Raw genomic sequence first — 72089 nt, 5'->3', positions numbered from 1 at the left:
TCCTGCACAGGTGAGGGGGTAGAGGCTCATTGGTAGATGCAGTTCTCCCTGAATCATGCTCTGTAATGTGGGTAGCACAAGCAGGAGTGCAGGGGAAGTGGTTTACACCTCTTTACTCCTCTGTGTGGCGATCCTCACATGACTGAGCCTGTTGTGAGCTATGACAATATAAACAAATATATCTTTGCCTCATCTTGATGTCTTCACTCTCCTAGTCGCTATCCAGTCACCAACACCTAGACCAGGGGTGGCCAACCTGGGGCTCCGGAGCCACGTGCGGCTCTTCAGACGTTACTATGCGGCTCCTTGTCTAGGCACCGACTCTGGGGCTGGAGCTATAGGTACCAACTTTCCAATGTGCCGGGGGGCGCTCACTGCTCCACCCTGGCTCTGCCACAGCCCCTGCCCCCACTCCACCCCTTCCCACCCCCTCCCCAAGCCTGCCGTGCACTTGCTCCTCCCCCTCTCCCGGAGAGCCTACTACACTCCATGAAACAGTTGATCGGGAGGTGCAGGGAGAGAGGGGAAGGCACTGATTGGCGGGGCTGCCAGTGGGCAGGAGGCTCTTGGAGGGGAGCTGATGGGGGACTGCTGATGTATTACTGTGGCTCTTTGGCAATGTACATTGGTGAATTTTGGCTCCTTCTCAGGCTCAGGTTGGCCACCCCTGATCTAGACATTCCAGACATATAGCCCTTGTTGAATTTTTACCTCCTGAGCTCATCTTTTTGGCCCGTTTGCAATCATTGTACCTTCTGAAAGCAGCTACTTTTCAGACACTGTGCAGAACAATGACACCAATATGTGCCAATGTCTCTAACCCAGACTTGAAAGTGGCACTCTGCTGTGTCTGGTATCGTGGGGAAAATACAAAACCACACTGGTCTCTACAGCCGGCAACATCCTTCGGGTTGCCCTCCTAAGTGTTTCAGTTTGAGTCAGAATTTTCAGTTCTTTTTCAGGTTTCATAATTAAATTGGAGGGTGGGTACTTTTCACACTAGTGTTTTTTTAAATAATTACAATACTATGGTTTCCAAATGGTTTCTTAATGGTCTTACATTCTTGGGTTTATTTATTCCCAGTTCAATTCACCCAAGCATTCTAACACCTGTAGCCCGAATGCTTTCTAGTATGACCCTATCCAAACTTGCAAACCATGTCTGGCTGGGCTTAGTCAATATTCAAATATAAAACACTCAATGAACACCTAAGCCTGAGGTTCTCATATTGCCTTTAGGTTTCTGATTATACATTTCAATTTGATTCTAACCAGTTCAAGATGTATCTTCTTAACTGTTATGATCTGGGCATGGTGGGTAGCATATTAATGGTTCTGGTTAACCACTTCTTCTGTTTCATCTCATTTCCTTCAGACAATTCCCTTTTTTCACCAGCTTTTATAAGTTTTCTCTGTGATATGTTGCAGCAATCTGTTGGAGATCTTTTAAATAAAGGAGAAGTATGTATTTTGACATAAATAATGTTTTTGACATTTGAATTTCCCCAGAAAACCTCAGATACTTCAGGTTTAAAGGTCAGCATGATTTTTACCGTCTGACTGAAGGACAAGGAAATATGCCTGAAACTACACAGCAAGTGAGTGGCATTGTCTTAATTTAAATGGAAGTTATGGGCCAAAAGTGTTAACATAACTCAGTCACTGTTGAACATTAAACAGTGTTAAGCAGGGTTTGGCATACAGATACTTTAGCCTGCTTAGTATTATGGCAAACGTATTATTTAAACTATTTTAATTTTTATTAAAGATATGAGAAGAAAAACAGTTAAAGTATTTGAAATATAAAATATTAAATAGGGCTTTAATTTTATTTTTTGTTCCCTATCCCTCTAGCTGGAGAGAGTTTTAGAAGGAAAAAAACTCCTGGTTTAACAGTTTCTTAGAAGGTATAAAAGATGGTAATAACTGTCCTTTTGGGGAAAAGAGAAAAAATTAGTAGAGATGTGCTGAAGCTGTTGTTGCTACTGTTGTTAAAATCTGACCCTTTTTCATTTCAGGTGGTGTTCAGGATTCAGCGGAAGCTCGGAGAGTGCAGCAGGGGCAATGTCATCTGGATCCTGCTCTCCACCCTGGAGGAGGGGAGGCTATCCTTCAGGATTAGGACAAAGAAGGTCTGGGGTTCCAGGAGCAGGGGTGCTATTTCAGATTTGCGGGAGGGAAACTTTAATTGTGATTCCAGGGGCTACTTGGGCACCTGAAAACCCTAAGATGATTTTTTTTTTCAGATAACAACTTAGAAAATAGCTGACAGGAGCACTGTATCTAATTCTATACAAAGAAATACAAACACCAATTAAAGCCATATTTTAAGTTTATATGTAAGTTTAGAACAATCAGGAGGTAATACAGCAAGATAGTCCCAATCCCAAGCCTCAAGGGATCCATTTTGGAGCTTAAAGCAGATATCAGAAACACAAGTTTGGTACTTTGTACACTATCTTTAGTAGAGATAAATAAAAATAAATAAAATCTGCTTACTTTTTCTAACAAACTCTGTGTCACTGCCATTATCTACTCTATTTTAGTCAATTTTTTTCATACCACTAAAATGTATTTACTTAATTTTAACATACTTGGTTTTTTTTCTCTTTTATTGAGAACGGGAATTTATTTTTCTAATTATTTTGTCATTTATGTTTACCTATCACAATCGTGTTTGTGACTCACTAGCATTTGACTCCATCATTACTATTAATATCAGACTTGGAACCACATTTATTTTCCTATGCATTTTAAGTTATTTTACAGATATAATTAAAATACAATTTGAAAATAAGCGACCTTTATCTGCACAGTGTCTAAAGTTATGTGTTTAGCTAATGTGTTTTTTTTAAACTGGCACTGCTAAGAGGAGTACAAGCTAAATTTACACTCTAGAACAGTGTTTCCCAAACTTGGGACGCCACTTATTCAAGGAAAGCCCCTGGTGGGCCAGGCCGGTTTGTTTACCTGCTGCATCTGCAGGTTCGGCCAATCGCGTCTCCCACTGGCCGCGGTTCGCTGTGCCCGGCCAATGGGGGCTGCGGGAAGCAGCAGCCAGTACATCCCTCGGCCCACGTCACTTCCCGTACTTCCACTCCCATTGGCCGGGCAGAGCGAACCGCAGCCAGTGGGAGCCATGATCAGCCAAACCTGCGGACGCGGCAGGTAAACAAACCGTCCCGGCCCGCCAGGGGCTTTCCCTGAACAAGTGGTGTCCCAAGTTTGGGAAACACTGCTCTAGAAAAATACTATTATTTGATTGTCCAACTTTAAATAATAAAATAATGATAATTACTCCAGTCAGGACAGGTTAGGTATTTTAGAAATCACTACTCAAAGAATTTAAATTGAAGCATTAGTGAAATAAAATTATGAAATGCACAGACCAGTCAAAAAACTAAAATAACAGTACTGTAATCCTTTGTGAACTTTCAAAGAATAAAATTACAGAGAATATATGTGCATTGCACTTTTCCACAGGAAGTACCAAGAAGTAACAACAACAGCAAGTGTGTGTGCATGATAGACAGAGAGTGTCTGTTGGGGGTTTCATGTGGTAGCCTGTGTGTGTGTGAGAGAGAGAGAGAGTGTTGAAGGGGGGGTGTGTGTGAGAGAGAGAGAGAGAATGGGGGGGGTGCGTGAAGGAGACTGTGTGAGTATGTGAGAGAGAGAGTGTGTGTGTTGGGGGGAGTGTGTGAGGGAGACTCTGTGTGTGTGTCTGAGTGAGTCTGTCAGTGCGTTGTCTCTTTAAGCCAAGCACTCAGGAGCCTGAACACTTGTTCAGTACAGCAGCAGTCACAGCTGCCACTCCTGAACCAGAAGCATGCGCACAGTCAGGCTCCCTGCCACTCACCTCAGCTCAGCAGAGACCCACTCAAGCATGGCTACCTCTAGCATCAGGTGAGCTCCCCCAGCACTGCACCAGACATGTATCCGCTTCCCAAAGCAGGGGAGACTGTCGTGGCAGTGGGAGCTGGGTGGCCAGAGAGTGGCAGCTGCTGGTCAGGCACCCAGCTCTGGGAGGGGTGGCTATGGGGAGGTGAAGGCAAATTTTGGAGTGTCTATAGCTCCCCCTCCCACCCCAGGAGACAGTGGGGGTGGGAACCACAATGGTGATGCTTGCTCCAGTTGCCTCTGCCTGTTCTTCCCTCTGTTCTTCTATTTTCTCCCCATCTCTTTCTTTAAGGTTCCAAAATGGAGTGGTGGGTGGAAAAGCCCATCCAGTCATTATTTTGTCCACGATCCAGGCATAATATTCAATAAACCAATTTTGTTTAATTAATTTCCATACTCACATTTTCTTGTTTACCAAGCATGATCTCAATGCAGTTCTTGAGTTAAATCAGTAGGCTTTTTTATTTAGAGTAATACAATTTTTTTGTCTGGTTTCTTGCACCCGTTGCCTATTAATATTTATTATTTTAGGTTATCATGATATTTTATGAACGTGCACTCACTTTTTCAGTTGAACTCACAATGAAGGTAAATTTGTAGGCTAATTATCACAACATTAGTACTTAAGAAACTCAGTTACCCTACTGGCTGGGCCTCTGCTCCAACCAAGAGTATTGTCATGTGAGCCACGTGATGATTTTGTAGATTTACTATTGTAGAGTGGTCAACAGTCAGACTGCTTAGAATAGGCCAGGGCTTAGAGAAGCCTGTGTGTTGACACAAGATAATATAGGTTGTGTTTAGTTTAGAAAATCATGGAGAATGATAAGTTCTGTCTGTGTTCAGCAGCTTCAGTAAAGAATCCTCTTTGTATTCATTACTAGCATGATCTACTACTTGTCAATCGCAAAAAGAAAAGGAGTACTTGTGGCACCTTAGAGACTAACGAATTTATTTGAGCATAAGCTTTCATGATCTACAGCTCACTTCATCGGATGCATCCAGTGGAAAATACAGTGGGGAGATTTATATACATAGAGAACATGAAACAATGGGTGTTATCATACACACTGCAACAGGGGTGATCAGGTAAGGTGAGCTATTACCAGCAGGAGAGCAGGGGGGACCTTTTGTAGTGATAATCAAGGTGGGCCATTTCCAGCAGTTGACAAGAATGTGTGAGGAACAGTGGCGGGGGGGGAAATAATTGGGATATGTGGAAGCATGCCACAGATTTTCAATAGTCCAGAATGGTTTTCTTATAATCAATAAGAAGTGTATTAACAGCATCCAAAAAGATGACAAAATGTAGAAAAATATAATAATCAGAAAAATATAGAGAAGAGACAGGTGAAATTAACTCCATACACAAGTTTGTATATCAAAGCTCTAAAACAAATCCCCTGACCTTTTGTAGCACCCATTGCCTTCCCACTCAGAACCTATCCTGAGACTAAGGTCCTAAGAAAGGGATACAAAAAAAAAATGTATCAGGCCCCTGGTCTGCTTTGTCTATGGCTTGGCACCCCACCAATAATTCACATTTACTGGTACATAAAATATAAACATAAACAATGTTTTCTAGTTTCTTGTTCCTCTAGAAATTCTCCTGGATGATGACATGGGCCCATATATGGTACTAAATCTTGGTGTGTTAATAAGAGATGTCTTTCTGTGTTTGTTCTTTACTCCTTTTCATTTTTTTTTAACTATATAAGCAAAAGGAGAGATAAGAAATGTTAATTGTGGAACTAGGTGGATAAGTAGGATAAAAGTAGAGAAAGCAGATGCGGAATTGCTCTTTCTGTTGTCAATAACCTGGAGTGTCTTCCACACAAGAAATAATGTGGTTGACTGCAATAATGTGGAGTGTTTTATATAAAGGAGACAATTTAGTGTCTTATGTAATGAATATTATAGCCCAATTTGTCTTACTGAATCATATACCTCTCTAATCAGGGGATTTTGGAAAGCACGGGGTACTGCCATTGTACTGGAAAAACTGGGAAAAGGAGGTATTATTAATAGTTCTTTAGATTTTAAGGACAGAAGGAAACATTAGATCATCTAATCTGACCTCTTGTATAACACAGACCATAGAGTTTCATCTAGTGACTGCTGTACTGAGTCCAAAAACTTGTGTTCAGATTAAGGTTACCAGATGTCCCTATATTATCGGGATCATCCAGATATTAGGGGCTCTGTCTTATATATGCAACTGTACCCCTAACTCCTGAAAAAAAAGAGTCCCAATTTTTAACTTTTGCTATCTGATGGTAACACTAGTTAAAAGTTCATCAGCCAGTCAGAATCACCAGCTGAGTAGCCCTTCATTTGCATGTATGGTGTACAAAGAAAGCATCCACTTATTGGGTGTGAGCAGAAATGAAGGCTCAAAAATGGAGAAATTGGGGAACTGGAATATTCAAGACACGGACACACTTAGGAGAAACATCAGATATATTATTCCAACACTGTTACAGCTAATAAGCTAATAGCCATGCTTGGACGTACTAAATGTAGGCTAAACAAAAAAAGCTTTCTGTGAAAGTTTTAATTAAGGAAAGTTTAGTAGCTAGAAATGTGGTTGCTGTGGTTAAGTATGAACCAGAACAATTTCCTCCAACTGTATGGTAGTTTGTAGATCACAGAGGATGCAGCTGTGAACCGGGAAGACAATAAATAAATAAATTAACATTTGTCATAGTTCCTTCTTCTGTTTAATTACTTTGCTTTAACTTTCCAGTTCTGTAGAGAGTTTTCATTAGTGGGAAAGAAGATGCCAAAAATACTGACTTGTATTTTTTCTAACTAAGTTAGCTGATTTCGGGTGAGGGATGCAGGCTCCGGACTGGGGCAGAGAGTTGGGGTGTTGGAGGGGGTGAGGGGCATGGGCTCCGGCCAGGCGGCGCTTACTTCAGGTGGCTCCCAAAAGTGACCGACACATCCCTCTGGCAGCGGCTCCTAGGCAGGCAGGTCAGGGGACCACTGTGCACTGCCCCTGCCTGCAGGCACCACCCACACAGTTCCCATTGGCTGCAGTTCCCGGCCAATGGGAGGCGCAGAGTCGGCACTCGGGGAAGGGGCAACACGTGGAGACTCCCCTGACCCCCATCAGGGGCCACAGGGACATGCCAGCCACCTCCGGGAGTGGCACGGAGCTTTAGCCCTGCTGCGCCGCCGTACCTTTAGCACCTAAAATCTCCCAATTTGGCTTCAATAGCATCTTGGAGTTAGAGCCTGATTCTGGGAGGAGGCGCTGGGAGGGAGGGGGAGGAGTTGATCTGTGGGTCCTGCAGAACCCCTGGAGTACCCTCGGGGACTCCCGGGGTGTTGCTGATCCATGGGCGGCAGGTCGCACAGGCTGGGATAGGCTTTGCCTATCCAAACAGCCAGGCATGACTCCTCCCCCTGCCATGACTGTTCCCTGTGGCAGCGTGTGGCTCCAGTCCTCCAACTCCAGACCCCCAGTGCTCTGCCGTGCTGGGGCCACTCGCCTTCCTGCACTCAGGAGTTGGGTTGCCAGCCGCCCCGGGCTGGGGAGGCTGGGGCTCTGAGCTGCCTGCCTTCCCGGCGCTCCAGGACTGGGGAGGTTGGGGCCACACGCTGCCTGCCCTACCGCACTCCAGAACGAGGGGCCAAGCCAAGGGATTGAGCCGGTGGCCACGGTGGGGGGGAGGAGGGGCCGGCTCTGGGCTCCAGCAGGGGGCAGGGGCAGAAAGGAGGGCTTGGCTCCAGCAGGGGGTGAATGGGGCAGGGCGTCAGGTGGAAGGGGCGGCCTCCCCCAGCTGACGGTTCACGCACCGCCCATGCGCGGATCCCAATTTGAGAAATGCTGGTCTAGACCTGACAAGTGTTTGTCTAATTTGCTCATAAAAATCTCCAAAGATGGAGATTTCATAACCTCTCTAGGCAATTTATGCCAGTGCTTAATTATCCTGACAGGAATTATTTCTTAAGGTCCAACCTAAACCTCCCTGACTGCAATTTAAGCCCATTGCTTATTATCCTGTCCTCAGACGTTAATGAGAACAATTTACCTCCCTCCTCCTTGTAACAACCTTTTATGTACTTAAAAATGGTTATCATGTCCACCCTCAGTATTCTCTTCTCCGCACTAAACAAACCAATTTTTTTCAATCTTCCCTCATAGGTCATGTTTTCTAGACCTTTAATCATTTTTGTTGCTCTTCTCTGGACTTTCTCCACTTTATCCACATCTTTCCTGAAATGTGGCACCCAGAACTGGACACAATACTCCAGTTGAGGCCTATTCAGCGCAGAATAGAGTGGAAGTATTACTTTTCGTGTCTTGCTTACAACACTCCTGATAAAATATCCCAGAATGATGTTTGCTTTTTTTGCAACAGTGTTACACTGCTGAGTCACATTTAGCTTGTGGTCCACTATGACTCCCAGATCCCTTTCTGCTGTACTCCTTCCTAGGTAGTTATTTCCCATTTTGTATGTGTGCAACTGATTGTTCCTTCCTAAATGGAATACTTTGCATTTGTCCTTATTGAATTGCATCCAGTTTGTCCAGATCATTTTGAATTTTAATCCTATCCTCCAAAGCACTTGCAACCCCTCCCAGCTTGGTATCATCTGCAAACTTTATAAGTGTACTCTCTATGCCAATATCTAAATCATTGATGAAGATATTGAACAGAAGCAGACCCAATCCCTGCAGGACCCCACTTAATATGACCTTCCAGCTTCACTGTGAACCTTTGATAACTGCTCTCTGGGAATGGTTTTACAACAGTTATGCACCCACCTTATAATAGCTCCCTGTAGGTTGTATTTCGCTAGTTTGTTTAGGAGAAGGTCATGTGAGACAGTATCAAAAGCCTTAAAGTCAAGATATACCACATCTACAGCTTCCCCACTATCCACAAGGCTTGTTACCCTGTGAAAGAAAGCTATTAGGTTGGTTTGACATGATTTGTTCTTAAGAAATCCATGCTGACTGTTATATATCACCTTATTATCTTCTAGGTGCTTGCAAATTGGTTGCTTGATTATTTGCTCCATTATCTTTCTGAGTACTGAAGTTAAGCTGACTGGTCTGTAATTCCCCAGGTTGTACTTATTTCTCTTTTTATAAATGGCCACTATATTTGCCCTTTTCCAATCCTCTGGAATCTCTCCCAGCTTCTTTTCGAAGATAATCACTAATGGCTCAGATATCTCCTCAGTCAGCTCTTTGAATATTCTAAGATGTATTTCATCAGGCCCTGGTGACTTGAAGGCATCTAACTTGTCTAAGTAATTTTTAACTTGTTCTTTCCCTCTTTTAGCCTCTGGTCCTACCTCATTTTCACTGGCATTCACTGTGTTGGACATCCAATCACTATTAACCTTTTTGTTGAAAACAAAAAAGTCATTTAGCACTTCTGCCATGTCCACACTTTCTGTTATTGTCTCCCACCCCATAGAATAATGGGCCTACCCTGTCCTTGGTCTTCCTTTTGCTCCTAATGTATTTGTATCTTTTCTTGTTACCCTTTATGTCTCTAGCTAGTTTAATCTCATTTTGTGCCTGGGCCTTTTAAATTTTGTCCGTACATACTTTGTTATTTTATTTTATTTATAAATAAATTGTGTTATTTGTTTATATTATCCTTTGTAATTTAACCTAGGACTTTTTGTAGGACTTTTTTTTTGAATTTCAAAAATGCCAGCGTGGTCTCTTGCCATAATTTCTATCTTTCCTATGAATGGGATAGTTTCCTCTTATACCCTTAATAATGTCTCTGAAAAACTGCCTACCTTCTTGAACTGTTTTTTCCCTTACACTTGCTTCCCATGGGATCTTACCTACAAACTTCCTGAGTTTGCTAAAGTCTGCCTTCTTGAAATCCATTATCTTGCTTTTGCTGTTTTCCCTCCTACCATTCCTTAGAATCATGAACTCTACCATTTCATGATCACTTTCACCCAAACTGCCTTCCACTTTTCTTCCCATTCCAGGCCAGGCACTGGCTTCAGGTATAATAGGGTGGAGCTAACTGGGCCCAAAGCCTCTCTTTAACCTCTTCCATGCTGGCAGGCAGTTTCTCTAGTTCATCAAAGCTCCTGTAAGGATAAGTGAAATAAAATTTTAAAACCTTATTTTTTTCCAAAATGGCTGATGGCACAAAAATGCACATGTTCAAGAACAGGGGACAAAGCAGAAAGGAGGTGTGGAAAATATCCAAAAACATATGATGAGTAAAGGTATAGATGTATAATTACTGTTGTTTTTCTTAAAGCCCCTGTGACAATCAAGGTCCCGAACTCCCAGGAGGACAACAGAGTGACTGAATCCTAAAGTATAAGCAATTGAATCAGTTGATTGTATACAATGTTATTGTACTATAAAAGTGTATTGAGTAAGGTCTTATGAAAGCCAGTGACACACTAGTGATTAATATCATTGTGTGCTCTGTGAACAGGCTGTGTATAAAGAGGTATGTATATGTGGTGGTAATACGTATTTGAAAGATGTTGTGGAGGGAGCAGATCGACAAGTTTGCCCTATACAAAGGAATGTTGTTCTGCCTGTGTCTCCATTGTGAAATGAGCAAGGGGATGACAGAGACAATGCAAGTTCATTTGCATCTAAATTCACAGGAGCAACAAATTAAGAAAAAGGTGAGGAAGACAGGAGAAAAACCTTCATCTGGGGATTCACTTCATAAGAATACACTTCAAACAGGGGCAGCAGGTTTGTATAATTTTTGGTAGTACCCAGAACGGGTCCAAGCCCCTCCCCCCGCCACACACACACAACACACACGCACACACACATCTGCCTAAGGCTCTGGAAGGGAGTTTGGGTGCAGGCTGAGGCAGGGGTTTGGGGTGTAGGAGGGGGTACAGGGTGCAGGCTCTTGTTATGCTTATAAGAAGCACACGGGATCTTTTTCAGGGGAAAAGGCAATATGCCACGTTTATTGAAGATACAACAATTAGCAAATGTGTTCAATCACACACACACACACTGTGCCGTGTGCTTGTCCCTACCTATCACCACAAAACCATGTAGCAAAAATATATCATTAAAAACGTGCGTAAAACAAACTCAAAAATGTTACGCGCGTTTTGTACAACAAACAATATGTATATGTTACATCTTAAAAACCAGTATCTTTTAAAAATGCAAGTATTAGCCAACCCCCAGTAAATAAATGCAACCACATGTACTATTTACCAAAAATAAAAAAAAAGCACAAAGCACTATAACCGCCACACCGGTTAATTTCTCTGTTCCCCTTAGCCTAAATGGCACAATCTAACTAATCACTTGTTGTCAAAAACAAAGGTAATTCAGTTTTTACAACAAACACAAAGGAATATAGGGAAGCGTGTCATTCAAATATTACATACAAATAAAAACATATTAAAAATTGCTAAATATAAAAAAAAACGAACAGCCTATCACTGGTGTTAGGATATAGATACACAAGGGGCAGTGGGACAAATGGAATATCGACACCTTCCACCTTGATGCCTGGCCCTATCAGGAAATGTGTCGCCATATGTCCTATGCTTTTCCAGGGATACCTGGGCAGGAGGATCCCAAAAGAAAAAGAAAAAAAAAGGGGTGGAGTGTTAGGATATAGATGTTCAGGCCTGTCTGCAAAGGCCTGTACTTTAAGAATTTAGGTGTATTCTTATCACTTGGCTAGTTCCAGAGGTATAAAAGAAAGAATCAAAACCACTGTCTGCCAGTGTAAGGGCCTTCTCTTACTGTGACAGTTTGTGGCCCTGTGCTTAGGCTCAGGCCTTTGGCTAAGCAGCAGAGGCAGCCATAAGCTGGGAAGCGAACGGTCACATCCTCACATTCCAAACTAGTCACACTGAAATAAGGTGCTATTGGGCTGTTAGGCACTATCAGGACAGGATTGTATTCCTATTACCTCCAGAGAAAGGGAAGTGCCTAGAAAATGTAAAAGGAAACTTAGTTTGATAGCATCCTGTCTGGCAAGAACTCACTTATCAATAGCTGGGATGTGAAATCCTCACTTCTGTATTGTCTTGTCATCATAGTTCCCACTTTGCTGTTGTTTGTCTGTATAATCTCTGTCTGGTTCTGTGATTGTTCCTTTCTGCTGTATAATTAATTTTGCTGGGTGTAAACTAATTAAGGTGGTAGGATATAATTGGTTACATAATCATGTTACAATATGTTAGGATTGGTTAGTTAAATTTCAGGAAAATGATTGGTTAAGGTATAGCTAAGCAGAACTCAAGTTTTACTATATAATCTATAGTCAATGAGGAAGTGAGGGGGTGTGGGCGTGGGTGGGGGTGGGCATGGGCATGTGGGTGAGGGAGATGGGAACAGGGAATGGGGGTAAGAAAATTGGAATCATGTTTTGCTAAAGGGGGAAATGGGAACAGGGAATGGGAGTAAGGAAGTTGGAATCATGTTTGGCTAAGGGTAGTAATGGGAACAGGAACACAGGTGTAAGGCTCTGTGGTGTCAGAGCTGGGAAGGAGGATACTAAGGAAGGAAACTGGAATCATGCTTGCTGGAAGTTCACCCCAATAAACATCGAATTGTTTGCACCTTTGGACTTTGGGTATTGTTGCTCTCTGTTCATGCGAGAAGGACCGGGGAAGTAAGTGGGTGAAGGAATAAGCCCTCTAACAACTGGTACAACATTTTTACAGGCTGCTCCCCAACTTCTCAGAGCATATTGTCTATTATGTTTCACTCATTATTAGTTGTGTTAATATTGTCCTGTGCTTGCTTGCTAAAAATGTGTTGTATGTGCTGTTAAACAAAAAAAAAGTTTGTTAAATTACAACCACAAGCTCAAATTGCCTCTCAGTATATTGCTATAAAACAATTGTATAAAATATGACCCAGTCAAGAATTGTTCTTGAGGGATCAAAAGGGGAACATGTAATAATAAAATTTTATTTTTGTATTTTATATAATTTAAAATAAAAAATAATAATGTAGCATGTATTAAATGTATTGGTGTATAATTTAATCATATCCAGCCAGACATGCTTTTTAAATAGCAAAAAGGAATGGCCTAATGGGCCATTAGTAAAAATACATCAGCCAAAATTTGTGTATGTGCTTATTTCAAGGCAGTAAAAAACCTGTAAGGGTCACCAATTTGTTGTAGGTTTAGCATTTTAAAATAAATTAAAAAATGCCATAATTGTTTTCTTTTGCATTGCAACTTAAAGTTCCTGTTCAGAATGTTCTGTGTAAATTAATTTTGTTTGTGTGTAAATAAAAAATGTGTATGTTAAAAAATAAGTGTAAAGGCCATCGCTAAACTAGATGGTCTAGGGAGGAACCAGATACAGATGCAAAGGTGCCAGGAGCCTGCAACACGCCTCTATTAAAATGTCAGAGGCGGGCAGATTAACGATTCTAAAGATGAGTCAGGCACCTATCAATGGGGACAAAATAACTGTAATTAACACCAGCATGGAATAACTCCCTAAAAAACTTTATAAAAAACAAAATAAAAAATGAGAAGAACAATTTAAGAAAACAAGCACTCGTCAAACAACAATTAATTACAGCATGACGGTGCAAAACTCATTGGTCCCAATGAAGGAAAATCACTATATAAACAGGGTGCCTTGCCATGAAACTTTTGGTTCATCCTCCCAAGACTTCCCTGGAGCATCGTGTCATGACCGATGGAACCCAGCTCCTCCCTACCTGTGATCAACCTAGCTGGCCACTAGGTTGATCCAGACTCTGGACTGGTAACTATAACATCAACTGGCAGGACAGTGTGTGTGTGTGGTGTGATTGAATGCATATGCTAATTGTTGTATCTTCAATAAATGTGGCGTATTGCCTTTTCCCCTGAAAAAGATCCCATGTGCTTCTTATAAGCATAAACTCTGGGCGGGAGTTTGGGTGCGGGAGGGGTGAGAGGTCAGTCTCTGGGAGGAAGTTTGGGTGCAGGAGTGGGGTGGGCTCTGGGAGGGAGTCAGGGGGTGGGCTCTGGGCTGGGACGGGGATTGGGGTGCAGGAGAGGGTGAGGGGTGCAGCACTTACCTTGGGCGGCTCCCAAAAGTGACCCGCACACTCCAGTGGCAGCTTTTCCTAGGCAGGGCAGCCGGGGGTGTCTCCGTGCGCTGCTGCCCGCAGGCACCTCACCCTCAGCTCCCATTGGCCAGGAACTGTGGCCAATGGGAGCTTCAGAGTTCGCACCCAGAGCGAGGGTGAGCAGGAAGCCGCCTTAGCCTTGCTGCTCTGCTGGTAGTGGCGATGGCAGCTGGGGGCCCCTGGTCCCTTTTAAATCGCCTAGGGGCGGCAGGCAAGGCTGGGAGACACTGGGGGAGGCGCGCAGGGGCAGCAGGCAGGGCCGGGTAGAGACATGATAAAGTCATATCATTGCAGAAATTACAATCTCTAGTATGTACCAATGGTTTGCATGTAAAACATCTTGGCTTGCAAAATAGACTTTGCATCACCTCTTTCAATGTAATGTACCCTGGGTGTTAACATTTTTATTACACAGTAGAAAATGCCCTTAGCATTTTGAATGCTATTGGAATTTTCTGATTGCTTGTAAATGATGCAATACAGTGCCTAGATAGATCAGTAATATTTTCATGGCAGGAACTGTTGTCACACTTCAGGGAAACTGCCCTTGTATTCCTCTTCCTTCCTTAAGGACACCCACTCTAGGCTCAGTCATCACCTCTTTTGGGTGGAGACACATGTCTCTTTCCCTCCTGACTGGGTTTTTTTCCAGGCTGCATAGTTCCCTGCCTAACACTGTGATATCCCTGGCAAGCCAGAATGCCTAAACCGGCTAGCGACTGCACTTTGTTTTCTCTTCAGAGGATATGAAAATGTAATAACCAGCAGTTATAAATTACCACAAAGCTCCTTCTAAGCAAGCACATTTATTATTAAGGTGAAAGCATTCGAAAGCACATTAAACACAATAAAAGAACCTACATGAATGTAAAAGCTTACCAGAGATCACCCTTCAGTGTTATGGGGCCTCAGTAGGCCAAAGTCCTTCCAACACTCCCCAGGAAGGATTGGGGCCTCCTTGTACAGAAGATCCTGTCTTTTTGCTGGATCAGAAAGAAGACTGAGTCAGTTTAAACTCTGGCTATTTATCCAAAAGTCCTTTCTTTGTCTGTTGGTCTCTGAAGAATCCAGTTGGAACCAGTATATGCCAGGCTCTCCAGGTGGTGTTACATCTCTAAGGTGTTACAGCCTGAGTGAATTTCTCTAGTCACTGTTCTTAACTTCTGGTGGAGCTGTGGTCACCCTCCCCCATGGAATTACATACAGTCCTTGTCCCACAATGATTCTTAATACAATAAGATCTCACAAAGATAATTGCAAGAATTTGCTGAATCTGTCACACTTATTACGGATTTGTACAGCCCCTAGCACACTGAAGCTCTGATCTTGGTTAGGACCTCTAGACGCTACTGTAATACAAATAATAATAATAATAATAATAAAAATATTGCATTTCCCTCCCCCCTCCATTCTTTCTCTTTTATCTCTGATTTTTTTATTTAGTTTCAAAATACCATTAAGACACAGAACAGATATGCATTTCAGCGTGATTAGTGCCTTCCTCAGACTCAATCTTACATATCTGCTTTATAACAACCTGCCAGAAATAATCACTGTGTTTTGCATTGCCAGTCATGCCTTACCAATGCAACTACCATTAGGCACTACCATTAAGCACCATTCTTGATTATGTTTTCAGGATAGCACCCTTATTGCTTGATCATAAGATGGTATGATGAAATTGGCTGCCATCTAGATGAAATGTCTATAAGGTGGGTGCAAAACTGGTTGAAATATTGTACTCAAAGACTAGTTATCAATGGTTTGCTGCCAAAACTGGGAGGGTCTGTCGTTGGTCTGGTTATTTTCATGAATGATTTGGATAATGGAGTAGACAGTATGCTTATAGCATATATGGATGACACCAAACTGGGAGGGGATGCAAGCACTGTGGAGGACAGGATTAGAATTCAAAACAACATTGACAAACACAAGTGCAAAGTATACACTTAGGAAGAAAAAAATCAAATGCACAACTACAAAATAGGGAAAAACAGGCAGGATCTGGGGGTTATCGTGGATCACAAATTGAATGAGAGTCAACCATGCGATGCAGTTGTGAAAATGGCTAATATTCTAGGGTGTGTTAACAGGAATGTTATATATAAGACACGGGAGGTAATTGTCCCAGTCTATTTGGCACTGGTGAGGCATCAGCTGGAATTCTGCATGCAGTTCTGGGCACTACACTTTAAGAAAGATGTGGACAAATTGGAGAAGGTCCAGAGGAGAGCAACAAAAATGACAGAAGGTTTAGAAAACCTGACCCATGAGGATAGCTTTAAAAAACTGGGCATGTTTAGTCTTGAGAAACGGTGACTGAGGAGGGAACTGATAACAGACTTCAAAGATGTTAAGGGCTGTTACAAAGAAGACTGTGATGAATTGTGCTCTATGTCCATTGATGGTAGAGGACAAGCAGTAATGGGCTTAATCTGCGGCAAGAGAGATTTAGAATATATTCGGAAAATCTTTCTAACTATAATGATAGTTAAGCTCTGGACCAGGCTTCCAAGGGAAGTTGTGGAATCCCCATCATTGGAGGTTTTTAAGGACAGGTTGGACAAACACCTGCCAGGAATGGTCCAGGTTTATTTGATCCTGCCTCAGCTCAGAGGACTGGACTAAAATGACCTCTCGTGGTCCCTTCATGCCCTGCATTTTTATGACTCTATGTATTTTATCCTCCCCAATCTCCCCATTTCCTGTCCATACATAAGAGACAATTTGGGAGCAAATGAAGAACAGTGTCTTTTTGAGCTCCTGCAGCTTTACATTACCTGCAGACTACCTTGCTTGTGATAAAGTAGCTAGTGTGTAAAAAGCTACTTGATTGAAAAAGGGGGTTCTTAAAACTGCCAAGATTGTAGCTTCAGAAAAAAATGCAACAACCACATAAACAGAAAAAAAGAAAAACTACACTGTGATGTGAAATGCATAGAACTATGAACAAGCTAATATTTTCCCCTTCTGTATTCACATCTTCTAAACATTTTAAAAAAAAAAACCCACTATTTTCATAAATGAATGCTCTGAGGTATATAGGCCTAATGCGGACATCATAACTTGGACCTCCGCAACATGTCTAAGAAAATCTGTGGTTGAACCAAGAACAGAACCCAGGTTTTATGAACCCCCGTCCAAAACCTTAACTACAAAACCACCTTTCCCTTTTGTGCTCTCATAATGACCCCAATCCAAGAACGCAATCGAGCACTTGCTTAATTTTTAGTATGCAAATATTTCCAGTGATTTCAATGGAACCTATTGTGCTTAAAATTAAGCACCAGTTTTTGTGCTTTCCTGGAGTGGGTTGATACTTCCAAAAGCAGAAACAGGCAAAACAAGAAATCTTGTGAGATTACCAGCTGAATTTTACAGATCCAAGATATGTGGAAAAGCAATGAATTTCTCCATGTTTCTTTGAAACTTTTAACATTTTCACATCGCTAGTTCTATGGCCTTTCTTGCTATTTGCTCGTGTCACTTATCACATTGTTAATATCAGGCAGTAACACACACTTGCTTGTGGACTACACTTGAAGAAGAAACTCCTCTTACAAGTCAAAGGATCCACCTCTCCTTCTCAAGGCCAGGTTTTCCTTGAATCTGCAGACAACACTGTCACTTTTTAAACATTCACTTTCTTTAATCCACATAATTACAAGAAGTAAAAAGGTATTGAAATGTATTGAAAGACTAAGAAATAAGAAAATTTGAGGCCGCTCAGATAAACCATTTGTGGCCTTGGGTACTTCATTCATGGTGACAAATAAGATCCAACACGTGGAATAAATCAGGATTCACTCTGGGGAACTTGACAAAAGAAACCATGGAGGCTCAAATAGTTGGCTTACCCTGCTTAGTTCTCTCCTACTGTGAGTTAAGGTTCTCTTTTGTCCATGATCAGAGGACAGACTGAATGTTAAGTGTTGCTAACTGTTAAATATTGACAGTGAAACAAACTATTATTAGTCACAAAGCCAGATCTAATCTATTATTTATCAGCAAATAGCTATTGCAGTGATATCTACCCAAATATGTACAGAAATCTTAGAAAGACACTTGATGTTTTAGAAAGTTTGGTATTATGAGCTTAAAATGACTAATACAGTTTCAAAAGTGAGTGTGATGACTGTTTTAAATTACCCAAGAACTTTTTATTCGAACAGAAACATCAGCAAATTGCCACAGCCAATTTGTTTTATTGCATTCAAAGCTATTCTGCATTACCCCACTATTCCCATCATAATAGTCACCTTCTTTCTGCCCAAGATGAGCTGAGCATGTCTTTCTTTATATCCTGTCAATGTGGCTTCTCAACTGGGTGAAGAATCACTGCACACCAGTGAAACAGCACTGAAGGAATCCCCAGTCCTTACAAATCACCCCATTTGTTTCTAAGTAGTCCATCTGTCAACTGTCTAAATTGAAATGACTTATCCATATTGAATAGCTCTGTTACATCAAGGTCAATGGTCTCATGTGGCAGCTGGTTTCTTGTAAAGATGTGCCTTTCAAATGACATTCTTGCATGAATCAAAATATTCTTAACCTTTTTTTAATGACTGTTATCTAGTAGTTTGCCCTTCCTTTTGGACTCTCATATCTTATAGATTCCACATGCAGCAGTGTGGAGGACTGCACTGTCTTTTGTCTGCTACTTCGCTCACTCTCGGGAAGATCTGGAATATCCACAACCATTTCTTCCAGTCCTCTATCACACGGCATAATTCAGGGCTATAAAAGGTTATGTGATTCCATTACATATCAGTGGCTAAAACCCACTGATTCCAGGGCTGCTGTTACATACATCAGCTCTTAAATCAGCTTGAATTCCTATGATTCACAGAAAACTGTTTATACAACAAGTATTGCACTTGATTCCCTGGATATAGGGCCAGCTGTTGAAGTTGTTCACCAAACCATTTGTTCCTGCATACTCCTATTCTACTGGCATCCACTTTTAAAAGAATTTGTACACATTGCTCTCAGGAAGTGAACAGAAATCAGGGGTCAGATGTCTGATCCTAAAAAGCTTTCTGAGAAACAAGAAATTACTGCTTGAACATTCAGTTAAAAGGGTTAGTTCTGGGTTTTTCCCCGGTACTTTCAGTTTGATACATTTTTTTTTCTTTTTTGTTGTTTTTGTTCATATCCCGGTTTAAACGATTTTAATTGTTCATTTTAAATAGTTGTCATGTTACACCCCAGAAATTACTGCAGCCCAATGGTGGATGAAATTCCTACAGTAAGCAAGCCACATAAAGGTCTCAGAACTGAGAACCAAGGTGAATAGTGCAACATATCATATTTATCAAATGGTAATGAAAATCACAAAGATATAGAAGGAAAAAATGCATTCCTTGTCCAAGAAGTTACTAGCCCATGTTCAGATGAAGAAAAAGCATACTATAGGGGAGGAATTTTCATGCTTCCTTCCAACACAAGAAGATTGGTGTTGTCACTAAAACTCTGCACTTGGTCCCAGGAGATCTGGGTCCAGTTCCCATCTCTGCCACATATCGCTTGTGGGGCCTTGGACAAGTCACTTAAGGAAAAATTTCCAAAAGTGTTTATCTGACTTAGAAGCCTCAGTCCCATTTACTTTCAATGAGACTTAGGCTCCCAAGTGCCTAGGTCACTTTTGAAAATGGTACTTGGCTCCTAAGTCTCTTAAGAGACTAAAAATTGGACTCCCTTTTCCTCAATTCCTATCCATAAAATGTAGCTAACAATACTTCCTCTCTCCTATTATTGTCTGTTTACAGTGTAATTTATTTGGAATGGGGATTATCTCTTACTATATATAGACACAATATTTAGTACAGTGGAGTCTTGATTTTGGTTGGGCCCTCTGTGCTACCATAATACTAATCAGCCTTTATGATTGTGTAGCTTAGCTTTTAATTTGGTCTTTATAAAGCACTTTGGGATCCTCTGACAGGAAAAGACCAATCTATATGTAGGATATTCATACTATTTTATTCTTTACTTTAATTAGATGTTTGTTTGAAGGTTTGATCTTAGTTAAATAATGACATATTGCACTGAAGTTCAATGATACATTAAGCTAAGCACTGCTTCCTGATGGAAAGGAGAAATTAGTGTTCAATAAATTATATAAAAAGGACAAGAGTTTCTTTTTCCTCATTCCACAGTTGCCAACTTTCATGTGGTAAATAAGCACCCCGGCTTTCACAATAAGCCAAAAATCAATCTAATCCCATTTCAAAACAAGGCCAAAACAAGCCAATCCCTAAAAACCCCAACACTCTATGTGACTAGATCCCCACGATGTGCTGTCTGGAACTGTGGTGGGCCCACTGTGCACCCCAGACTCTCTCCCCCCCTTGCCCCTTTTTGCCCCTTGCCCTGCTTGCTGGGAGACGATCAAAAAAAAAAAGAAGAAACAAGCTACAACAGGCTGGAAGCCAAACAAGCAATGAGCTACAAGCAAAAAACTAGCCAACAAGCAACTCACAAGCCAATTAAGCCAAAAACAAGCCCAATTTCTGCATTTTTTTCATGGGTTTGGCATGTCTGGTATGCACAGAGCAGTTCAGAAAACAGAATTTTCATCCTGAGGAAAGTTTCACTACAAGTTTCTGCTCAATGAGCACTGGCCTGCTAAACCCAGGGTTGTGAGTTCAATCCTTGAGGGGGCCAGTTAGGGATCTGGGGCAAAAATTGGGGATTGGTCCTGCTTTGAGCAGAGGGGGTTGGACTAGATGACCTCCTGAGGTCCCTTCCAAGCCTGATATTCTATTATTCTATAGGACGATATCCTCTCTGCTCTATGAGCTATACCCCATTTGTCAATTATTGTTGCCATGATTAGGAGATGGCTGATAGATTGGACAAATAAATTTGGAGCATTGTTTTCCTGTGTTTTAAAAAAAATCTATTACTTTATGCATCTAACAACTGTGATATCTTTGAAGAATCAGACAATGTCATCTGCTGAGTAGTCAGACATTAGTGAAAAGGGAAATCACATGTAAAAGAAGAATTTTAAAGCAATCTACTTGTCTCACTGAGGGAAACTTATCAGAAAGAAAGCACATAGCACCCGTCTGATGACAACATAAACCCCTGTTCCCCTTCACATGGCTCTCTTTTTGGTGTGATATTTAATCATCTTATTAATGTTACATAAACTTTTTTTTTTTTTTTTTTCCTTTTGAGTCTTAGTAAAATATGCTTCACCCCATTAAGGATTAGACAAAGCAAAAGTCCTCCTTTGTAAAGGAAATAATTTTCCAATCAGCAGGTTATTTTTAATAGAAAGAGGTGTGTCTGGAATATTCCTAACTGTGGAATGATCATATTTTGTAGGGCTTTACTGGAAAGCAAAACAGACTAACTTACAGCTTCCACCTCTCTCTCTCTCTCTCTCTTTCAGTGTCATAGAGGAAGTGGATAAAATGGTGGGACCAAATGCTGTCCTCTAAATTTCCCCTTAAGAGTATATGAGATCATAATGGAAAAACAGACTGACATCAAGAGATATTTTCACAATAGCTATGGTTTGATATTTAAAAATTCCACTCTGATGGATCACAGAAAACTATCTAGGCATGGAAGTTCCACTCAGATGTATCTGTGCTTCATGATTGCGATCCAGGATTCTTGACACACACCTTGTTCACTATATTTTACTGTTTGTTCTGTGTTTGGAATTAACCTAGAACATGTGTGTATTATACACATTTACATACACATTGTACATTCCATAAACATGTACATGTTTACTATTAATACTAATTATTATTATTATTATTATTAGGCTGGTGCCCAAAATCCACAACCAGGCTAGGCTCCATTGTATTAGGTGCTATACGTATAATATTTGATCGTCTGTGCCCCCAAAGAGCTTACAATCTAAAAGAGAGAAGATGTAACAAGTGGATGATACGTGCAAATCTTTAGCGGGTCAGTGGCAGTGATCCCCTGCCCAGACATTATCAGGTTGCTGTGTGCATTACGGCAGAAATGGATTTCGACAAGGGACCAGAATGAGTACAAGATGGTGCATTTACAAATTTTGATTGACAGCTTTTTTCACTTATCAGGGAAGGTAGGAGAAAACATGCTAAAGTGCTTGTTGGAGAAGTAGAGAAATGGATGCTGGAGGCTGGCATCATTGGTGAAGTGAAGTCCGGAGTTGACTTTGCTCAAAATATAGTTTAGATAAACAGGGCTATGTGTTTGCCACTGGACAAGCTTTGTTAAGAATTAATCCACAAAGCCACTACATTATCCTCCTTCAAATCTGTCCTTCAACACAGGCCCGCCATGATGCTTGCAAAACATATGACAATGAATGGACCATCCAAACACAGTTGGTATGCTGTGACTGCTGGTCTCTATGTTAATCATCACTGTCTCACAGCAACTTTGTGCTGCTCCTGCCTATTTGCTGTACTCACCTGTTGTTTTATCATATTTTTTTGAGCCCCAAACCTGCAACTAATTGCACACGGGTGCAGTGCTGCCCCTGTATGGAGCCCCACTGACGTGCTCATGTGCTGTCAATTGCAGGATCAAGACCATCATTTGCAACAATTTGTAGCAGCTGGTATCTTTTTTTTTATTATATGTGTATCCACAATAAGGCTTCAATCCCTGCTTGGGGCCTCTAGGTTAATAATTAATAAATAATAATAATATTGTTCACAACTCCATGTAAGTATACAGTATATAGATGCATCACTTATTCATTTCTGTTTTTTTAAGTTAACTGGAAAACAAAAGATTTTTTTCCTTAAATGATGTATATACTGGTTCCTGTGTTTTTAAATATTACAATCATTCAGGTTTGAATTTGTTTTGGTAGTAGGGCTTTTATTTCACATTGTTATCATCCCTTTAATACTTAACAGTTAATAAAAGACTAAGTGCATTAACTTTCTCTCTCTTTCATAATATAAAAAATTCCAGGTCAAACAGCACTGGAAGTTTATTTACTGTGCATTTTCCCCATTGCAAAAAACAGATTGTATATGAAAGACAGACATAGAATGACAGCAGGAAAGGAAACGCCTCTGGCATGGAATAAAAGGTCATCAAAATAATCCTATTTCCTCTTCAAAGATTACCTGGGACTCCCAAGCTTTTTCTTATTTTCTTGCTTTACCGCTATCACTATGTAAAAAAGGAACTTACTCCACGTGTTGCAATTCTGTGGTATTGCGGTGAAACAAAGTAGCTCTTTACTTTCAGAGTTTACAAATATAAAAGCAACCAGCACATAGCTGTTGTCAGATCCATAGAACAACCACTTCCAACAGCATCACCTTACAAGCTCCATTGGAAAAGGTAAGAAATCCTTCTTATTGCTCTATGGTGGAGTATCTCTACACTGGGACATCAGAGAGCCAGTAACAGATGAAATCAAAGGATGCTAGTTATATAAAATACACCAATGCAAAAAAAAAAAAACTTAAGATCTTTCAGTTTATATTCTTGCTAAAGTAAGATACCCAAGAAAGTATATTTAAATAGAGCCAGTTGTTATTACATTTTTCTGAAGACAGGGTGGTTTAATATTCTTATACATGTTGAGGTATGTAGAGACTGTATAGATGTAAATATTTACAGTTAATAGAATTGAAATATACATTATATATTATCAGCATTTATGTTTTTGTGTATCAGTTGCACAAACATGCAAATTACATAGCCAGATCCTTAACTGATATAAATTAAGTGAATGAAGATATGCCAATTTACACCAACTGGCCCATAAGATATATATGTGGTTTTTATACACCCCCTAACCACAGGGGAGGTGTTTATACTGTGATTAGAGCTGATCAGAAAATGGGTTTTCTTTCTGATGAAAATGTATATGAAAATGGAAAAAAACCCACAATGGTTATCCATGGAAATTTTTGACTTTTCATCAAAAACACCCAAACCCAAAAACTTCTCTGCTGAAAACAGGGAAAACTTTGCAGTTTGGATTTTTGCTTATTTGACAAAAATTCAAAATTTTCCACAAAAACTAGACACTTCTAATGAAAAATGTAGTTTAGTTCAATACGTGATTACACACAAAAAAACAGTTCTGATGGAAAAATTTCAACCAGTCTTAAAAGTGATGGGTACTAATATAAGCACCTAAGGCTTGTCTACACTGCCATCTAGTTCAGACTAGAGGGAGCGTGAATAGCAATGCACACCTTCGTGCTATATTGTAACACCCCGGCATTGATACTGCAGGTGCAAACATAAAAGTCCAGAGCTCAGGACTACAGCAGTATATTAGTTTTACCCTGTCTATTAAAAATACAGTACAGAGGAATGTATATAGTGTGAATCTATGTATTTAAGGTGTCTCAATGGGCACTCATGCTCTGGCCACTTTTGCAAATGTAGTTATTAACAGTTATGTGTCATTCACTTCAGTAGGATTTTTGGCTGAGGAAGTGCCAAATAAGATACTGATCCAGCAATGCTCTTAAGCATATGCTTAATTTTAAGCACATAAGTAGTCTTGTTGGCTTTAAATGGAATTACTCATGTGCTTAAAGTTAAGAGTGTGCTTAAATGCTTTCCATGATCTGGGTTTAAAGCCCAAAGGCCAAATCCTATGCACTTTATTCCTGGCAGGCGCCCCATTTCTGTCAGTGGGACTCCTCTCATGAGTAAGGACTACTGACATGACTAAGTGTGCTCAGAATGGGGTCTCTTGGGTATAAGCTCCTTTGGGGCACGTACTGTGTCTTCCGCATATTGTCTAGTGCTGAGCATACTAATAATGCTCAATCAATAATATCAATTACTAGCCTTTTTCCAAACAGGCTTATTAATTGTTCTTTCCCCTACACTCCACAGATGTCTCATCTACTCTTGGTCCTACTTTTGTTATTTTCCCTTGCAATCCCTCTGGAAGCGAAGTGGAAACTGCGGGAGAATGGTAAGTAGTCTGCATTTACTGAAAACTATCACTTGTTGAATAGTTAAAAACAAATGTACTAACAAATATGTTTGTGAATAAATGCAGAGTTGCATTAGCTACCATTCATGGGCTTATATTCTGAATTTTTCATGAGTATTTGGATAATTGCTGGGTGTTCATGAAAATATTCAGGAGTCCCAAAAGTTTCATGAAGTTTAGAAACATGATTATTCGTCTGAGAATTCACACCAGAAACTGCCTTATTCCCTATTCACTGTTCTCCCGTTTCAAGAGTTTCAGTCATGCAATCAGGAAGCAGAAACAGCATCTTGTGACTTAGGTGACAACCCACAAACAAGTAATGAAGAGCAAATAGTCAAAGTGAACATTTCACAAAAAAACCCCAAGCCCTGAAAATATTTCATCCAGAATGTTCAGAGCAAATAACTCTGAATACGAATTCATTCAAAGAAATGCAGAATCAGTGAACAAATTATTCACTCACCAGAAAACGGAGCTAAATTCAGGTGGTCATATTTAATCCCTTTACTCACATTGACAGGCACCTTAGTCCACAAGTATCCCTTAGTCCACAAGTATGACTTCGGTGGGACTTCACAGGGTGGAAGCTGGTATTCAACATGATTAAGAGGATCACTGTTTTGCCCATAATGAATATTTCAAACACTTCTGTTAATAGCTTTAGGTTATAAGACTATGCTGTGGTTTCCCTAAATAACATTGGGGGCTCTTGAAACTACAGTAGAAGCATTTCTGCCACAGCATAGAAACTACACATTTGTGTCTTTTGGTACCTCTCTGGCATTTCCTGGTGCCTATGCTTCTCGATACTCACAGGCAGACTGGCAAGCCTCTAGATTCATGTATTTGCACATTCATGACTTTAATAAGCAGTCTCCACTGTCCGATGTGATGAGATTCAGTGTCCTATTATTAGCAATGTTATTTGGCTTAAAGCCATCTTTTTGGAAATGCTGAGAAGTTCTCTTGGCTCATTGCTGGAACTGATGCTTCCTTCCAGCCTGAGTGATGCACTTGTAAGTTCAATTGTGGTGCTTCCTAAACCTCCAGTAAATGTACTCTGTGTCCACTCGCAGGGAAAAACACAAACCCAGTGGACACTAATGACAACAGGGGTTCCTGTATCAGTGGTAGAAGAGAAAGGGTAGCTAGGGCAATGGCTGTATTTGGGGAACTGGTGTCAATGAAAGTGCAGATGACGTTCTTGACCCTGGCAAGAATGAAGCGGATTCTTGAGTTCTACTGCTCATTCTGCCCCTGATTAGCTGTAGGAATTTAAGCAATTCATTTACATATATCTTTGGCCTTAATTGCTGCCCCCCACCACCTGGAAAAATCTAGCAAGGGAAGGCTGTAAGGAAGAAAAATCCACAAAGATTACTTAATGGAGTTTTCCTAAATTGTTTTGTGAAGGGGCGTTTCTCCCAGTCTGGAGTAAAGGGCTCCACAGAGTGACTGAGGAGTATTCAGAGAGTCATGACTATCTGTTGGAGGCCCTGTATCTCTGCTTTGGGATTATCTCTCCCCTAGCAGCCACTTCATTGGGACAATGCTGCAAGGGCAACCAGCTTTTCTGCAGGAAAAATTAATGCCGCATCAGGTTGTGGGGCTTTAGAAGGAAGCAATACATGCTCCTGGCTTTCCCTTGCCCACCTGCCCCCTCCCCAATCACAGCTCCTTCACACTGCAGAGATCTCTCCATGGAATCCAGAAGGGGAGTACAATGCTACAGAGGTGCTTCACCCCTCTTTCTGTGAGCAAAGACTGAGATCCAGTAGTCCTTACTCATCAGAGGAGTCCCACTGAAGTCAATGGGGCTCCTTGCAGGAATAAAGTGAGTAGGTTTTGGCCCTTGGGCTTTAAACCTGGATTATGGAAAGCATTTAAGCACATTCTTAACTTTAAGCACATGTGTAGTCATGTGCTTAAATAGTCAATGAGACTATTTGTGTGCTTAAAGTTAAGCATATGCAGGGAATGACTGAGCCATCTGTGCCTTGATTTCCCTGTCTGTGAAATGGGGATAATGACATCACCCGCTTTGCAGGGCTGTGACTGTGCCAAATTCTCTGAGACTATGGAAAGAAAATCACTTCTAAAATGAAAATAACTCTGATTGCTCATGATGTTTTGGATGCATTTCATATTTACATTTAAAATGTAATCTTGTCAAAAGACAACTGGGCCTGACTGTTGTTATTCATGCCAGTGGTGTTTTGCCAGTAGTTTCAAGGACAGCAGTACTGGGCCTAAGATGTAGTTCAATTTTACCAGCACTTTAATCTTGACTAACACCCAACATTTATTTCCCTATAGTTTATGTGATAGAGTCAGAGTGGACTCAGGAGGCACCAGCTGAAGAAGTAGAGCTCACCTGTAATGTATCTGAAGACCAATCTATGTCGGTCTACTGGATGAAGGATAAGGAAATAATAGGAACTGACAAGATATTAACAATTTCAGTCAAGGAATTTCCAGATGCTGGCAACTACACCTGTCACAAAAGTGATACCCACGAGATTTTAAGCTACTATTTTTTCCTTATTACCAAAAAAGACTCAAGTAGGCAAATATCTAAGTGGATTCTAAAAAGTTTTAAAGGTAAGGTAATAGGGCAATATGATGTTTTTTCCATGTACAGTATGTGCCATAACATCGCAAAGGAAAAGAGAACTCACTGGAAAGAACCACTGTGCATGACTAATGAGGTGGATTATAATCTTTAGCATGGTAGCTCTTCAAAGTGCTGTTCAGGCATTAAGGGGCAAATAATGCCCTCTTCTACATGGGTGCAGAGGTCCCCATGTGCAGCAGAACCAGGTGGATCTGATGTGCAATGCGGGAGCAAGATTTGGGGAGTTCAGCTCTGTATGGGGTTCCTATATGCTGTCACAAAGGATGAGTTGGGACCATGACTTTCTGATCCTTCCCATACGGAGTGGGGGAGTAGAGGAATGCTAAGGCTACTCTAGCCTCTAGGCTGGAGCAGCAACCATGGAACAGTTTCACAACATGTGGGGGAATGGCTGTTCTTCCCTTTGCCCTTGCAGCTCTCACCAGTGCCTAGCTAAGTCATTCAAACTGCATGCCGAGGATAGCATTTGCCCCTAACTAATTCATCTTCATAAAGCAGAGGTTACATGACTTAGCCTAAAACTGCTGCTGAGCCAGGATTAAAACCCAGAAGTTTGGGATCCTGGGCTCATGGTTAACACATTGGACAAAGATACATCTCCGAGAGCAAGCTATCCATCTTCTTGTGTTTCGCTTGGGCCACTAAACATTATTAGAAGGGTGGAAATTTTTCATTTATAGACATTATTCCTTTCCTGTGCATGCTAAAGTCATCTTTGAAATGTGTCGCAAACAGCACGGTGAGCAATCAGAGAAATGAAATCATTTGTTGAGGATATGGGGTTTGTTGAAGCCAATTTTTTTTAATAGATGGGAAATATCCTATAAAAAATGTGAACAAGCTCCGGGAAAAACAATGGCAACATAATCTCTAAGGGTCACTTTTAGACACCAGCAAACTTCCAGCCACTATTCAGCTGACGTGTATATTGTGCATTGTTTTCCTGGGAAGGGACTCAATATCTGCCAGTAGAATTTTGTAGAGTTACTGTTTTATCTTACTGGTCAAACAATTTTTTTTTTCAATCAATTTTTTCTCTCTCTTTCAATCTAGAGCCAAACAACATGACATTTTTAAAATGTGAGGCAAAGAATTACTCAGGGATTTTCATATGCTCATGGAAGACAGAAAATGAGAGTCCAAATGTGAAGTTCACAATCAAAAATCTAAAAGGGTAAGAGCTTGTACTTTCCTCAGCCACTTCATTAGGATAATAAGGCCGGAATACCCCTCTTTGTCAGCATGTGGAACGGATACTACAAAAATAGTTGGCCACCTATCACATGAACTGGACCGGGGGAAGGCCATTTTTATCATTTGAGAATGTGGACCAACACATTGGATATCCTCTGCAGGACAGTCCCTTCTAGGCCCATCACATTACTGCATGGAAATCTGGTCAGGAATTAATATAGCTTAGAAGTGTAAGAACTCCCATTGGATCTTCTCTGCAGATGCTGTAATGTAGCTACAGAGTGACTCAGGCAGTAGAACTGCAGGTGAGAAGGAAATGAATTTCAACCAGACATAGAAGCAAGTCATCTTGCAGCGTCCTTCTCGCCAGATCCATTGGCTGTATGGAGTTGGGAAGTCAAACACTATATGACCATAGCATTTGCCCTGTCAAGGACCCTGAGGGGAATACTATGAGAGAAACCTCTTGGGGATTTCCTACCTCCCACTCCCCTCCCATGGGTTTCTCCAAGGCAGGGCGTGCTCTGGCCCAGTGTTATTTTTATTTGTTAAAAGGGGAAATAAGTGCAAAGCATAATTTGCTGGATGCAAAAATATAGTCAAATTCTGGTAGCATTGTGTGGTGTTATTTCTTATGGAAACATACTCAACTTGACTTGTTTCCTCCAGCTGGATTTGGGAAAGGGGCTAAAGAGTGAAGTTAGACATTAGGCCCTCCACACTAGTCAATAAACAGTGGCATTAAAGAAGAGACTGTCTTTAATTTATGCCCAAAACTCCCATTGGCATGGGCGTCTCATGTACAGAAACATGCTATTTATGACACAGCAACACTATCTTGTCCGGTGACATGGTGTCATTGAAGTATCTGTAAGCAGCACTTTATTCAGAGCTCTCCAGCGTTTCCTTTATCACTTTCTGCTTTGAATTCAGAACTCAAGAGGATGCATCTGGAAGTGTAATCTGTGGAAGCCCTGTGTCTCAACGCTATGAACTAGAGACAAAGTACACAGTCAATTGTCAGAAAACCAACCACTGCCCATTTGCTGAGGAACACCAGCCCATTGAGATGTTCCTGGAGGTCATTGATGAGACACAGTATGACAACTGCACCAGCAGCTTCTTCATCCGAGATATCAGTGAGTGGATCAGAAATCAGCTTTTATTTTTAAGTGTATAAAGCTTGTCATGAATTCAGTGACCCTGAGTGAATGTCTGTTCAGGGACGACAGTGCTGATTAATGTATTTACTGCTCCAACAGTACCAGCTTCGCCACACTACCTCTGTGTCACCAGTGTGCCCGCAACCTCACCTGAGAGCTGAGAGGGATTAATGCGTGGCCCATGATAACTGTATTCTAGGCCTGTAGGCTTCCCTCCCTTATGGGAGTAAAGAAAAACAAAAACTGGACGAAACCAGGAAGCACCCACTGGGAAACTATAGGAAGTGCTCAGCACCCAGGCACCACAGCAAAGGCGGCAGGTGTAAGAGGTTTGAAACGCTGGGTGTGGCACATCTCCCTTTGAAGACATGCCGGCCCACAGCACTGGGAGCGTCACCGCTGCTGGAAGCTCCTGAGAAGTGAGGGAGCCACCAGCGCCCGGACTGTGCTCCGCCCCGAGGCCCCACCCCCTCTCAGTCTTTTCCCCCTGAGGCCCTGCCCCCGCTGCACCTCTTCCTGCCCCCACTCCAAAAACACCCACCAGCAAAAACAAAAGTCAGTGCCTGTTGGTGGAGGAAGTGGAGAAGCAACGTCTGTGTGGCATGTGCCGCTCCCATAGATCTCACAGGAGCCCCTCTCGTGCTTTGCATGAATTAGGAGTGCCACAGTACTGGAAGGGCCAGGCTGGGAAGGCAGAGACCAGAGCCAGAAAGCAATCACTCTCTGTGGCAGGCTCCCCTCTGAAAAGTGCAGATTTCCAAGTGAATATCTGCATGGGTGCTTGGAACAGCACGGACTGCCGATACATACTCCTGCATATCACTGCCTCAAAGGAGAGGAGGATCTTGGGCACACAGAGATAGGCAGATCAACCAGAAAGTTGCTGCTGAGTTCATCATGCTGCCATGGGAGAAAGGGAGGTTGGCCAGCACTCTGGAGAAGCAGACACTGCCAAATTAAAACTTTCCTTCCCTGTGCATTCTAAAGGTCAGCAAGGTTTGAGGCTGGGTCCCTTCCCTTTGTCTTCTGCAGCCCTCTAAATCCCTTCATCCTTGAGGGATCTTATAAGGCGAGCTCTGTAAAGGTATCCCTCTTCCACAGGAGAGTACAATATAGTCCCTAAACCTCAAGCACACTCTTGGCCTTTACTTTAATTTACTATGGTTTCCAACAGCTGTTTAACTGAATAATTAGTACTAATAAAGCACAAAGAGCTGATACTACGTAGCTAATGAATGCTAATGCTGTCTTTATTTTCTCTTGCAGTAAAACCTGACCCACCTGAGTGTGAGCATGTGGTCAAAAATGGCACAGTGACTTGGAAATACCCCAGAACATGGAGCACACCAAAGTCTTATTTCCCTTTGACATTTAAGGTCAACGCTGAAGGCGAGGTATTTGTAATAGGGAGTTCTCATTACTCTTAATGTGTGTATGATGCAGTCTTTTAAGAACTTGATCCCCTTCCCAGTTCATCTGCACAGTAGCATCCAAGTAACATGGATTGAAACACTGTGAAAACAGATCAGTCTCAACATTTCAGTAGCAGGTTCAGTGATTCCTTTATGTATCTGATCTAACCCTGTTGTCCTAACTCAAATTACTTAGTGATTTAAATAAGGAACTTTGTCAGAGTAGGATTGGCGGGTTTGTAGTTTGAATAATGCTTTGGGACCTGCTGCAATGAAAACTACTCTGTTAATATAGAAAAGGAGTACTTGTGGCACCTTAGAGACTAACAAATTTATTAGAGCATAAGCTTTCTGTTATGCTCTAATAAATTTGTTAGTCTCTAAGGTGCCACAAGTACTCCTTTTCTTTTTACGGATACAGACTAACACAACTGTTACTCTGAAACCTGTTAATATAGGATATTATTAGTATTTAGTGATGTTTTTCCACTGAAACACCCCCATGGCCTTTAATTACCAATCTCAGTCATGTGCTTGCAGCCTAGAAGTTGTTATGATATAACTCTCTAAACCATCCTGTTATCTCTATTATGCTTTCCTCTTTTACCCTTCTTGCCCAACCAATTGTTTGCTTCACCCAGCTGTTAAGTTGTAAGATCTTTGGGGCAAGGTCTCTCGTAAACTATACGTCCATGCAACGTCTCTGGGGCTCTAGCTTAGTTGAGGTCTCTAGATGCTAACCTAATATAAGTAAGTAAGTCTGCTATTGACATATTTTCCAAAGAACACCATAGAAGTCATCTACTCCGATATGACCTATCTCTACATATGAAAGATAATCATTTGTATTATGTCTTTGCTATTTGCCCAAACTTCAGGTCTCATGGTCAGGGATCTTTCTGACTATGAGACACAGTCAAAGTGAGTGCTCTACTTCAGGACTCTGCCAAGATGACATATCTACTGTCCAGCACTGGAGAACAGAAGATCTTGGTAGTGAGGTGGAGGGAGGAGTGAACAACAATGTCACACCCAGCATCGCACAGTCATGTTAGCATGAGAAAAAAGTATCTGTTGACTCAGGATTATTAGGCTCTGTGGATCCTGAGCTGGGGAAAATCCACAACCTTTTCCTACACCAAGAACAAAGACAGCCTAATTTTTGCCACACTGAGTTGCATGTAGTTTGATTGCATGTACACAGTTCAGATTTGCACAGAAGAGCTCTTGCTAATAGAGTAAAAAATCAATGACTCATGCTCTCACACTACCCAAGAGGCCGGAGGATAATTTAGTTTTTGCCAACTGCTTCCCAATTTCCAGCAGCACGTTATTAAGTAATACTAATTTTTAGGAAGACATAAAATAGATTTGTTTGCATTGCTAATGCACCTCTGCGGGTTAAACACAACAACTACTACGTGGCAACTTGCCCGCAGGGTGACACCAGAAATCAGTGGCATAGTTAGGAAAAGGACCAGCCATCTTCTGGCTCCCAGTCCTGGGCCTTGACCACAACGATATACACTTGTAGCTATGAATTCACTTAAGAATAATTAATCAGGAAATACACACAAATCTAAAATATAGAAGTATTAAATAAAATCCAATTATATAAAATATTCACTGAAATAAAAATTGAATATTAAAATTAAAGTATATGGTCAATTAATGAACTAAGGGCCTGTTCCCACATTCCCATTAACTTCACTTACAATAGAACCCTAAGTGCAAAGATTAATAACAAGATAATATCCATGTGGGGGCATGAGTATGGGTCTATGCTACGCCTGCTTTTATCCCCACATTCTGACTGACATTCACCAAAGCTTATAAGAGAAAATAAAGCAACCTAAATGATACTTATCCCACTTCATGAACAGACCTAACAGGTTAAAAGATTACGTACTTTAAGTAAAAAATGAAGAAAGTGCATACCAGCAGATGGAGCCATCTCCTTAGTTATGGTTCTTGGCACTGAGGAAGGGCCTCTTTAAAAATATAAAGGTGCATGCTAGCTTTACAAACACTCTTTATAGGAGCTGCATGTCCACCAGTGGAAATCACACTATGTAAGGACATGCCAGGGTATTTCAGATCAGTTTGAATCTACTTGTAATACTTTCCTTTCTGCAAAAACTTCCTCTTTGCTCTGATACAGCAGTGATAACTAATATGAGCACATATTCATTTTTGGCACAAGATCAACTAGATAACTTTAACCTGATGTTTGAGTAACTTCTGCTTGACTTCTTACAATCCATTGACTGGACTGTGTTTTTGTTCATAGTCTTATGATACTGATGAACAGTTCATTCGCTTTGCAACGACAAGCAAGCTAGACAAGATCTACGTCCAGGCCAGAGATCGGTATTACAATTCATCTTGGAGTGATCGGAAGCTCTGCAGGTAAAGCTCACGGCACCATTTATCACAGTAGCAGATGTGACTTTTGGCTACATGGGAGGAAGTGGAGCTATGCTAGCTTATTTTTCTCAGATATTGGAGGGGGGTGGTTACCCCTTACTACTGTCCTATTCATAGTCCTGAGTGAAAGAAGTTGTTTCTTGAAATATCTTTGAGAGAACAAGAGTCTATATAAACATGTGACTACAATGTCCAACACAGGCTAACATTCTCTTCCTCCAAAAGCCCGGGAGAAACAATTAGAATTAATTTACACTAGACAGGAAACATGTATCTAGGGTTCACCCGGAACAGTTAATGATTTAAAGTGTTCTCTGCCTAGCTAGGTATTTGTACTGTGTCCTTCCATGAAGTATCTGAGTACATGACTGCTGCTCATGCACTGCCAGAATGTTAATCTTTTGTCTCCCTCTAGTGACTGGTCTATATCAGAGTGTAATAGACTGCACTGGTGGACTTAGCAGGATCAAGTTATACTAGTAAAGTGAACTGGTGTGAGACAGATACAAGCTGCTTCAGTCTAGTTCTTTTGGGTTCATCAATGATAGTTTTCCAGTAGCAGCAGTCCTAGGGATACCCTGAAGTAGCGTTTCTTGCCTGTTCTAAGGGGATTCTAATTCTAATTATTTCCCCAGATAGTACCCTTTGTTTTGCTGAAAATGGAAGTCAACACTGGCAGGACAAAGACATGGGAGTGACAGCTCCTTCCATGGACAAAATAGAACAGGCTGGGTGAAAAATGGAAAAATTCTTTGAAAAAATTCTGCAGAATTTTTTTCTTTTCCTGTTTTTAATTGAAAAACACCTGGACTTCAAGGTGTTCAGGCCACACTTCTGCATCACATGTAAGCACTTGTGTAATGTTGGTCCCATGAGTAATCCAATTTAAATTAAATAAATAAAACTACACTGGTCACGGGCCAGATTGTCAAAGGTATTTTGGCGCCTTAAGATACAGATAGGCACTTCTGAAAATGTCACCAAGCACTGAAGTAAATTAAGTGCCTAACTTTAATTGAAATCAATGAAATTAATGGGAGATAGGTGCCTTGACTACTTAGGCGCATTGAAAAATCCCTACTAGGCATCTACCTGCATCTTTCAGCACCCTAAATACCTTGGAAAATCTGGCTCTATCTTGCAGAATTAGGGCCTTGGTGTTTCAGCAGCTGAGCCAGACTGGCATGAATTTAATGGGAAGTGAACTGAAAATGTATGCCTGGGGAATGTTAAGATAACTTTTGTCTCAATCTTCTTTGCCTTACTTTGTAGTAACCAGTAAGAGATTTCAGGGAAGTGACAGAAGGAAAGTCCCCAAGAAGAAAATGAAACAGACAAAAGACAAGAAGTTAAACATGAAACGGAGGAAAAATTGCATCTGAACATTATTAGGAAGCCATGACGCTTTTTTTTTTTTTGTATTAGATTAATATGATGACAATCATTGACCCCGCTCTTGTATGTACCCAATATTTAAATGGTGCCTATGGCACACACCAAGTCAAATTAACATTTATATTTATCAATTTTTTTGATATATTGAAATACTGTCTGCTATAATATTACATATTATAATATTGCATCTATATATTTATTTATGTATTTATTTATTTATTTGCTCGATACAAAATGTTGCAATGTCAGATGATGGTATTTATTAGCTGAATATTTTTGTGTGTTAATTTATACAAAAGGTGACTTAATGTGAGGACACGTTTTGTTATTTAAGTATTTATTATTTATAAAATCTGTTATTTAAATTAAAAATGCTTTAGCATGGAAATCATTGGCTGCATGAAGCAGCTGTGTATTATTGTATTTCATGGCCATATCCAACATCCAAACTGATGGCAGATATTTGAGCTAGAGGCAAAAAATAATAAAAGCTTACAGTCCTTGAAATATTAGCTGATGCATTTAGTCAGTTGTATTCCATGTTCCCTTACATCACATTGGTGTTCAGCTGGAGAACATGGTAAATGTTTTTTGCATGATGAAGCAAATACAGTCAGAGTATAAACCTTAGGGTTTGATCCAACTCTGACTGGAGGCAATGCCTTCATTTGGCATTCGATCACGCCCTGAATGATTTGTGTTCGATTATAAAGAGTACTGCTATTGTCTCTCATGGACGGAAATGGGAGTTTTGTAGGCTGTACTGCCTGCCTCATTAGCCCCACCTCTGCTGACTACAATAATTTTCAATTATGCTCTGCTTATCTTTTATTTGTGACAACTGGGCAGCCAGTGCATAATTTTGAATGGTACCTTTTTGATGGCAGCATTCATTCAGATTTACCACATAGTAGACAATTAACACACAGGGCATGTGACTAAGAATCTGCAATCAAAATGGATGTCAAAATAGAATATTTAAACATTTAATTATGATAAATGTTATGCATCTGATATTCAGAAAGTTGCTGCTAACAGATTTTATATGCAGCTGTTAAGTGTTTGACTAATATTTGGAGATTTGCAGAATAGTGTTTTACAATATTTTTACTTTTCATCTTATTAGCACCCCAAGGTGTGCTAGGCTCCTTCACAGAATCCAAGGGAAAATCTGGTCCCTGTCCCTAATTACTTACTGCGTAAGGCCCTAGTTCAGGAAAGAATATAAGCATGTACTGTATTCATCCCACTTAAGGCTTCTTCCAAAGCCTGTTGAAGTCCTAGAAAGGACTCCGTGCGTGGACACGCTTAATTTTTTTCTGTGTTTGAAATGAGTGGTGATTTAAAATATTTAAACTTTGAAATGGAAGATATCTGATATTTGAGAAATCAGTTGCTAACAGTTTCAGGTACAATATTTGCTGATGTTGAGGGAAAATATTTTGCTTTTGTTACTAATATTATTTATTTTAAGGTCTGCTTATAAATTTTTGTCCTACAAATGAATTAAAATGTATTTGAAAAAAGTCTTGGTTTATTCGTGGTCCTTTAGTATAAATGGTTAATACCACACTTACTATCCTAACACAGAATACAATTTGTTTAAAACAAACAAAAGGCAGTACTACCTCACAAAACGCACAGTCACCCTGTGGAATCTGTTGCAAGAGGATGTTGTGCAGGTCAAAACCGTGACGGGGCTGGAAAAATAACTAGATATGTTCCTGGAGGATAGGTCCATCAATGGCTACTAGCCAAGATATTCAGGGATGCATCCCCATGCTCTGGGTGTCCTAAGCCTCTAACAGCCAGCAGCTGTGAGTGAACAACAAGGGATGGATCATTCAATAATTGTCCTGTTCTGTTCATTCCCTCTGAAGCATCTGGCATTGGCCACTGTTGGAAGATAAGGATACCAGGCTGGATGGACCATTGGGCTGACGGAGTATGGCCATTCTTACATTATGTTAATTCATTACCAGTTCCTCCAAAACAGCTTTTGTTTTTCTGCTGCATCAAAGACCCTTTCGTAGCCTACAGGATTCCACAAGACTCCACAGCACAGTGACTGCTGGTAGTTAGCAGTCTGCTCCAGGACCCTGTTCTGCAGATGGAGAAATGACTTCTGAATCTCTCTCTTTCTCAGGGTGCATTGAAGTTCATAGGCTTCTGTGGTCAGACTTGTGACTGAAACCAGGCTGATATGGATCTTGAGGTTTCTCTTGTTACAATACTTCAGTGTTCCAGCTTGACGTGACCTTTGTTCAGCAGATAGCCGGGGTAAAACTCTGGCCCCATTGAAGTCAATGGGAGTTTTTCTATTAACTTCACTGTGGCCAGGATTTCACATATGGAGATTAAGGGCTTGATCCCAGGAAGGACCAGACAAAGGTTATGATACTGTACCACTGAGCCACCATTAGAGTCGGTGAGCATCAAGAGTTATGATCCAATAGGGTGAATTAAACTGAGGGGTCAGGCAGTCTAGGATGCTGCTGTCCCAGCTTATGCCACAGAAGAGTGAATAGCTGGTTATGAGGAATATCATTTTCTTAGATCCTTCAAAAGCAGTTCTGTCAGTGACTGTTCATCACATGGCTCTTAAGCACAATTTGAATATGCCACTGCTTCTGGATGTAACTAAAAATTCTAAAATGGTGGCTGTGAATATAATGTACCTTATTTTCAGAAATAGCTGAGTAACCCTATCATGTTGAAGTCACTGAGCAGGGTATGTGCCCAGCTCTTCCAGATATCAGCTCTATAATTTGTATCATGGTCTCTGATGACTCATCGATAGGGTGACTATACATCCCATTTTGGCTGAGACGGTCCCTTTTTTAAGCCTTGTCCTGGCCATCCTGACTTTTTTGGCAAAACTGGGCATTTGGCCCATTTGTTCTTGCCAACTAATGGGACAAATGCACAGTTTTGCCAAAAAAAGTGGGCTGTGACCCCTAGCAGGTGCAGAGGATTGTGCAGGGGGAGGGGGCATGGGGGAGGGAGAGGCAAGCGGCAACACCAGGCCTGTGTGGGAGGGAGGGTTCGGGAGAGTGGCTTGGGCCAGGCCAGCTCCACATGGGCAGGTGGCAGGGGGTCTTGGGCCAGCCCTGCATACAGAGGGGGGCCTTGGGCTAGCCTTGTGCAGGCGGGCAGCAGGGGGGGGCCTCAGGCCAGACCCACACGCAGGCAGAAGGCAGGGAGGGCTGGGTGGGGGGGGCTTGTGCGGGGGTGGACGGGAAGTTGGGCTCGGGCCCAAGTGGTGTCCCATTTTCCCTTTGGGAAAATATGGTCACCCTAGTCATCGAAGCTCTTTCCAGTTTAAAGAAGAGAGTTATTAAGCAAAAATGTCTGAGACTAGAAAGTGTAACATCAATAAGAGGCACTCCTTAACTATATGTAATACTTCTAGCTCTACTTATAATGCTTGGCACTTACATAGCATCTTTCGTCCCAGGTTCACTATTAAATATTAGTATATATTTGGTATCCACCAGGGCACAATCAAATCATACAGAAGCATAAATAACATAATGATGAATAAGTATTTTAAAACAATTTACAGACCAGCTGGACTATACTGAACTATTTGCCTAGGATTTTATCCTTAAGAGAATCGGAAAATACAAAAATGAAATTAAAACATCAGCTCTTGTTTCTGCAGTTGGCTTTGCTGGTACTGAAGGGCCAGCTAAGTCTGGCATGGATGGAATCCTCTTCTGCCTCTCAAAAGGAAAGGATCCTTTGATCCTCCCCAGGGTGTGGAAACAGGGAAAACTGATCTTCCTTTAGGCAAAAATCCAAATGATTCAGCACAGGACAGTTTCTTACGAAATACATAATTGGATTCTCAGACCACTCTATTCCTAAATTTCTTTGAGCAAGGCTTTGCTACTTAAGGCTCTGATCCTGCAATTCATGACACATGGGCGGACTGCTGTTTCCACCCACATGCTTCAAAGTGCAGATCTACACACAAACTTGGACGAATATAAATAACTGAGTTTTAACTCACATCATTTGTTATTTCTGAATGTACTGAGTGTACTCTATTAACTGGGTGTACACAGACTTATATTAAAACAACAAAGGGTATGAATTCAAACTGATTTAGTTATTTTGGAACAAGGTGGGGTGCAGACAAGTTGTAAGTTTTTATTTGCATCACACCACCAACTCCTTCAAGCAACTTGCAGTCCCCAATTAAAGGCACAGCCAAATGAGTGGGAAGCATTCAATACAAATTGACCCTTTCTGGAATGCAGGAAGATAACATCCTCCCACGTGGAACAAAAACGGAACTGCTAAATTAATGCTTGTAAGCAGCATACATTTGTTATGTTTGACTTGCAGTGTACAATAACATCTATTAACTATTATGAAATGTGCCACTTATATGATGTTCCATACACCTGTGTTGTGTATATAAAATTATGACATACATTTGCTATATATAAAATACATACTTCCTGTCTATGTGGGTTTGTCAGATCATATCAGACCCATTAGAGGTGATAAGCTTTCAGTCACTGAGTAATTTCCCTCCCCACTCCCAAGATAATAAGACAAAGGGATAAGAAGGTAGGAAAAGGTGATATACTGTAACAAAAGTATAAAATTATGAGACAGGTGCCCAATTAAAATAGAGCTACATATATTCCAAAAGCTACTTAGGGTAAAATCTTGGCCTCATTGAAGTCAATGGCAAAACTCCCACTGACTTCTGTGCGGCCCGTATTCCACCCCTAGAATCCAATACAAATAGTATGTTTACCATAAATTTCAGGGCCAACTATAGATATGATAATGAGACCAATTCAGATACCTCTAAGAAACTGTCCCAAATAAATATGCACTCTCATTCAATTCCAAAAGATATTTTTTCCCCTGGCTAAGAGCCCCCAACGAACCTAAGATCTCTCAGACCTTTCTAGGTTTGTAATAGTAGTTAGTGAGAGTGAAGTATTCATTTTTATGCAGCTAGCAAATGATAAATCTAAATGACAAATGTCACTAGTAAGATCAGCTGCACATGAAGCATACTGCTGCAGCCAGGAAGCCTCTTCAGAGTCCACCTGCTGCCTAAGATGAAGCATTATTTGAGTAACATTAATATATACTGGTTGGTTTTACTGGCATTGATTCTAATAGGTCTTCTCATGTGCTTAAAAGTACACGTGTTGTACTGAATCAGGGCCATAATGGATGCCGTTAGAGTTAGCTTATAGCTGTATTAAATTTTGAGGTTTTGCATCTTGACATTATCTCACTTCAGAAAGTGAAAGAGACACAGACCTGCTTTAACAATTGTATTTCAAAATTCAGGGAAACTCCAGAACCTAGAGGATCCTTCTAGATTCAGTTAAAATTAACAAAGCCTTGCCGGTTACAGAACTTATACTGCAGGCATGTACTGTGCAGTGGCATAGAACAGGAATATGGAATTTTTGCTAGGGTAAGATAAATATCCAAACACTAAAAACAAATCTTTAGAGGAAACCCCCAGTCCCACCCTCCAAAATGATCCTGTCTTTCCTTCCTCCTTTCCCACAGAGAAATCCCCACCTCACTTTCTGTCCCAGTTCAGAAGATTACAAACAAGTAAGAATATTTGTATTTCTCCCCTGCATTCATTGGATTAATGTTGTCGTTGCATCAGCCAGCAGAATCCAGAATTCCATACGTGGAGCAATGAGGCAAGAGGACATAATGAAATGGGATTGAATTAGGGAGATTTCCTCATGCCCAAGTGCCGGAAAAGCTGTGCATTCTCTCAGGCTGCAATTTCAAAGTTTCATGGCATTCTTGAGTGCCTTAGTCTTTCTTAAAAACTATTCATAAAATGACCACCTTCCATTTTCCCCAGGCTTTGCTTATGTTGCCTAATGTTGCCCCATGTCAGTATCAGAGAGGGATCAAAGCAGAAAACATTTATCCAGAATTCTGCCCAACTTTGAGAGATTCATTAAAAAGGAGACCCAGAGAAGGATCCACTCTCATTCCACCTTTTCCAAAAACAAAACCTGTTGACAACGTCAGTAGTAGAATCCAAACCAGCATTGATTTTAGTCAAATCCCATCCTTTGAGAATGTATTTTACAGGGATGTGCAAAGAGACCAAAACTCAGAATACAGAAAATTTAGGACTTCTGAGAAATTCAGAACATTTAAATGAAGATGAAGCAAAAGGCAGCAGAAGCAAAGCAAATTTTGCCTCCCTCTACCTGCTGTTTGCTACATAGTGTTTCTGTCCTTCTCCCCTCTAAGTAGGGAGTTGGGATCTGACAGGGTCTTTTACTTGCTCCACACTTTTCTAAAATAATCAGGAGCAATAATGTCAATTCACAAAACAAAAGGCCTTCAGGCAAAGCAGACAGCTTGTTGATCAATATTCCTATTGATCTCTGTGCTCTGCGTATGAGCACAAGTCAGTAGGACCCATGGTCATCTTCCACCAAGGAGCATTTTCAGTTTGGAAACGTATTCTGGGGTTTGTGTGAACTAATGGCAAACTGACTCTTGCAATGGTAAAACCCCAAGCCCTACTGTGACATTCAGGGATTGGGAGGGTCTTCTTTGGATTATACTGAATTTGTGATTGTGCATAAAGACCTCCTGTTTTTGGGATGATGTGCCCATGTAATGCCAAAGGTCAAGTCCTTTTTTACTGCAGATGGGCTCAAACCCAAATATGGGACCCAAACACTCAGTTCTCATTGAGCTTTGTGGAAGTTCAGATCCAGATCTCAACTCTCCAGCTCTGCTCCATCTGGAGTTTATACCAATATCGTAGAGCGAAGGGAAAATGATACCCATTCACCAGCAAATCGTTACATTTTGATTTATTTTAAGAAGCCCAAATGATGCACCATTTGTTGCACTGGAAATAATGAAGATTCAAGGAAGTGGGGGTGGAGGGGGGGTGTTGCAGAGAGAAAGTTACCCTTAGTCTCCCCCAGAAGACAACATTAGATAAGATGGTGAATATACTGAATAATTTGGACAGTTTCCACTTCATCTATTAGCTCCTCTTTAACGTAGTGTGTTCCTTCACCTGACTCACATAGTGATGTTTCTGGTCCTTGATTTGACAACTGAAACTTACTAGCATCAGAATAATGAAATACAAGTATAGAATGGTGAGTACTTCTGTGATGCTCTTGTTTCCATGCAAATGGTGTATTTGTGTAAAAAAACCAAACAATCTTTTCCCAAACAGCCAGGAAAACATTCCTAAAGAGCGGATAACAAGCGACATGAACAAGGTCAAACCAAACAACTGTTCAGAATTCAAATGACTGTTTGTAGGCAGAATATTTGCGGCATTCAGCCAAAATACCAGGCTTCCCAAGCTCAAAAAAAAAATGAATGTGTGAATTTCACAGGCCCAGAAAAAGAGCCACATTCCATCATTTCTACCCACAGCTGCTAAACTGAACTCATTTCTCAAATTTGGAGACACCAAATAATGTAATCATTAAACTCTCTTCGTGTGAATCATCTGGAACATGCCCAATGGGAACTAGTTTGTTCCATTGTAAATCACCCTTCAGGGACTTGTATACACCCATGGGCGTCAATAAGGCACTAGCAGCCACCAATAATGAGCCACCCTGTTGAGTCACTGCTTTAAAGGTGCAACATGCTGGAAATGCAGTGATCAGTTGGGAAATGGAGATTGTCTAATGTGCAATACATCTCCTTTATCTGCAAGATCCAAGCTTTGACTCCTGTGATGTGTATAAATATAGGGTAAACACACTGAGATGAGGACATTGCTTACAAACTGGCACTACCTAACAGGCAACACCTTCTCTCTGTTCATGCCAATTACCATGTCAGGGTGATTTCACAGTCATGGTGACTGCTGCATATATATATATATAAGCTCTGGGTAGGAGATTTACTTAGCAAAGCACTGACAGGCATGAAAGAGGCCAGACACCCAGCTACACCATGAAGATGACAGGAGTCTTTTTACTCCTCACTCTGGCAGTTTTTTGCTTCTCCGGTGAGTAACTTTTGTTATTTCCTGATATTCTGGAGAAGCTGACGGAGGCCTAGTGCATTGTCTCCTGGATGATGTAGTCAGCCCAGCTCAGTTTCCAGGCAGAGAAAAGAGAGGGAGCCTTAAGGGACAGATGCACACATTGCTCAGGGGAGTTTCTCCTTCCAGGTATCAGTGCAGTGGCTTATTCTCTTTCCATGCACATGGAAGGAATAGTGGATCCTGACCAAGTGTCCACATTTAGGTGCTGGAAGGGAGCTGCACTAGCAAGTGAACTCTTGTGCACCACTTAACAAGCAATATCTCAGCATCTTTAACGAATTTGAGCAAAGGGTTACCTATTTCTACCTGGTGGTGCAAAACAGGGATGTCTCCCATTCTGCGGTTAAGGGGCAAGTCCAGCAGTGGCAGGTTGATGGATAGATTCCTCTAATGGTTGGAGATATATTTTTAGAGACCGGGGGCTCCAGGCTACAGTATGGTAAAATATAGAGCTGGTCCATCCAGCAGGAAATTCCAACATTTCAACATTAGTTTTTGTCCCAAATTGGGACAAAAAGCTGAAATTTCCAATTTTTTCCCCCACACAATGGAAATTCTGAACATTTTTAGTCTGGAAACATGAAACTGACCTTATTAAAACATTCATCTTGAAACTGTTGAAACATTATACCATGAATATTAAGTATAATATTTTTATAAAATGTTAACTTTAGTATTACATTATATTTATATCTGAAAGTTAAAACAAGACAAGAAAATCAGAATGAAATACTCCATTTTGATTTTAAATTGAATTGATATTTTTCTGTTGAAACCTTTCAGTTTTGACAAAACACTGTTTTCTGACAGAAAACTGTTCTGTCAAAAAAAATTTGACCAGGTCCAATAGTTTACTACTGGCATTCTAAGAAAAAAATAATTATTCTCTCTTCTGGGTTTCACAGCACATCTTGTCTTAGATTGCAAGGTTTTTGTGGCAGGCACTGCTGCTCTCTTTGGGTCTTGTTCACAGCCAAGTACACAGTTGGCACTAAACAGTTAATAAAATTAATAACATCTTGCCTTTTAGGGGAGGTGACCTGAATCTGATTTAGTTCCAGGATGATGCAAACACAGATTGAGTTTTGTGGGATTTAGTGGTGTACAAGAGACTGAAATCTGACGCAAGGACTATGTGTAACTTTTGCTACTATATATTTGACCATAGGTTGTGCTGGACAAGAGAGTTTCAACAGAGATCTAAGGGTGTTAATTAATTTTGGGTCACACCCAACAAACTGTGTGACATTGTAGTTTGTGAAAATCATGCATACAGGGTACTTTGATTTCTCTTACCCTTTGGAAGCCATGACTGTTACAGGAGATGCCCAACATATATACATCCACAGAGAATGAAAACTGTGTGTCATCAAAAAGAAGTGCTTTATTCCAAGAACAGCTGATTTCTTCTGTGTAGTGTTGTTATGATTTATATTAACATTTCGCTTGGAGGACCCGATTGAGATCAGAGATGCTGGACATACATGTAGTAAGAAACAGACCCTGTCCCCAAGAGCTTGCTGTCCATATAGACAGGACAGATCCAGAGTGAAAGAAAGACTTTATTATTATCCTCACTAGTGACCTTATTAGTAGACCTCACTAGTGATGATAATAATGAGGAAATCAAGGCTCAGAAAGATTAAGTGACTTAAGCAAGGCCACAGAATGAGTTTATAGTAGGACTAGGAATTGCGCCCAGGTCTCTTAAACCCCAGTACGGCATCTTAACCATTAGACCATCCTGAGTGAACTGAGCAGTAAACACAAAACTGACTCCCTGGCTTTTAATCTTGCTTTGATGCGTCCGTTTGACTGAAAGGGGCTTCGTTCCCTATGACAGGCAGAGATTGTGCTAGATGCTGACACAGAATTCAAATATCCAGAAGTAAATAAGGTTTGTTAGCAGTTATAATAAGTCTTTATAAATGTGTTGTATTCAACACTGAAAAACACTGTCATTATTTATATCAAAGGAGGTAATATTTCATGTATGACCCACGAATACAGGAAACCTTTCAGTTCTATTTACTAGCTATAGTTAATCCAAATTAAAAGTGGCTTTGTGTGGCTTGCATGGCACAAAGCAGCCAATGTGAACTGGTGAATCTGTCCCCAGGCGTTTAACTGAATAGTCTTCAAACATTTTGCTTCATTTGATCTTTTGTGTCTGTGATTTTGTTCCAGGTGCTGACAGTCAAAATGGGAGTCAGGTGAGTCATTTTCCCTTGACCAAAAATAAATGGTTTGGAATGATTGCATAGTCAAGATCTGTGGCAGGAAAAACACTAAAAATTAAATGGGAAGTATCTGAAAGGGTGAAATACTGGAATGCTACAGGATCCAGAGAATAAATCTCCATGATTCAGACACACAGTTTCCATTCAGTCAGACTGATAGCATTAAGGCCCAGATTTTTAAAGCTATCTAGGCATTGCTGCACTCAGCATTGCAATGCCAAATAAATTAAGGTCCTAAATCTCATTTTTAAAAGTGATTTAGGCACTTAGGAATCTAAATTCCATTGACTGTTGTTGCCGGCACCCAGTGCCGAGAGGCTGAACAACAGCTTGAGTGGTTCGTTACCCGATGTGCTACACCCAATAATCACAACGGGGTGGAGAAGCAGAAAAGTTTATTTGCAGCTGCAAAAAGGTACAGGGAGAATAAAATCTCAAATCCTGCACAACAGAGCAGGAAGTTACACAGGCTTTTATACATCCTTTTTTCCAGCATACTTATCCAATAGCAAGCTGCTCCAAGTATCCATATAGCCAGCCAATCCAGTTCCCAGCTAGTTCCCTGATTCTCTGTATCATTTGTTAAACTATACATAAAGCTGCTTTATTCAGCATTGTTCTTCCATATCTCCCCTGTTTGGCCTTGCTTAGTTTCAGGCAGTCTGACTCTGCAACATACTGTTGCAGATTCTCAGCATAACTGCTGTGTGTGCCTCCAGGCGGGGGGGCCAAGGACACTTGGGCCTAGCACACAGAGCTGCTGCGAGTGCCTCCAGGCGGGGGGGGGGGGGGGGGGGCAAGGACACAGGGGCCTAGTGCGAGGGGGCTTCATCGACACTTGTGGTCTTCCATCCCCTCGAGTTACCTAGTGGCTATGCCCCAGTGTTCCCAACAACTGCCCCCTTTGAGAACACTCAACAGCCTTGGCTCTGAGTTTTCTCACTTGGGCTTGCTACATTGGAGATATTAACTGGACGGCAAGTTACATTTTCAAACCCCTTTTTTGTGGTAAGATTATTTGTGTTTCCCTAAAAGGGGAGGAACCATTACACCCACACTGTTGGCCTCCCCTGTTGGTCTTTATCCAATACCCATTAGCCCACTGTGTAATAACACAGGAGCTCTTTTCCCACAGGATGCCCATAGGGATCAGATTGGTTTCGGGTAAAACATAACACTTCCTTAGTGAGTACTGCAACTGAATACTCCTGGTCCTGATAGGTGGCTTGCTGTAAAGAGGTCTTGTTTCAGAACGGTGAGTTCGTTCTTTCCTGCTCTTTGGTGGTGGCTAATTCTGCTAGGGTCAAGGGCAGCATGTCAAGGGGCATTTCCGTTTTGGGGGATAGTGGAGTTGGAGCACACAGCCAGCAATCAGTCTGGTTTGTTAAAGTAGCAACATGGTGCGCAAGCAAAACAAAGGAGTTATGCTCCCGATATGCACAATTTGGAAATACCAATACAAAGAATAACAATGTTACCCAATTAATTATTACCAGAGTCTTCCCAACCCAGGGTCTCCAGTACCTGGGTGGGCCCATTTTAGCATTAAGGTGCCCGCTATTTGTGTCTTTTAAACAGTAGCTTTAGCCCGAGATCGTCACTAGATGAGGAGTCAGCAGGTTGGACGGTCCACTGTTCTGCTGACGAGGGGGCAGGTACTGCCTTCAGACGAGAGTGATGGATCCAGTTCTTGTGTCCCTCGATCTTTGCCGCTGTATGGGAGATCAGCAGGACGCTATAGGGTCCTTTCCACTTTTCCTGGAGAGGCTCGTCTTTCCAGGTGCGAACAAGCACAGAGTCACCGGGCTGTAAGGAGTGAACGGGAGAGTCCAAGGGGAGAGGCTGGGAATCCTTGGTATACCTGTGAAGAGACAAGAGAACAGCAGACAGGGAACACATATACTGTGACAAAAAAACATTACCCAACTCCCATTCCCCTGACAGAACCGGGGTGCCGTTCATGGGCCATGCCCTTCCAAACATAATTTCAAAGGGACTGAGCCCTAATCTACCCTTTGGGAGAACGCGGATACGGAGTAGGACGAGGGGCAAAGCATCAGGCCATCGCAGTGAGGCTTCTTGGCACACTTTTGAGAGATGCCGTTTAAGGGTCTGATTGGTACGCTCCACTACACCACTGGCTTGCGGTCTCCAGGGCGTATGGAGTTTCCAGGGGATCTGTAAGGCATGTGAGATGCTTTGAATGATTTTTGACGTGAAGTGTGTCCCATTGTCAGATTCCATCCACAGGGGGAGTCCAAAGCGAGGAATGAGCTCCTTAACAAACTTGAGGGCCACTGTCCTGGCAGTGCAGTTACGGCATGGGAAGGCTTCTGGCCATCCGCTGAACCGATCCACTATAACAAGGAGATATTTGAACCCTTGAGTCCGGGGAAACTCAGTAAAGTCTATTTGCCACACTTGTCCGGGGCTTAGAGTGGGTTTTAGGGCAGCTGGTGGCACAGGATGTCCCGGTCGGGGGTTAGTCTTTTGGCAGACTAAGCAGTCCGCTTGTACATGGGCAGCCAGGGGTCGGAGTCTGGAAGTGATAAAGTATTTTCCCATTAGCTGGATAAGTGTTTCCCTGCCAGCATGAGTGGTTTGATGTAGTTTCTGCAGCACTGGCCGGATTAGGCCCTTTGGTAAGAGGACCTTCCCTTCTGGGGAATGGAGCCATCCCTCCTTTTCCCAGAGACTGAGTTTGTCAGTTAGCTGTCTCTCCTCCCCAGAGTACTGAGGGGTTGGAAGCTCCCCTACTGATGGGATAAGGGCATGCATATGGGCGTTCTCAGCCTGAGGGGATGGCAGGGTGGCAGCATGCTTAGCCTCTCTATCTGCCCGGACGTTACCTCTGGCCACATCTTGATCCTCCCTTTGATGGGCTTTACAGTGTACCACCGCCACTTCCGAGGGGAGTTGTACGGCTTCTAGGAGCCGGAGGATTTGGGGCCCATACTTGACTGGGGAGCCTTGGGCTGTCAGCATTCCCCTTTGCTTCCATAGGCCAGCATGAGCATGCAGCACACCAAAAGCATACTTTGAATCAGTAAAAATGTTGACCCGCTTTCCTTTTGACAGTTCAAGTGCACAGGTCAGGGCTATTAGTTCGGCAAGCTGGGCAGAGGTCCCAGCAGGCAAACCTTCAGCTTCCACAGTGTCATGGAGGGTCACAACAGCATAACCCGCCCTCCTTTGCCCATCTATTACAGTACTGCTACCATCAGTGTACCACTCATAATCTGCATTTGGGAGAGGTACATCCTTTAAATCCGGACGGCTGGAGTACTGGACATCTATGATTTCTAAACAGTCATGTTTCTGTTCCTCTGTTTCTGGCAAGAGAGTGGCTGGGTTAAGGGAGGGGCAAGGCTGTAGGGTGACTTCAGAGTTCTCTAACAGCTTAGCCTGGTACCGAGCAATCCGAGCCTGGGTGAGCCAAAGCCCTCCCTTTGCATCCAATAAGGCTCGGACCATATGGGGAGTATAGATTTGCATAACCCCGCCCAATGTTAGCTTTTCGGCTTCCTCAAGCAATAGGGCAGTAGCTGCGACCGCCCGTAAACATGCCGGCCAACCCTTTGCAACCTGATCCAATTGCTTAGAAAAATAAGCCACAGGACGCTTCCATGCTCCTAACAGCTGTGTAAGCACTCCTAGCGCCACCCCCCTTTGTTCATGTACATACAACTGAAACGGCTTAGAGAGATCTGGCAAGCCCAGAGCCGGGGCTTCCATTAATTTTCTTTTCAGGATTTTAAATGCCCTATCAGCCTCTGGGGTCCAATAGAAGGGGTCATGATCTGCTCCTTTTACACAGTCGTACAGGGGTTTAGCCCACAGTCCAAACTCTGGGATCCATATCCTGCAAAAGCCTGCCATACCCAGAAATGCCCTGAGCCGCTCACGGTTATTTGGGGTAGGAACTTGACAGATAGATTCCTTTCTTTTTTTTTCGCTTGAACGCTGACGCTCCCCTTGCCTTAGCTGTAACCTGATCCCTCTCCACCTCAGACAACAGGGTTCTCAGGAGGATATTACAGTCGTCTCAATTGGCTTATGACTACTGAGGCACCCCTTAAAGACTGAAATAAACCTGCTTGCGTTCGTTGAGAATTCCCCAGCCTGTGTTTTAAAAGCTGCTTAGTCTATTGGATTGAATGGCACATGGGTTTAAACGTGCATAGTGGTAGCCTGACGTCCATCTGCCCCTGGGCAAGCCACAACCATCTCGGTAAGCAAAGGATAGAGTCCCACCGAGGGGGCAATCTCTGTAACCCGAGGCATCCTACCCTTATACGGTGGGAGTGTGGGGGCCGAAGGGGACACCGGCTCTGCCATTACAGTGGGGGTGGGGGTCTGGGGACTAACATTAGCTGCTACCAAACCAGTCGGAGTCAGATTACAGTGCTGTAAAATATCTGGTCGAGTACATAAAGTCAGAAACAAATGCGCATACATATGTTCATTCCATTTACCCATTCACTGACAAAACAAAACTAATTGGAGGATCGTGTTGTAATTAATTGACCCTCCTGGTGGCCACCACTCCTGGTCCTCTAGTTGATATTGAGGCCAGTCAACTGTACAGAATCGTTTTAATTGGCTCTTAGTCATCGGATCCGCACCAAATACCTTCCAGTTTGCTAGAATGCACTCTAGGGGCGTACACCGTGCCCTAACCTCTGAGCTCTGTCTCTGTCCCATACCTACAGGGTAACTCTGGGCGTCCCCAGGTTCCAACAGAGCATATAATCCGGATTTTAAAAGGATCCTACCTGATCCAAGGGAACGGTTCTTCACCGTGGCCCTGCAGCTGCTCCTCCCCCACGTCTAAGGGACCGGTTCTTCACCGTGGTCCACAACAGCTTCTCCACTATATGAGTGCGTTGCACCGTTGTGCCCTCTGGGGTCGATCAAATCACGTCTCCTCCGAGGCCCCCGATGAACTCACCGGTGCGCGCTGGGCGTCGGTTCTCGCCGCAATCCTCGACCTCCAGGAGGGGTCCGGGCAAGGCTAAATTGCAGCCTCGAGTCCACCCAGGGACGCCAAAAGCTGTTGCCGGCACCCAGTGCCGAGAGGCTGAACAACAGCTTGAGTGGTTCGTTACCCGGTGTGCTACACCCAATAATCACAACGGGGTGGAGAAGCAGAAAAGTTTATTTGCAGCTGCAAAAAGGTACAGGGAGAATAAAATCTCAAATCCTGCACAACAGAGCAGGAAGTTACACAGGCTTTTATACATCCTTTTTTCCAGCATACTTATCCAATAGCAAGCTGCTCCAAGTATCCATATAGCCAGCCAATCCAGTTCCCAGCTAGTTCCCTGATTCTCTGTATCATTTGTTAAACTATACATAAAGCTGCTTTATTCAGCATTGTTCTTCCATATCTCCCCTGTTTGGCCTTGCTTAGTTTCAGGCAGTCTGACTCTGCAACATACTGTTGCAGATTCTCAGCATAACTGCTGTGTGTGCCTCCAGGCGGGGGGGCCAAGGACACTTGGGCCTAGCACACAGAGCTGCTGCGAGTGCCTCCAGGCGGTGGGGGGGCCAAGGACACAGGGGCCTAGTGCGAGGGGGCTTCATCGACACTTGTGGTCTTCCATCCCCTCGAGTTACCTAGTGGCCATGCCCCAGTGTTCCCAACACTGTCAAGTGGTTCCCATATCCCAAACCATGTGCCTGAGAGAACTCCACTTACCTTCAGTGACTCCCCAACCCCAATGAGGAGGCAGGAATAAACCCCACAAACAAATGCTGCACTCAACAACAAACAACATTTTCATCTGAGCATAGACAAGCCCTCGGGTTGTAGTGGGGATGATTCAAAGATGGGGCAGCTATAGGGAGTCACCCGTACACATCCTCCAGCAATATAGTAAAATGTACCCAAGTCCCCAATCCCTGAATATCCAGAATAACACTCTCCAAAGTGACTAAGAGTCCAAACAGCCACCCAGTCTCAGTCCCAAACAGAGTACCTTCCAACCCTTGCAGTGGTACTGGGGCTTTAGTCCAGCATGAGTTTGGACTGCTGCTGAGTTCTGGTCTCTAGTGTGTTGACTGGTGTCTGCCTCCTTAATCCCTGTGCTGGCTGGGGCTCCTCTACTGTGTCCAGGCTGCTCCATCAGCCTGGCTACAACCTTGGATCCAGGCTAAATTTGGTCAGCTCCTCACAGCCATTGCAGCAGTTCCACACCACTCAGTCACAGAGGACACCCCCGCCCCTTGTATGCCTGCCAGCTGGCCTAGAACCAGTTAGTTGGCCTACAGCTAGTCCCTCATCCTTGTTGTGGAGTGACATTGCCCCCCTCCATCAAGAGGCAGGCTGGCAGCAGGAGGCCAGGGGTGGAACTTCCTCCCAGCCTTTAATTAACCAGAGCTCAGGAAGGTGGAGCATTTCTGGGAAGTGACTTCTCTACAGTTATAAAAGTTTTTTGGGTGAAATCTTGGCCCTGTTGAAGTCAATGGCAAGATTTATGTTGACTTCCACCACGGAGCCTGGATTTCACCCTTTGTCTGCATCTTACTCATTAACTAGGATCTTGCATTGTCACAGGTAAATCCTTGTTAACTGCATTTAAGGCTCTGATCCAGCAAAGCACTTAAGAACATGCTTGAGTTCAGTGGGACTGCTCATATGCTTAAAGTTAAGCATCTCCTTAGGTTATTTACTGGGTTAGCGACATACTGAGACTTTACTTCTTGTCGCTCTCAGCTAGTGCCAATAAAGCACAGCTAAGTCATGTGGTACCAATCATATAGGAAAGGCTGATGGAGTCCTCCATCACTGCAGCTGTCCTCCAGTTAGCATCAGCAGATGAGTAATCCAAAGAGGTAGCAGAAAGTGTTTTCTCCTTAAACAGGGGCAATACACGGATGAAATATTTAATCATCGTGAGTCCTTCCTAGCGTCAGACTAAAATGCAGTTTAAATTGCCTAACCTGCAAGTTACAAATTGTGAGTCAAGCTTGGCAGACCCAATCTAGGCTTGTTTCACAGGTTATAGGGCCTGCTGTCCTCCTGGACATTGCACCCTTGCTCTGAAAACCAATAGACTTGGATTCCAATAAACCTTCAAAGAAAAGGCACTCCACCATCACAGGAACTCCCTTAAGAATACCCTGCTTCCAATCCCTAAAAATTCATACCTAGGCATTGTCAGCAAAGCACCTCAGCTGGGTGTAGCTATCACAGCAGGTTTAAGGATAAAAGTGGTTCCAAAGGTAACCAGAAGCCAAATCACATGGAGCTTTCAAGATTAAAACCATCACCTTGAATTGCACATGGGAGTAGATGAGAAGCCCGTGAAGTTCGTGTGTTTGCAGAAGTAAGATCAGGAATGACACTTCGCTTGGTTGGAACAGTACAGACCTTGAAGCTGGGTCAGGGGTTGTTCTGGCCTGCGAAAGGTAGTTCTTTTTCCAGTCCTGCCATCCTCACTTTTATACAGGGGTCCATAACTGATGCAGCAGTAAGATAGATTTAAATTGGGATTCTTCTTTCTACAATTTCTTTTTATGTTTAATAGCTGCACAATAATTGAATGAAGCCTGCGTGCAATTTTGCCCAGCTAGTTATTCTCACAGTTATAAGATGAGTTGGAAGCTGCTACTTTCAGGGATAAGAGAGGCTATGATCACCCTTTGAATGAATCTAACATGTCCTCAGGAACCTAAACTTCCCCACAATAAAGAACGACTCACAACTCGTGTTGGTCAAAAACTTTCATAACTCAAATTTTTTCAAAGAAAAAAAAGAGGTACATTTTTCATGAGAGTTTTCACAAAACATGTTCCCATTTTCCTAGCAGCTCTACAACCTACAGCCCTTTTTGTGTCCATCCCTTCAACACAGACAGGCTTGAAGGGATAGCAAACCCTAGAAAGATGTCATACATCTTGCTCTGCTGGTGTCAGATACTTCTCCATGGGAAAAAATTGGCTTGTTGTTTCCATTGTTTTAAATATTCCTCAGAAATTGATAGCCAGATCCTCAGCTGGTGTAAATGGGGGTAGCTCCACTGACTATGCTGATTCACACCACTAGAGGACCTGACCCAGGGAGCAGGCAAGCCCATTATTATTCTAATTGTACATGAAAGAAATAAGGAAGTGAATTTAAAATAAAATGGCATTATTTTATTTATAGGTTGACTGCAGTGAATTTAAGAATGTAGAGCGAGGTAGAGAGACCTACTGTGCAACGATCTATCAACCTTATTGTGGATCTGATGGCAAAACCTATACAAACAAGTGTTCCTTTTGTGCTGCAGTCAAGTAAGTACAGAAACAAGTAACTGCTCCTGAGGCATTAAAACTCTGAAAAGAATTGATTTATCTGCCACTTCTATAAAGCTTATTATCCCATAGGGTTGCCCCCATGTTCAGAATCTGAATCTGTTTGCCTATTTGCTTATTTTCGATAGGGTTTCTCCCAGTAATGAGGCCAAATTGATTGAAATACTGATCACTAGAAGTCAGTGGAGAGCTCCCTATCTCAGCAGAGATTAGAGACTAGACAATCAGAAGATGAGTCCACAAAATGAGGTGTTTAGCTAACAAGAAATCTGGGACCCAAACAACTTTGTATAGGATTGAAAAGTATTGAAAGTGTCAGAAGAGGTTACTCATGGAATAAGAATAAAAATTCTAAACAAAAAAGAGGTCCACTGTAGTTAGGAGCCCTGCTGTTTCTATCAGGGTCCATGCCATGGAAGAGTATCATTCATGGATATAGTACTGGTGGTGGCCATCTTGCTGAAAATTAGTGTCAGGCTAAATTCTGTGGTCTTTTATTTAGCAACATCCCCATTGATTTTCCAGCAGTATGGCAACCCAGGCTCATAGAGATAGTGAACAAGTTATCTTCTGGGCTTTAGAAGAACTTGAACAGGAGATAAAAGCATTAAACATTAGATATTTTCCACCATTTGTGAATCCAAGATGGCAATGTCTTAATTCTAGAGATAGGCAAACCAGACTGACTGACATACAGAGTGATTCAACTTGTGTGCAAAACTTGAATCCCAGTTTCCACATTTAGTTAAATTATAGTATATTAATTTAAGTTTCTTTCAACTCTGGGCATTCTGGTTTTGTGCGAAGCCTAAGAGCAAAAATGCTGCAACAAAGGAGGCCGTTTTTGCAATATTTCTGGCTCAACGTCACAAGAGGAGATCTTTCTCTCATGAGATTTCCCATCCAAGTTTGAAGGCCCAAGACGTTTGAGTTCACATGAGCATCTATGCTATAATCTGTGAGGGGAAAATAGCCAAGGAATGGCTCTATCAATCTAGTAGAAAACTACAGATTCTCACGACATCTCTGTTCACAAGTGGGTCAGTTGGGGACTTCAGTCTATAACATCAAGTTTGCTGTCTCTAATTTCTCTGTGTTTTCATTTTCTCCTAGGAAAAGTAATGGGACACTGCGTCTGAAGCAAACTGGTGAATGTTGAATGAATCCTCATTGTATCTGAGTCTGAAAGTCCTGATTACACTATCTGTATCCACTATCAGTTTGGATCATATCACTGTCTCTTGAGTTTACTTTATTAAACAAGCAAAGCAGGAAAAATTTTTGTCCACTGTTTCTTGTCAAGAGGAAGGGATTATGGACTGTAATGCTGTATATGAGTTCATTCCAGTGTATAGAAAATAATTACAGAACACTAATTCCAGAGAACAAAAGGTATAACACTGCTGTGTTCATGATATACACACAGAGAAATTGGATAAAAACATAAAATACCCTTTCTGGAAGACTGCAATGTAACACTACTTGATTTTTTTAGAAATCAGAACCCTACCACACAAGAACCCCAAAACAGAGAAAGACAAAGCAGGCTGCTTCCCAAAATAGAGAGGCTCCTCAACCTACTATAATATGGGCTAACTGTCTGCAGACTGACTGCTGCTGGACCCTGATTACACGCTTTCTTACACAGCCCTCTAGCATGCAAGCAGGACCAAAAACCCATTGAGAAATTAAAGTGATAGCTTTGTCAAACAATCTGCACTTAAGTTTGATCAGCAGTGGCTCTTTTCACTTCTGATAAGCTGACTTTATACATCTCATTTGCTGCCCTGAACAATTGTCTATTTTGCTCTTATACTTCAGACTATCACTGTTTTATTGGGCCCTTGGATCACTTATTTTGGCTTTGTTTGTTCCCCTTTTCATTTGTCTTCTGCGAATATTCCAGGAAACAGGTTCACTAGAAGAAATGTTCATGAAAACCAAGAAAGTTTAGCAGATTTTTGCGTGTGTTAAGGGAAAGCAAATTTTGAGTTTGAAACATGTCAGTTTGGTTCAGAATAAAGCACCGGCTAAAACTGCCACAAAATGAAAAAATGAGGAAGAGATCTCTCTGCCCTTATTCACCTTTTAAAGGTGAATTAATTTGGAAGACAAACAAACAGACAACACACCAAACTCCTCATTTATCAATCCAGACCATCATATTGGGCAATCGGCCTTAGCACACTGTACAGTGCAACAGAATGACTGATGGGGAATTTCACAATCAAAGGGAAGAGTTATAACTAGGCTTTGTGAATGGGGTTTCTTCAGACAGCACCTACTGAGCAGAGCACTAATAGATACTGAACACAGATGTGACAACCATCTCCATCATGAAAATAACATGAAAATAACGTGTCTTTTTTATCTTCACTATGATGATATTCTGCTTCTTGGGTGAGTAAGTTTTGATCCCCTTTGTTGTGACGAAAAGGCAGCTGGCAGTGTAATCATCTGTCACCAACAAGCCTCGGTTAACCTCTTTGTGGCCCCAGACAAGGAGAAGGAGGGCACATTAGTGAAGGGAGCACATTCTGTTCTACTCTAGGGAGGCCTCTCTGTTGATTGATGGGTCACCACCTATTTTCCTCTCTGTTCTGTTGTGAAGGCTGGAGCTAATTGGTGCCCAGGTGTGTTAGACTTAGCCAGAAAGTTTGGAGGTTGGCGGGGAGGAGCATCACTAGGACACTAAGCTCTGGATACCACACTGAGCCCTTGCAATGATGTATCTGTAAACTAAGAATATGACCAACTTCTTCTTAATCCTTTTTTAAATGATTGGTGCAGAAGGAATGGGTCCCTTGTTGGTGCTGTTGCTTTAGGGTAAGGCTACTGGGCTCAAGGGCTGAGTAAGGAGGTTTATCAGATGGGTTTTGGTAAGTCAAGCCTTGTTGTATTGTATCAGTTTCTTTGTTCAGGGGCATACTCCTTGGGTTCTGTTTTAGCCTCTCCAAGTTTCCAGGCTCCACTAAGGCAACATCTTGCATTTTTGAAAGTGTGAGCTAGTGCAAGGCTGTGCATAGCTAATAATACTGGTAGACATAGGCACTGGCTCTGCGGGTGCTCCAGGGCTCAAGCTCCCACAGGAAAAAATTGGGGGTGCTCAGCACTCTACAGCCACAGCTGTTGGCAGGGCAGTCTATCAGCTGTTTGGCAGCTGGCAGGAGGTTCTGGGGGGAGGGAGGAGAGCAGCAAGTGGTTGGCTGGCGGGGGGCCTCAGGGGAGGGTCAGAGAGGGGGTAGGAAGAGGTGGAGTGAGGAAGGGGTGGAGCAAGGGTGGGGCCTCAAGGATAGGGGTGGAGCGGGATGGAGAACCCACTGGGAAAAATAAAAGTCAGCACATGTGCTGATAGATCTTGAAGTTCTAGTAATAGAGGAAAGCGGTAGCTCGGTATAATATTTACCATCATCTATGGGATTTTTTTGCTTCTCTTATGGTTTACAGCTACCATATCCAGCTCCATATGAATAAAAAAAGTTCAGCTGAGACTCAAGGGTGTTCATTCATTTTGAGTCATACACAATCCGTAATATTGCACATTGTGGAGGTCATAAATATACAGAACCTTTTGTCTGACATCTGGAACCTTCTGGAAATCCAGATTATTTAAGGGAGAGTTCAGCATCATGTGCAGCCTTAGAAATTAGTGCTGAAACAAGCTGAATAAGTGGCTAATTCCAAGAAGAACCGATTCATCTCTGGAAGATGTTGCTGAGAACATTCGAGATCAAGTGTTAATTTGACTTCCTGGAGCATATCTTGCCTATGATTAGCTCACTCCTGCAGAGAGGACATCCTGGAGACTGCTGCTGTAAGGCTGTGACATTCTGGACCATGATTGAAGTAAAAAATAAAACCTAAATCAACATTCTGAATTCTTTGAAAGAAACATGTTTAGGAGTCCACAGCTGGCATAAATCAGTGCATCTCCAGCGAGGTCAACAGAACTATGCTGTTTTATATGAGCTCAAGTGTGTCCTCAGAATCAGCTGAGCAAAAACTTCTAGTGGAACAGTAAATCCTGAAGAATGTTCTCTGTCCAAGAATAAACAGATCCAGTCATTATGTACTAGCATGATTTACAGCTCCGTTCTCAGCCCATTAGGGCAGACATGTCCATGCCATGTTGTTTGCTGGGTTAGGAGTTTTCATTCCATTTTTTGACAGATGAGTGTTCTGAATTTAGTTTCTTTCCAGCACTGTCCCTCATTGTATCATCCATGTCTGTGTGTTTGTTCCATGTACTGCTAGTCAGGATGATAAGATGAGTCCACTTATTACTGCTACTCAGCTATCACATTTCCCAGATCAGTATAAATGGTTTGCACCAAACTTTGGATGAGATATTGGTGTATGAGAAACACTAAAACCAATAAGAGAATATGGAAGGAATCAAGCAGGAAAACTACCCCAGTGCCATCAAACTGAGGGAGTAAACTGCTGTGGTCCAGCTATCCATGTAGTCAATACAATCTGTACTTAGACTGTGTGAGATACAAGGCCAGATCCTCATCTGTCGTAAATAGATGTAACACCATAAAAGTCCCCCAAAGCTATATTGATTTCTACTAGCCGAGAATTTGGGCCACAGAGAGCAACCAAGAAGGGCAATGGGTACTGTTTGTCCCGGATTTTCTCTTCATCTTTCACAAACTCTTCTGGAGCTTTTATTCGATAGCTCTGCATGTCAGGGTCAAATTCTTGTATGTGTCAGCTCTGCTGGCTAGTTCATGCCAGTAGAGTTGTGCCACATCAGATATTACATGTGACAGAAAAGGCTGTAGGGTCATCCCCTCCTCCCCACACTATATAGTACTGAAACTCTTGTCCCCCCATGACTATCAATGGGTGAGGTATCCAGACAGGCAGGAGGCCTTTGCTTTCTCCTCACAGGCAGAGAGGAAATGAGGGAAATCCTGAACCTGAATGTATAAAGCTGGACCAGAATGAGAGCCATTTATCTATTTCTCTGATCTATGGAGCCATAGAAGAAACAGGTGGCAAAAATAATCTAAAATGTTATAATATTCTCTGGCCAGGAGGTGGCGGGGAGGGACCTGCAAGCCACCACTAGATATCACTAATTGCCCAATAGTCTACCGGTCTGTTTGTGGCACTGATGGTAAAACATACAGCAACATGTGTACGGTTGGTGGACCAATCAGGCAAGAACAGAAATAAATGACTAATTCTGAATGAAAAAAAAAAATACTCTTAGAGCTGATCCACCCCGAAGCATTTACTTCCCCAACATGTGGCCACAAAGCAGATGGTATATTTATTGGTAGCTTTTTGTGGATGGGTAGGTATGTGCTAGAGGGTGCAGGATTCAGAAATTTCTGTGAAGTTAAAGCGCTTTCCACCAGAACAAAATCAGGCTGTTTCAAGTTCATTATAGATAATTCCCAACCCAATTTATGAAGCCTCTGCAATGAGCCGTGTATCAGTTGTGAGCAGGGAGACAAGGAGACTTGGTTTTCCATCCCCTACAACTTGTGGAGTCACTTACGCCAGTAAAAAGTAGGACTGGAATGCTGCAATTTTGACTTGGTAGCATTTTGCACCCACTTTGCACTGGACTACATGACAAAACAAGGTACAAGGCAATGGAGAATCAGGCTAGGAAGAGGTGCCCAGGGGGAAATTAACCTTTTTAAAATGAGTGTACCAGCTGTAAAATGCAGGGACTCACAGGCCAGCCCTTTTCAGATATATTATTGAAAAGTGTTAATAGAGCTTGGGTAAAACTTTGAAAAATATCTTAGAGATGTAGAAGCCTAAGTCCCACTGACTTTCAAGGAATCGTAAGCATCTAAATCACTTTTGAAAATAGGGGCTAGGCTCCTATGACATACAGGTGCTTTTGAAAATATTACCCCTTGACTAATTGTATTTTGGAATAAGATCTTGAAAAGTCTATTGTAACATATTTCCCCAAAAAGCTATTGCTGCTTCTCTTTTCTTAAAACTCTTTTTAATCACTGCTGGTGGTTACCATCTTGCTAAGAAATGATAGCTGTAGTGACCTTGGGGAAGCCTCAGTATCAGGCAGATTGTAGCTGGCTTTAGACTAAATTGACTAGTAGAACAAAAGATTTAGGGGGAGACTTCCAGAGGAACAAAGGGGTGTAAGGTGCCCAGCTCCCACTGAAAATCAATGTTAGCTACGTGTCTTACTCCCATTTGTGCCTTTGGAAATCTCCCCTCTAAATATTAAGCCATAATATCATAAAGCTTATGATACTAGAAAAACTAGATAGGCCTAGTGGCAGGAGACCAAAGGAAGAGCACCATCAAACCTCTAGGTTGAGATTATTCAGTTGAACAGTATATAAATATTTGTGGGGGGTGGGAGTGGAGTTTGGAGAGGGATGAGGAGAAGAGTGAATTGTTTTAATCTGAAATTAATTTTTCCTTTATGTAAAAGTCCAGTCGAACTGTAGTAGCAAATTTTTAAAACCAGTCTGTAGACTTCTGTGGCAGAGATATTAGCTATCTGGTTGTATGGACTGGTTTAAGATTCTCTAGAAAGGTTCTCATTTTAATTCTGTAGGGTTTTAGTTCAATTTCTACAGAAGTCTATTAATTTTATCCCTATTAAATTGTACAGGACTCTTCTATAAGGGTTATACCCTCAAATACATGGGCACAACTCTCATCAAAGTCCAGTTGCATATCTGAGGGCAAAACTTGGCCCATCATGTATGAATAACTAGCATCTGTTGGATTAGTTCACTGGAAAACTTGAAATGTTTTACCTTCCAAGACTATACATTTAGATCATTCTCATTCTCTCTCTCTCTTTCTGTGTTTCTTCTGTAGGGTAAGTTGTGGGAAAACTGACAGGAGGAACCCTGCTGCAGGTCTGAGGATGAATGAAAGTGCTTTCACTTCCCACAAGCAGATCACTGCACAGAGACTCTTCTTTGCTCTTTTCAGGATGATGGTGTCACTGTCTCTTAATTTGCTTCTTCAATAAAGTAAACTATGCAAAATCCTTTGTCTGTTTTCATTCAGAAAGTGGGAATGTGGTCTTTAATGTCTCATACAAACTCTTTCCAGATTATAGGAAAAGCATTAATTAGCATGGCTGGTCAAGAAGCTATTTTCTTTTTACAGTGAAAAATTTCAGGTTTATGTCAAAAAGCTGAAACCCCAAAGACTCTCATGTGCATTTCTATGTGTGTTGCAGATGCTGCCCATTCTCAGTTGGGGGCTGGTTTCCCTACAGTGGAAGGGCCTCTCCTGATGAAGCTGTAGAGCCAAAGACAGCAGTTGTCTTTTCCAATTCTCCTGATGTTGGCTGCATCCGTCACAGTCCTAGCTATGAGGCATCTTCTAAAGCAGGCTAGTTATCCTTATCCCTTGCCAACACCCAATATGAACCTGGTGGACCTTACTGTTCACAGACACAACTTTGCTACTTTGTGTCACTTGTGAGGTTCCCCCCCATCTCGCCCCAGCCTAAAGGTAGTGTTGTTATTACCTTGTTTCTAGTCATATTATATGCTTGCCTTAAAGTGGTTCTGAAAGACTTGGCCTCTTCCAACACTTGGAATGAAGTTGATTTGGCCAGACAGATTCCATTTCAAAAGAGGAAAATCTGGGCTATTCCTTCCTTACTTTATAGCACCATTCAAAAATATTTATCTGCAGCCTGAGAAATGTTTCCAGAACTTCCTAGCCATAAATAATTTTAGCTTCATCAATCACTGAAGCTTTTGCAGCTCAGAGCGCCCTGGTCCTTTTGTACAACCATTTGTAGACCGTAGCTCATGAAACCAAAATAAATCTAACTGTTGTCAGGAAGCCTTCTTGTACATTGCAGGGGGTGAAGGGCCTCAGGTATCACAGTGTGACCACTGTCAGAACACTATGCTGAATGAATCTCATATGAGTATGCAAAAGCTTTTTGAAGCCAATAGTTGAAATAAACATGTGGCCAGATCCTGAGCTCACGGAAATCAGTATTGCTCCAGTGAAGTAAATTGAGCTAAGCTGATTTGTGCCAGCTGAGGAGCTGTTCCACAGAGCTGTGTCCATGGCCTCTATATTAGCACAACATTACTAGCTCCTCTCCCCACGGGCATGTCCTTTGAGTGGCTTTCCTGTAATGTAAGGCAACATGAAGCACAGGCAGATGGAGAAGCGTGATGGAATCGGATGTGAAATCCCTCTTCCACTGGAATGCCTCAGAGATGTTGTAAAATAGCTCAAAGAACAGATTGTCAGAGGAATGAAATTCTATAGTTTTATTTTTCCCCTCAGTATCATGCATGCCAGAATCTTCTACCCTAGGGGAATACCAGGGGAGCAGAAGGTGTTCTGGTTGTCAGGAGGAATGTTGTGCTGCTCTGGGTATAGCTCTTCTTTACTATGGCAACTCGTGGCTGATATATGGTCAAAAAGGGATCCTATATTGTAAATTAGATTAGCCCCACAGCTGTTCTAACTTTTGTCAGGGCTAGTATAGCATTAAACTCAGGGAATTGTATATGGTTTTGCGATGGGGTGTGCATACCACACACTGGACAAGAGAGGGTTAATCCCATACTGCGGGCAGCGGAAGTCCCACCCCTCAGACTGTGCTGGGTATGCTCCAACTGCTACCTCAGTATAAAAGGGAGCAACCCAGCTCATTTCTAAGCTGAATACTAGAGGGGAAGGTGGAGGAGAGGCTCCAGATGAAGAGCCATCACAGCCCTTGCCTGTGGGACCCAGAGATCCTGAGAGTCGGGCTGGAGGTCTATGGCCAATGGAGCCCGGAGACCCCAACGCTCCAGGGACTGCAGCTTCTGGAAGCATGGTAGGAAGTGACCCAGGGAGGGTATGCAAATGGTATCTCCCACCTGAGTGAGGTCAGTGTGTTTCAGTGGGATGCCCCACTAACCCAGCAGCGGACTGCTCCACCACTGTTAGGGCTCTGGATCGGGGCCTGGTGGAGTTGGATGGACTCAGGCCCCCCTACCCAGGCTGTTGATCTCCCATCATGGTGGCCCCTGGATAATGGCCACTAGACCACACTGCCCTGTGTCCATGGGCAGTTATATGGACTCTGGCCACTAGGCTGCATGGCCCTGAATGCAAGGGCTGCTGTAATTGACTCTGGCCGATAGACCACACTGCCCTGCATCTGTGGGCAGTTATATGGACTCTGGCTGCGAGGCTGTGCTGCCCTGAACGCAAGGGCCACTGTAATTGACTCTGGCCATTGGGCTGCACTGCCCTGACTGGAAGGGCAGCCATAGAATCATAGAATCTCAGGGTTGGAAGGGACCTCAGGAGGTCATCTAGTCCAACCCCCTGCTCAAAGCAGGACCAATCCCCAATTAAATCATCCCAGCCAGGGCTTTGTCAAGCCTGACCTTAAAAACTTCTAAGGAAGGAGATTCTACCACCTCCCTAGGTAACGCATTCCAGTGTTTCATCATCCTCCTAGTGAAAAAGTTTTTCCTAATATCCAACCTAAACCTCCCCCACTGCAACTTGAGACCATTACTCCTTGTCCTGTCCTCTTCTACCACTGAGAATAGTCTAGAACCATCCTCTCTGGAACCACCTCTCAGGTAGTTGAAAGCAGCTATCAAATCCCCCCTCATTCTTCTCTTCTGCAGACTAAACAATCCCAGTTCCCTCAGCCTCTCCTCATAAGTCATGTGTTCCAGACCCCTAATCATTTTTGTTGCCCTTCGCTGGACTCTCTCCAATTTTTCCACATCCTTCTTGTAGTGTGGGGCCCAAAACTGGACACAGTACTCCAGATGAGGCCTCACCAATATCCAATAGAGGGGGATGATCACGTCCCTCGATCTGCTCGCTATGCCCCTACTTATACATCCCAAAATGCCATTGGCCTTCTTGGCAACAAGGGCACACTGCTGACTCATATCCAGCTTCTCGTCCACTGTAACCCCTAGGTCCTTTTCCGCAGAACTGCTGCCTAGCCATTCGGTCCCTAGTCTGTAGCTGTGCATTGGGTTCTTCCGTCCTAAGTGCAGGGCCCTGCACTTATCCTTATTGAACCTCATCAGATTTCTTTTGGCCCAATCCTCCAATTTGTCTAGGTCCCTCTGTATCCTATCCCTGCCCTCCAGCATATCTACCACTCCTCCCAGTTTAGTATCATCCGCAAATTTGCTGAGAGTGCAATCCACACCATCCTCCAGATCATTTATGAAGATATTGAACAAAACCGGCCCCAGGACCGACCCCTGGGGCACTCCACTTGACACTGGCTGCCAACTAGACATGGAGCCATTGATCACTACCCGTTGAGCCCGACAATCTAGCCAACTTTCTACCCACCTTATAGTGCATTCATCCAGCCCATACTTCTTTAACTTGCTGACAAGAATACTGTGGGAGACCGTGTCAAAAGCTTTGCTAAAGTCAAGAAACAATACATCCACTGCTTTTCCTTCATCCACAGAACCAGTAATCTCATCATAGAAGGCAATTAGATTAGTCAGGCATGACCTTCCCTTGGTGAATCCATGCTGACTGTTCCTGATCACTTTCCTCTCATGTAAGTGCTTCAGGATTGATTCCTTGAGGACCTGCTCCATGATTTTTCCGGGGACTGAGGTGAGGCTGACTGGCCTGTAGTTCCCAGGATCCTCCTCCTTCCCTTTTTTAAAGATTGGCACTACATTAGCCTTTTTCCAGTCATCTGGGACTTCTCCCGTTCGCCACAAGTTTTCAAAGATAATGACCAATGGTCTGCAATCACAGCCGCCAATTCCTTTAGCACTCTCGGGTGCAACTCGTCCGGCCCCATGGACTTGTGCACGTCCAGCTTTTCTAAATAGTCCCTAACCACCTCTTTCTCCACAGAGGGCTGGCCATCTATACCCCATGTTGTGATGCCCAGCGCAGCAGTCTGGGAGTTGTCCTTGTTAGTGAAGACAGAGGCAAAAAAAGCATTGAGCACATTAGCTTTTTCCACATCCTCTGTCACTAGGTTGCCTCCCTCATTCAGTAAGTGGCCCACACTTTCCTTGGCTTTCTTCTTGTTGCCAACATACCTGAAGAAACCCTTCTCGTTACTCTTGACATCTCTCGCTAGCTGCAGCTCCAGGTGCGATTTGGCCCTCCTGATTTCATTCCTACATGCCTGAGCAATATTTTTATACTCTTCTCTGGTCATATGTCCAACCTTCCACTTCTTGTAAGCTTCTTTTTTATGTTTAAGATCCGCTAGGATTTCACCGTTAAGCCAAGCTGGTCGCCTGCCATATTTACTATTCTTTCGACTTATCGGGATGGTTTGTCCCTGTAACCTCAACAGGGATTCCTTGAAATACAGCCAGCTCTCCTGGACTCCTTTCCCCTTCATGTTAGTCCCCCAGGGGATCCTACCCATCCGTTCCCTGAGGGAGTCGAAGTCTGCTTTCCTGAAGTCCAGGGTCCGTATCCTGCTGCTTACCTTTCTTCCCTGTGTCAGGATCCTGAACTCAACCAATTCATGGTCACTGCCTCCCAGATTCCCATCCACTTTTGTTTCCCCCACTAATTGCTTCTCCCACTATTGTCTGCAGCCTCTGGGCTGTGCAGCTTTCAGCTTAAAGATGGTGAGGTAGACTGTAACCGTGGTGGTATCACAACCCTGCCACGCCCCAAAGGAGGACATGGTGTGCATACCATGTGACACGCTTCCCCACTTCCCTTCCCCCTCATCAGGTAAAACTTGGCACTGAGGAGAATCTGGCCCTATATGTGTAAAAACAACTCCATGGAGTTCCATGGGTCTAAGACTGGTGATGTGGTGTGGAGAATGAGGCCCTTTAGAGCTTTTTTAATTCTCCCACTATCCCCTCTAACCTTTTAAAAATACTAAAAGGCTTTTCTCTTCAGCAGGGCCAAATACACAACTCAAATGCAGAGTTTCCAGGCCAGCCCACTTTGGAGATGTTATGAATCAAAGTTAGGAACATTTTCAAAAAGGAAATGGACAGGTAAGTTTTCAGAATACCATAACTTTGATTCATCTTTTTTATTTTAACCAAAATTATAAGGAAAATGTCACCCCAGGATTTGCTCTACATGCAGTATTTCAAGATCAGATTCCTGTTTTGAGAAGGGACAGTAGAAATCAAGCTTATAGTGGGAATCTAGCCTCAACTTAATGCTGCTTCGTAGCGAACAGGAAGGGTTTCATGCGAGGCCACAAATCCCCCTTTAAAGAAAAAAGAAAAATAAAGAACTTTATGGAATTTACCTTACTGAACAAAGAAACAGAGATAGTGATGCCATCTGCAACCGCTACATAGAAGAACTAATAGAAAATGTGTTTCTACATAGGGACTTTCTTATGGAAACTCAAAACAAGAAATCCACTTTTATGCCTTCTTTTTCTTGTGACATGGTCCAGGGTGTTTTAAGCCAAGTTTTCCACATGCTGCCCTAAAAGAGAGACACACAGACAAAGAGATAAGATTAGACACAAAGATTTCAGTGACATTTGGGAGGGAAAACCTCTCACATTTCCCACTAAACTTATGCAAATAACAGTAGTTATTCACAGGGGATAGATCAGATTCTGCCCTCAAGTGTGTATACTGGCATTAAGGGGAGTTGTGAATGCATACCAACTGGAAGAAGTTATATTCATTCAAAAATGCACTCTTTCCCCAACACTACCACTTTCCCAAAGCAAACACACACCCTGTAGGAGATAATCACGTCAGCATGGCTAAGCCATGGATTGTCTTTGTGTTTATTGTACAGCTCCAAGCATAGTGTGGTGGCTAAGCTAATAATAACTTTTATTTACAATTTGCACTTTTAGAATGCAACACTAGAGAACCCATACTGCTTAATATTGATCCTCTGTAAGAAAGCACTACCATAGCTGAATAGCCCCAGGCACCAGCCAGCACTAGTGATACTTCACTGTTTGGCTGGGACTATTTCTGTAGGATTTGGTGAAGTGGTGCCTTATAAGGGCTCAGTTTTAAGCATGATGGCTGCCTCCAGTGTTACTTTCTAAAATGCAAATTGTAAGTAAAACTTACTTTGGAACTATTAAAGAGATGCCATTTGCTTTCCTTGCAATACTGGACTCCGTTTTAAGAAAACAGATGCAGATTTCAAGGTATAGACATTTAGTCTGTTGAGTGATAATAAGTATTGAACTATGAAAACCCCTTGGGGCTGCAATAATGGGCTGGAAATGTCATGAGAAGTGGCCATCTTCAGTTCCCAGAGGAGCCAAATAAAATCAGTCTCTGTCAGGCTCCTTCAAAATTTTTGCTTTCAAGTAGACCAGGAAGGGCAGAGATCGTAAAAACAAAAAATTATTGTGAATGAAAAACAAACTTTCTCATTAAGCTGATTGAAAGTTTTCATGGGAAAAAACATTTCCCAGTGAGAACAACTTTTTGTTCTTTTTTTATAGAAAGTCATCTCTATACACTTGTCGACATTCACTGAAAACCCCAAATTTTTCAGTGAAAATAGATTTTTTTTTCTGTGAAAATGTTCCAAAAGTCACGTAAAAAGATTTCAGTGGAAAATTTCCTACCAGCTATTACTCTAACCTTCAAAAAGTTTGATTCGTTTTTTGTGAAGGTTTGGAACATTGCTTATTGTCTGAAGAATCGCAGAAAGAGCTGATATCTTCCACCACTGAATAAGGAATAGAATTTATGAGAATAGAAAAACATTTTTACCCCTGAGATTACTCTGCCCTGCCAACTTCACTGTAGAGCTTCTGCTTAGAACCTCTTCCAGTCCCCCATCTGGCTTCCTTCTTCATTTTTAAAGAAACAGTGCTGGCATCCTCCGTTGAGAGCTGGCCGAAACCTTTCTGCCAACACACATTTTCAGCAGAAGTGTCTTCAATTTTTTGACAATCCCCTCCAGAAAAAATCCCTGTCCAAAAAAAATCAAAATAAATTCTTGACAAAAATTGTTTTCACCACAAACTTTTCTGGGGGAAAAAAACATTTTCCAACCCGCTCTGTCTCAATTTATTCAATTAGGTTTGCCCATTCCCAGTGCAAAGATATTTCCATCCTGAGCTAAGAAGAAGAAAATGTAAACATTTAATATTTTCATATGAACCATTTTGTTCTATTACTTTAGTTCTTTTAAAGCCAGATGGCAACTGGTTACAGTATCTAGGACTGGGCTCCCACCAGAGCTGGTTTCCAATTAGGCACAGTAAACATGCCTTCGTGCCAGTGTTAAGTATGTGATTTTTCTAGCCCAGCTGGGCTATTTTTAGCTGTCAGTTGCCAGGGTTATTTAGCAGTTGCGAGTTGTGGTATTTTGGGCTGGTTTGCTGCCCCGCTGCTGCTGGCCGCACTGCTCGGGAGTTGTCGGGAGGGAGCCTGGCAGATGCATTTTTTCCTCAAGTGAAAAGTCGCAGCATCCTTCTTGGAGCCAGGTTAGGAGGCAGAGCGGGCCACACAAGACTGCTGGGGGCTCCAGGCAGGGCCACATGGGGAAGGGGGTGAGGGGTGGGGGTTCAGGTACGGCCACATGGGAAAGCAGGGGGGTTGCTGAAGATGCTTATGCCACGGGGTGCAAAAGGTGTAAATTGGGCTCCCACACAGCTGGGTGCTAATAAAATGGCTTTTCAGTCAGAAGACTGCCAGCTGTAAATTTTAAGAATGCAGCCAGCCAGATTCTGACCAGTTTATACCATTGTAAGTTCAGAGGAGCTCTACTGAAGTCAACAGTGTGGATTTATTCAATAAATTTATGAATACTTATTACTCAGATAGTGCTATATGCACTGGTCTAACTAAGATCATAGAATCATAGACTTTAAGGTCAGAAGGGACCATTATGATCATCTAGTCTGACCTCCTGCACAACGCGGGCCACGGAATCTCACCCACCAACATCTGTAACAAACCCCTAACTTATGTCTGAGCTATTGAAGTCCTCAAATTGTGGTTTAAAGACTTCAAGGTGCAGAGAATGCTCCAGCAAGTGACCCGTACTTCACGCTGCAGAGGAAAGCGAAAAACACCCAGGGCCTCTGCCAATCTGCCCTGGGGGAAAATTCCTTCCTGGCTGCAAATATGGCCATCAGCTAAACCCTGAGCATGTGGGCTCTGACCCATTGAACTTGAAAAGAGAAGGGGAAAACCCAGGATCATAGCAGGTTTTCCTTTATTATTTCTAAGCAAATAAGAATCTGTTCTGCTCCTGTAACACCAATAGGCCCCGGTTGTTGGTGGGCAGGATTAAATCTGGGGCCTCTGTAGCTAAATGCATGAGCCTCTACTGGACTTTGTTTCCTTACATTCAGCAAGATCCTCACTCATTTAAATAGTGTCTAATCCCTTTGAACTCCTCTTCTGAGATCCCATCACTCTCATTGTTTCTAACATGAAGCTTTTTGAAGAGACCCCAGGGATCAGACTTAAAGCCAATTTGGCTTTGTTACAGGACAGCTTTTCCATGTAAAAGCAATTGCAGAATAAACCAAAATATCTGGAAGCAGATGAGTAAATTGAGAGGTGCTGCTCCTCTGGGAGGAAAACCCTTCTGGAAAAAGGAAAATAGATTCGCTCTGAGTGTTTTTTTATTACTCTGCACAAGTGGTTTATTTCAGGACTCACCTCATGGCTCTGCCAAAGGAACAGTAGTTTCTATAAGTTCTGCCATCAGTGGCGCAGACAGGTTCCTGGACTGCGGGGCACGGGATAGGATCATTCTTTGGGTCATAATCACATTTTCTCTGCAAATATAACAATCTAACATTTTAATTCCCTTTATCGTCTTTTCCTCCTATGGCTCTATACTGACTTGCCAGTTCTCCCCTTTCTGCCTCTAACACTAATCTGACCAGGTCCCGTGGCCATATTGTCAGTCTAACTTGGATTGCTAGCTCTTGTCTTCGGCTTGATTGTACAATGCCAAGTACATTGACAGTGCTCAATAAATAATAGTAATGTCACAGGAGGGGGGGTTAAATCCAACATCAGAAGTAAGGCCCATTTACCCATCACCACCAGCAGAACCAGGCCTGTGAACAGAGGAATGACTCATGAACCCAGTCCATGCTAAGGGTGTATTTGGAGGAGTAAGGTAGTGTTGTTTTTGTGAAGAAGTTCAGGTTCCCAAAGATGCATTTAACTGGGTTTCAAAGGGTTAAATACCAAGTCTCTTCCCACATCTCTCAAACTGGCAGCTCTCTGTTGGACCAGCAACTGAGGTGGCAAAATGGAAAGGATTTTTCAGTTACAAAGGTTAAAAATCTGAAAGAGCATAAAGGCAGGAGAAGCCCGATTCATCCTTTTCTTCTAGTGCATCAGCTGCAGACCGCTCCTGTAACTAGGGATGGAGAGTTAGTTCAACCAGAATAAGAACCAGGCCAGACCTCAATCTAATCCTTTATCAAGACTGACCCAATCCTTTAGTAAGGCTTGTAGTGCTTCCAATTAGTGACAGGCTCCTCTTAGCCCCATAGTGTAGCTGGGAGTTAGTCTGGAAAGATCTATAACAAATTTTCTGGATGCTGGGATCCTATTGGTAAGGAAGTTGCAGGAAACATTATATGGTTGCAGGGTCTTGAGGGTTTGGGGGATCAGGAGTTTGATGGGGAATTTGGATTGCAAAGAGGGACACTGTGGGTCTTTTCGGGGAATTGTGTCAAATGGACAGTGGGGATGCAGTAGCCTGTCAAAGGAAGGAAGAAACTCCACATAAGCCTCTGGGAGTATGAAGGGGGTGACAAAGTGAGAAAAGAGTGAGATTGGGCTATCAGGGAAGTTGCTGAGGAGGGGGAGAGCACTTTTGAATCAGAGGGACATCCTGAATTTTTGATGCTTATTGACAGTGTACTGAAGTGAGGGATATAAGAAATCTTGCCCATTGCTTCCTAAGGTCCATTGGATAGGGCACTGGGCTGGGAGCTAGGAGACAGGTTTGAGTCTCAGTTGTACCACTGGCCATCTATATGCCTGCAAATCACTTCCCCTCTCTGTGTGTTAAGGTCTGTTTCATTCAAAACCCCTACGCTGTAGGGCAGGGGGATATAAATGGTCCCCAATATGCCCCACCTCTACATATGAGGGTTAAAGATTTTACCCTTTCTTTCCCTACGTAGACCCTGGAAGGGAAAAGTCATTATTCTGGCTGTTTTGATTTATCTGTGTTAAGGAAAAGGTAGTATATGTGACTCCATTTTGGTTTGGGGCCCACCATTGCCTAAAAGCAAGCACATCATGCACCAGGAGGAGTGTTCCTTAGATAATGCATTCCTGTGAAAACCCTCCCCCTTGTTTCCAGCCTGTCTCAACTCCCGGTTTCTGTTCTTTGTCTGTTCCTAACTCCCTGCCTCCTGGCCTTGTGATGTGGGCCTCCCATCCTGATAAGAAAGGTTACTGATGCATTGCTTTAGGACCATGTTGTGTAGCTGAAGTAATAATTTAGCATGGGGAATGTACCTAGCAGGGATAGGTGGTAGATAAGGGTTTGTCTATTGGCTAAGGTTTCCAATGCATGAGGGCAACATGCTTTGCTAAAAGGTATATAATCTTTGTATAACCTGCATTCGGGGTCCCCTTCTGACTAGCAGGGGGGCACCACGCTCGATCATAATAAACTTAACATTTTTGGGAACTTTGCAGTTGCTTTGTTCGTGTGCATCAGCCTAGACTCGAACTGCCTGTGACCTATCAGGTATAATTCGCAACATCTGCTGCTGATGGAGATGTAGGAGAGAGAGGCTCTTATAGCTTTCTGTCTGATTTGTAACATGAACTGGCTGCACCGTACTGGCAATAACTGGTTCTTTGACTCAGTGAACAGAAGAAGTCAGTCCCCAGTATCTAGAATCATCTGTAGTGGGAAAAGATTCATCCTAATAAGGTGTATATGGATAAACAATGGTTTGAAATTTCAAACTCTCTCCTTAATATTTTCCCCATCATTTCCCTTCCCAGAAGCTCTTTGATACTCAAACAATCCAACTAGGTAGTATATCACATCGAATTATGCATAGAAAACCAATGGTCTGACCATGTACACCCAGTGTAACTGAATCCCAAGAATTTACTCTCTCTGTTTATTGGCACCAAGGTAGTCCCTTTTTGATGATCCCAGCCTGTTCATTAGCTATTTTGGAGGGGGGGAGATGATTCCAACACAGAGTTCATGATCACATAGTGCTTACAAGTGTCTCTTGAGACAAAGGAATGTGAGGGTTCAATAACAATAAGAGCTGGACTCACTTTGCCATTGTGACTGGCAACATCTGAAATAAAATCAGACATACCAGATAAAAATGAAGGAAAAAATTGGAAAGAAATTAAATGCAAAACATGCATCTGTCTGGAGCAAAACTGAATGCAGCTTCTAATGCAGCAAACACCAGGAAAAGCAAGTTCCC

The 72089-nt window shown here is 42.4% G+C and overlaps 2 protein-coding genes and 1 long non-coding RNA gene across 3 annotated transcripts in view; all 3 read left to right on the top strand.

The window, feature by feature from the left end:
• The window catches only part of LOC311525399, a 3037-nt gene extending 575 nt beyond the window's left edge, over positions 1-2462 (top strand). Inside the window, exons 2-3 of the long non-coding RNA XR_014712765.1 lie at positions 1510-1598; positions 2019-2462. This is a non-coding gene — a long non-coding RNA (uncharacterized lncRNA). The remainder of the gene's footprint in view (positions 1-1509; positions 1599-2018) is intronic.
• A 22352-nt stretch (positions 2463-24814) lies between these two features.
• On the top strand, positions 24815-42444 carry IL12B (interleukin 12B; the record flags this gene model as incomplete). Its single annotated transcript, XM_084637961.1, has 7 exons — positions 24815-24896; positions 27237-27482; positions 28609-28729; positions 29683-29888; positions 31179-31306; positions 33615-33733; positions 42366-42444. 7 exons carry the CDS (start codon positions 24815-24817, stop codon positions 42442-42444), a joined length of 981 nt encoding a protein of 326 aa, XP_084494087.1.
• A 564-nt stretch (positions 42445-43008) lies between these two features.
• On the top strand, positions 43009-55005 carry LOC311524512 (serine protease inhibitor Kazal-type 6-like). The gene is made up of 4 exons (XM_084635673.1): positions 43009-43157; positions 45384-45409; positions 53589-53716; positions 54851-55005. The coding sequence occupies exons 1-4, from the start codon at positions 43103-43105 to the stop codon at positions 54894-54896; spliced, it is 255 nt and encodes an 84-aa protein (XP_084491799.1). The 5' UTR covers positions 43009-43102; the 3' UTR covers positions 54897-55005.
• Positions 55006-72089: the final 17084 nt, after the last annotated feature.

This window comes from Lepidochelys olivacea, assembly GCF_965140295.1.
Source record: "Lepidochelys olivacea isolate rLepOli2 genome assembly, chromosome: 8".
Taxonomy (NCBI): domain Eukaryota; kingdom Metazoa; phylum Chordata; order Testudines; family Cheloniidae; genus Lepidochelys; species Lepidochelys olivacea.
Note: the sequence above shows the minus strand (reverse complement) of the source record. Positions and strands in the feature narration are given on the sequence as shown.

Excerpts from the sequence above, each read along its gene's own strand:
- LOC311524512 (XM_084635673.1), top strand. The coding sequence starts at position 43,103 with ATGAAGATGACAGGAGTCTTTTTACTCCTCACTCTGGCAGTTTTTTGC. Across the intron at positions 43,158-45,383 it reads GGCAGTTTTTTGCTTCTCCG|GTGCTGACAGTCAAAATGGG; the intron begins GTGAGTAACTTT and ends ATTTTGTTCCAG. Across the intron at positions 53,717-54,850 it reads TCCTTTTGTGCTGCAGTCAA|GAAAAGTAATGGGACACTGC; the intron begins GTAAGTACAGAA and ends ATTTTCTCCTAG.